The 72,089-nt window shown below is 40.8% G+C and overlaps 2 protein-coding genes across 2 annotated transcripts in view; both read right to left on the bottom strand.

The window, feature by feature from the left end:
• LOC128690751 (protein psiQ-like) overlaps nucleotides 1–19,355 on the bottom strand; it is an 84,944-nt gene extending 65,589 nt beyond the window's left edge. Inside the window, exons 1-2 of the mRNA XM_070088486.1 lie at nucleotides 19,351–19,355; nucleotides 17,269–17,555 (exon numbers count right to left, since the gene is read on the bottom strand). Coding sequence (XP_069944587.1) covers nucleotides 17,269–17,555; nucleotides 19,351–19,355 — 292 coding nt within the window. The remainder of the gene's footprint in view (nucleotides 1–17,268; nucleotides 17,556–19,350) is intronic.
• A 19,877-nt stretch (nucleotides 19,356–39,232) lies between these two features.
• LOC128690873 (uncharacterized) lies at nucleotides 39,233–60,827 on the bottom strand. The gene is made up of 5 exons (XM_053779627.2): nucleotides 60,715–60,827; nucleotides 59,808–59,943; nucleotides 58,859–59,119; nucleotides 43,184–43,444; nucleotides 39,233–42,182 (listed from the first exon to the last, which is right to left on the bottom strand). The coding sequence occupies exons 1-5, from the start codon at nucleotides 60,796–60,798 to the stop codon at nucleotides 41,428–41,430; spliced, it is 1,497 nt and encodes a 498-aa protein (XP_053635602.2). The 5' UTR covers nucleotides 60,799–60,827; the 3' UTR covers nucleotides 39,233–41,427.
• Between the last annotated feature and the right edge of the window lie 11,262 nt (nucleotides 60,828–72,089).

Genomic DNA, 72,089 nt, shown 5'->3' with positions numbered 1-72,089 from the left:
AAGATGCGACATATGACTGGGATCCCTCCCTTAGACCTAACTACTTCTGCGGCTGACCTGTACTTATCCAGCAGCTCCTCTCTCCTCCCGTTCCCAATGTCATTACCCCCAGCACTAAGACAGATAATGGGCTTGTTCCCATTACCTGCCATAATATTATCCAACCTGCTGACTATGTCACCAACACCAGCTCCAGAAAGACACACTCTCTGTCTGACCTTTCTGTCTCTGTTACAAAATGCATGGTCCATATATCTTACCTGAGAATCGCCTACTATTAAAATATTCTTATCTTGATTAGCAGGGAAATCAGTGGTACCTTCAACCTCACTAACCACTGAAGTACACTCGTCTTGGAGAACAGAGAATCGATTTCCTACCTTCACATCTTCTCTATTAACTCTCCTCATCTTCCTTCTTCCTGAACTGTGAACTATTTGCACTTAAAGCGGCTGCAACTATCACTGCTGGTGACCATTTTCTCCTTACCAGCTAAATCCTTTCACACTTGCTCCCAAACTCATCTATGTGAAGCTTCAGCCTCCTATTTTCCTCCTGAAGAAGTAGAATCTCCTTCTTCAACACTTGAACCTGAGATTCTAAAACACTACAAGCCATGGTGCTTGGTAACAGCCCCATGCTAACTCTCAAGAGCTTAGGCAGGTATGACCGCAGGTGACCACTGGCCTGAGCATACAAAAACTGGAGGACCAAACTGGGATAACAGGGAAGGCACTACAATGGATCAGGGAATACTTGTCAGGAAGACAGCAGCGAGTCGTGGTACGTGGCGAGGTGTCAGGGTGGGCACCTGTGACCAGTGGGGTCCCACAGGGGTCAGTCCTAGGACCAGTGTTGTTTCTGGTATTTGTGAACGACATGACGGAAGGAATAGACTCCGAAGTGTCCCTGCTTGCCGATGACGTGAAGTTGATGAGAAGAATTCATTCGATCAAAGACCAGGCAGAACTACAAAGGGATCTGGACAGGCTGCAGACCTGGTCTAGCAATTGGCTCCTGGAGTTCAACCCCACCAAGTGCAAAGTCATGAAGATTGGGGAAGGGCAAAGAAGACCGCAGACGGAGTACAGTCTAGGGGGCCAGAGACTACAAACCTCACTCAAGGAAAAAGTTCTTGTGGTGAGTATAACACCAGGCACATCTCCTGAAGTGCACATCAACCAAATAACTGCTTCAGCATATGGGCGCCTAGCAAACCTCAGAACAGCATTCCGACATCTTAATAAGGAATCATTCAGGACCCTGTACACCGTGTACGTTAGGCCCATATTGGAGTATGCGGCACCAGTTTGGAACCCACACCTAGCCAAGCACGTAAACAAACTAGAGAAAGTGCAAAGGTTTGCAACAAGACTAGTTCCAGAGCTAAGTGGTATGTCCTGCGAGTAGAGATTAAGGGAAATCAACCTGACGACACTGGAGGGCAGGAGAGATAGGGGGGACATGATAACGACATACAAAATACTTAGGGGAATTGACAAGGTGGACAAAGACAGGATGTTCCAGAGCTGAGACACAGCAACAAGGGGACACAGTTGGAAGTTGAAGACACAGATGAATCGCAGGGATGTTAGGAAGTATTTCTTCAGCCACAGAGTAGTCAGGAAGTGGAATAGTTTGGGAAGCGATGTAGTGGAGGCAGGATCCATACATAGCTTTAAGCAAAGGTATGATAAAGCTCACGGCTCAGGGAGAGTGACCTAGTAGCGACCAGTGAAGAGGCGGGGCCAGGAGCTTGGACTCGACCCCTGCAACCTCAACTAGGTGAGTACACACGCACACACACACACACAGATGCACACACAGACGCACACACACACACACACACACACACACACACACAGTGTGGGTCCGTGGGGTGAAGATGTGGGTAACAAGGCTCCAAGATCCTTAGCGTTGTATGGCGTGCAATAACAGTTAGCAGTAATCAGTGGTAGTGGAACGTCAGTGAACAATACTGCGAGTGATATTTAAAGTTATTAGTTAAAGAAATTGAGAGGAAAGCTGAAATCATAATATTTCAAAGCGCAAACCGTTGGGGGTCTTAGGCGCTGTTGCCACATTGGTAGAGGTAGGCCTGAAGAAGTGACGTCACGACAAGTTGTGTGCCATTATACATATAAAGTGAAGTGTATATAATGTGAAGTGTATACTATCATCGGTGAAGAGTGAAATCGCGTGAGGAAGCGGGATGTATGAGAATATATGGTTATAATCATCACGGGTGAAGGATCTCCAAAATAGGGATTTAAGGCCTACGACTACGACTTCGTCATCAGCAGCTGGCAACTGTCACCTCAAGTTTATTCGCCTATTTGTGGTTTGCATGTTGACGGCCCTGGCTGGCCTTGCATACTGTTTGATACTGGTCACTCACTCCTGCAAGCTATTACCAGAATTAGAATAGAAATAGCATAGACATAGAGAATATAGTGTTGACGAGTGTGAGAAGGTAGGTGGGACAAGCTTTTAAGGGCAACATTGTAAGACGGTGCTAGGGTCAGGTCCCAGGAGGGTTGTGTCAGGTCACAAGAAGTTGCGGCCAGTCATTACACCGCACAAGATTCTCTCACACACACACACACACACTCACACACACACACATGCACACTAGGCACACTGAGGCACTAAACTACAGACCTGTATCTCTAACGTGTATAGTATGCAAGGTCATGGAGAAGATCATCAGGAGGAGAGTGGTGGGGCACCTGGAAAGAAACAAGTGTATAATTGACAACCAGCACGGTTTCAGGGAAGGAAAATCCTGTGTCACAAACCTACTAGAGTTTTATGACAAGGTGACAGAAGTAAGACAAGAGAGAGAGGGGTGGATCGACTGCGTATTTTTGGACTGCAAGAAGGCTTTCGACACAGTTCCTCACAAGAGGTTACTGCAAAAGCTAGAGGACCAGGCACACATAACAGGAAAGGCACTGCAATGGATCAGAGAATATCTGACAGGGAGGAAACAACGAGTCATGGTACGCGACGAGGTGTCAGAGTGGGCGCCTGTGACAAGCGGGGTTCCACAGGGGTCAGTCCTAGGACCTGTGCTGTTCTTGGTATACGTGAACGACATAACGGAAGGGATAGACTCAGAAGTGTCCTTATTTGCAGACGATGTGAAGTTAATGAGAAGAATCGAATCGGACGAGGATCAGGCAGGACTACAAAGAGATCTGGACAGGCTACAAGCCTGGTCCAGCAACTGGCTCCTTGAATTTAACCCTGCCAAATGCAAAGTCATGAAGATTGGGGAAGGGCAAAGAAGACCGCAGACACAATATAGTTTAGATGGCCAAAGACTGCAAACCTCACTAAAGGAAAAAGATCTGGGGGTGAGTATAACACCGAGCATATCTCCTGAGGCGCACATCAATCAGATAACTGCTGCAGCATACGGGCGCCTGGCAAACCTACGGATAGCGTTCCGATACCTCAGTAAGGATTCGTTTAAGACTCTGTACACCATCTACGTCAGGCCCATACTGGAGTATGCAGCACCAGTTTGGAATCCACACCTAGTCAAGCACGTCAAGAAATTAGAGAAAGTGCAAAGGTTTGCAACAAGACTAGTCCCAGAGCTACGGGGATTGTCCTATGAAGAAAGGTTGAGGGAAATCGGCCTGACGACACTGGAGGCCAGGAGGGTCAGGGGAGACATGATAACGACATATAAAATACTGCGCGGAATAGACGAGGTGGACAAAGACGGGATGTTCCAGAGATGGGACACAGACACAAGAGGTCACAATTGGAAGTTGAAGACTCAGATGAATCAAAGGGATGTTAGGAAGTATTTCTTCAGTCATAGAGTAGTCAGGCCGTGGAATAGCCTAGAAAGTGATGTGGTGGAGGCAGGAACCATACATAGTTTTAAGGCGAGATATGATAGAGCTCATGGGGCAGGGAGAGAGAGGACCTAGTAGCAATCAGCGAAGAGGCGGGGCCAGGAGCTGTGACTCGACCCCTGCAACCACAAATAGGTGAGTACAAATAGGTGAGTACACGCACACAGGCAGTGTTACTACCGGTAGTTATCAGCAGTAAGAATACTTAGGAAGCTAGGAAGTCCTCTCTCAATGTGAACAAGGAAAATGATAATAACCAGCAACAATTAATACGTAAATCCAGAAAGAGCAATAAATGGAGAGAGTAGATAATTGGGAAAGATAAATGAGACAAAATTTGTGCCTACACGACGGATCTTTCAACCACACAACCTACCCCCCCTAACCCGCCCTCCCTCACACACAAGCACACACACACAAGGGTAGACACTCACACACTCACACACACACACACACATACATACACACACACATACACACACATACATACATAAACACATACACACACACACAAACACAAACACTCACACACACACACACACACATACACACACACACCACACACACACACCACACACACACACACCACACACACACACACCACACACACACACACCACACACACCACACACACACCACACACACACACACACACCACGCACACACACCACACACACACACACCACACATACCCCACACACACACACACCACACACACACACCACACACACACCACACACACACACACCACACACACACCACACACACACACACACATGCACATACACACACACACACACCCACACACCCTCCACCACTTGACACAAACACTTGACACAAACACGTACCCCCCCTCCCCTGACCACCTCTCCCCCTACCCTAACCACCTCACCTTAGCCACCTACCCCTCCCCCAAACCACCTAACCCCTCCCCAAACCATCTAACCCCCCAACTATCTCCCTCCCTCCAATAACCATCCTCCCCCTCCCCCATAACCATCCATCCCCTCTCTCCCCCAAACCATCTAACCCCCTCCCCCAACTATCTCTACCCCTCCAATAACCATCCCCCCCTCCCCCACAACCATCCATCCCCTCTCATAACCATCTATTCCCCTCCCCCTAACCAGGATGAGGACAAGGGGCTCCAAGGACGAATCTGGGAGGGAGGAATGGGAGGTAGAGCACAAAAAAAAGGGAGGAAGACTGGGGAAGGAGACTAGATGAGCTGGAAAGGAAGATGGAAGAGAGGTTAGCAGCAGAATGCAGAAGGTGGAAGCAACAGGCCACAGCAGCAGAAATCAAGATAGAGAGATTAGAAGAGGAGCTGAGACATCTGAAACAGCACAGAGACAAAGATATTACAGAAGTAGCATCGGCAATGGCTACATCAAACACAGACAACAGGTCTGAAGGAAGCATGGAAACTAAACTGTATGCAGAGGTCCTGTCAAACCCACATGGGGCCAAAACAAAGACAGGGAGCACACTAGGACAGAATGAGAGGTTGGAATTCATTGAAGGAACTAGGACATGTGCAAGGACCTTACCAGATACCTGTGGGGGCCAGGAGCAGGTGAGCAGGAAGGATAAACCAAGAAGCATAGGGGCCATAACTAGGGAAGGGACTGAAGGAAGGAACACTCCATGGGAAGGAACTAAAACACATCAGAGGATGCAATGGGAGTCACAGTGGGAGGTGGAAAGGGAAAGATCCGTGTTTGTCTATGGGCTAGACGAAGCTAAAGGGGAAACTTATGATGAAAGAAAGCAGGAGGAGAAAAAAGCGATTGAAGATATCATGAAGGTGATAGGCGAGGGGGACATGACCCAGGTGGCAAATTTTCGGAGAATTGGGTGGTTCACAAAGAAAAGGAATCGGCCTCTCAAAGTAATTTTCAAGGCAGAATCAACCCGAACCATGATCCTGCAGGAGAAAGCACGGCTGAGAGGCAAGCAGGAGTTCCGGAGTGTGTACCTCGATCGAGACAGAACACAGGACGAAAGGAAGACAATGAAAGAGAGAGTTCAAAAACGAAAGGAGAAATGGGAGGAAATGAAAAAGGAGAGCAGAATAATCCAGGATCAAATGGAAGGACAAGCGCACCCCCCAGAAACACCTGCAGAAGGACTCCAGCCACGACACCCCCAAGGCAACTGAACAATCCAAACCAACCATCACACACCGATCCCTCTGTTTCCACCCCCCGCACCACAGTTACAGTATTAGAACAGAAGTTGAAGGTTTGGTACACAAATGCAGATGGATTAACAAATAAACATGAGGAATGGCAAGAAAGAATCAATGAGAAGTCCCCAGACATCATAGCAGTTACAGAAACAAAACTCATGGACACAATAACAGATGCAATCTTCCCACCAGGATACCAGATCATGAGGAAAGATAGAAGGGGCAGGGGGGGAGGTGGGGTTGCTCTGCTCGTAAAAAACAGATGGAAATTCGAGAAAATGGAAGGAATAGATGAGACGGGAGAAAGACTACATAGCAGGTACACTTCAGTCTGGGGAACACAAAGTGGTCATTGCAGTGATGTATAATCCACCACAGAACTGCAGGAGGCCAAGAGAGGAATATGAAGAGAGCAACAGAGCAATGGTGGACACACTTGCTGAGGTGGCAAGAAGAGCTCACTCCAGCAGAGCAAAGTTGCTGGTTATGGGGGATTTCAACCACAGAGAGATTGACTGGGAAAACCTGGAGCCACATGGGGGTCCCGAAACATGGAGAGCCAGGATGTTGGACGTGCTGCTGGAAAACCTCATGCACCAACATGTTAAGGACACTACCAGAGTGAGAGGGGTGGATGAACCAGCAAGATTGGACCTTGTGTTCACCCTGGGCAGCTCAGATATAGAGGACATCAAGTATGAGAGTCCCCTAGGAGCTAGCGACCACGTGGTTCTGTGCTTTGAATACATAGTAGAGCTGCAAGTGGAGAGAATAACAGGAGTTGAATGGGAAAAGCCTGACTATAAAAGAGGGGACTACATAGGGTTGAAGAACTTCCTGCGGGATGAATATGTAACAACAAAATGCAAGGAGGCAGTGGAAAGGTTTATTCCCAAGGGCAACAGTAACAACAGGAAGACCAGAACGAGCCCCTGGTTTACCCGACGGTGTAAGGAGGCAAAAACAAAATGAAATAGAGAATGGAAAAAGTACAGAAGGCAGAGAACACATGAAAATAGGGAGATCAGTCGCAGAGCCAGGAATGAGTACGCACAGGTAAGGAGGGAGGCCCAGCGACAGTATGATAATGACATAGCATCGAGAATCAAGACTGACCCGAAACTGTTGTATAGCCACATCAGGAGGAAGACAACAGTCAAAGACCAGGGGATCAGATTAAGGACAGAAGGTGGAGAACTCACAAGAAATGATCAGGAGGTATGTGAGGAGCTGAACAGGAGATTTAAGGAAGTTTTTACAGTAGAGACAGGAAGGGCTGTGGGAAGACAGCACAGAAGGGAACATCAAGAGGGAATATACCAACAAGTGTTGGATGACATACGAACAACTGAGGAGGAGGTGAAGAAGCTCTTAAGTGACCTTGACACCTCAAATGCGATGGGACCAGATAACATCTCCCCATGGGTCCTTAGAGAAGGAGCAGAGATGCTGTGCATCCCTCTAACCACAATCTTCAACACATCCCTTGAAACTGGGCAACTACCTGAGAAATGGAAGACAGTTAATGTAGTCCCCATATATAAGAAAGGAAACAGATACGAGGCACTAAACTACAGACCTGTGTCTCTGACATGTATTGTGTGCAAAGTCATGGAGAAGATTATCAGGAGGAGAGTGGTCGAACACCTGGAAAGGAACAAGATTATAAATGAAAACCAGCATGGGTTCATGGAAGGCAAATCTTGTATCACAAACCTCCTGGAGTTTTATGACAAGGTAACAGAAGTAAGACTCGAGAGAGAGGGGTGGGTAGATTGCGTTTTCCTAGACTGCAGGAAGGCCTTTGACACAGTTCCCCACAAGAGATTAGTGCAGAAGCTGGAGGATCAGGCGCACGTAAAAGGGAGGGCACTGCAATGGATAACGGAATACCTGACAGGGAGGCAGCAACGAGTCATGGTACGTGAAGAGGTATCACAGTGGGCGCCTGTTATGAGCGGGGTCCCACAGGGGTCATTTCTAGGACCAGTGCTATTTTTGATATATGTGAACGACATGATGGAAGGAATAGACTCTGAAGTGTCCCTGTTCGCAGATGACGTGAAGTTGATGAGAAGAATTAAATCGGACGAGGATGAGGCAGGACTGCAAAGAGACCTGGACAGGCTGGACATGTGGTCCAGTAACTGGCTTCTCGAATTCAATCCAGCCAAATGCAAAGTCATGAAGATTGGGGAGGGGCAAAGAAGACCGCAGACAGAGTATAGGCTAGGTGGACAAAGACTACAGACCTCACTCAGGGAGAAAGACCTTGGGGTGACCATAACACCGAGCACATCACCGGAGGCACACATCAACCAAATAACCGCTGCAGCATACGGGCGCCTGGCAAACCTCAGAACAGCATTCCGACATCTTAATAAGGAATCGTTTAGGACCCTGTACACCGTGAACGTTAGGCCCATATTGGAATATGCAGCACCAGTTTGGAACACACACCTAGCCAAGCACGTAAACAAATTAGAGAAAGTGCAAAGGTTTGCAACAAGACTAGTTCCAGAGCTAAGAGGTATGTCCTACAAGGAGAGGTTAAGGGAAATCAACTTGACGACACTGGAGGACAGGAGAGATAGGTGGGACATGATAACGACATACAAAATACTGAGAGGAATTGACAAGGTGGACAAAGACATGATGTTCAAGAGATGGGACACAGCAACAAGGGGACACAGTTGGAAGTTGAAGACACACATGAATCACAGAGTAGTCAGGAAGTGGAAAAATTTGGGAAGTGATGTAGTGAGGCAGGATCCATACATAGCTTTAAACAGGGGTATGATAAAGCTCACGGTTCAGGGAGAGTGACCTAGTAGCGACCAGTGAAGAGGCGGGGCCAGGAGCTTGGACTCGACCCCCATGCAAACTGCTAACAGTAATCAGTGGTAGTGACATCGTCAGTGAGCAATAATACGAGTGATAACTAAAGTTATTAGTTAGAAAAAGTCGTGAGAAAGCCTGAAATTATCCATTATCCAAAATTATCCAAACGTTTTGGTCTACTAGGCAGCGGTAGGCCTGAAGCAGTGACGTCACAATAAGTTGTGTGCCATTATACATATAAAGTGAAGTGTATATAATGTGAAGTGTATACTATCATAAGTGAAAAGTGAAATCGTGTGAGGAACGAGGGATGTATGAGCACATGTGGTTATAATCATCACAGATGAAGGATCTCCAAAATAGGGATTTAGGCTACGTACGACGACTACGTCATCAGCATCTGGCAACTTGGCACGACCGTTGCCAGCGCAAGTATCACCTATATTGTGGTTTACATGTCGCAAGTTTGGCTTGGCTTGGCCTTGCATCGCTGTTAGATACTGGTCACTCACTCCTGCAAGCTATTACAGTAGTTATTAGTAGTAAGAACACTTAGGAAGCTAGGAAGTTCTCTCTAAACGTGAACAAGGAATAGGATAATAACAGCAATAATTGATACTTAAATCCAGAAAGGACAATAAGCGAAGAGTGTAGCATTTCTAGGAAAGACAGAACAGAGAGGTATAACGGATCTATCCCCCCCCTAACCATCCCTCCCTCACACACACACACACAAGGGCAGACACTTATTGAAGCTTTAGACCCTAGTAGCAATTATCGCTTTTTATAACCCAGAATTACTGGTATGTATTAACAGTACACACACACACACATACACTCACACACACACACACACACACACACACACACACACACACACACACACACACACACACACACACACACACACACACACACACACACCCTCCCCCTCCCCACCCCTCTCCCACATAGCCACGGTTCCTCCACTACCTCCCCCCACACTCTGACATACACACTACTAACCTAATATACAGAACTAATAGGTTTCCCACTCTGAGGCAATCAGGATAAAACAAAAATGGGTTGTCAGAGAGCAACAAGAATAAACAAGGGACATGAGGAGGAAGCTGCAAAGGAAGATTGGGCAGCAGAGCTCATAAAAAGAGATCATGAATGGGAAAAGAAACTAGAAGAACTTAGCATGAGAATGGAAGAGAGGATAGATATGGAAAGCAGGAAGTGGGAGGTGCATGTCAAAGCAGCAGAGGCTAGGATACAGAGTTTAGAAGAGGAACTGAAAAATCTGAAACGGCCTAAAGAACTAAAGAACATTTTGGGATTGACAACAGAGACTGCTACCTCAGCCACAAATAAGGGGACTGTAGGGAAAGAAGGGGCACAACTGCATGGGGAAGCTCTATCAGAGGAGACTGTAGTAAATGAAAGAGCCAAGCTTTATGTGGAGGCCCTAACAGACAACAACAGAGCCCAAGGAAAGCCGAGAAGGGAAAATGACAGGCCACTGAGGCCAAGTACATTAGCCAGTGAAACTGAAGAAAGGAAAGCTGCAGTGCAGGAAACCAAATTAAATGAGGGGATACACAGGGATACGCAGTGGGAGAATGAAAGGGTGAGGTCAGTCTTTGTGTATGGGCTCCAGGAAGTTGAAGGGGAAACATATGAAGCAAGAAAACAAGGGGAAAAAAAGCAGTTGAAAGCATCATGAAAGCAATAGGAGAAGACGACATGACCCAGCTGGAAAATTTTTGGAGAATAGGGGGGTTTGTAAAAAAAAGAACCCGGCCAGTGAAAGTGATCTTCAAGGCAGAAGCGACTCGGACCAGGATCCTGCAGGAGAAAGCACGATTAAGGGACATGCTGGCATACAGGAAGGTGTATCTCGACCGCGACAGAACACAAGAAGAAAGGCAGAAACTGAGAGAGATGGTACAAAGGCGAAAGGAGGAAAGAGAGGGGATGGAGAAGACAGACAGGAGATCCCAGACCCAGGAAGAAGATCAAATACAGCCTCCCTCACAACTTCCTATAGAAGCCTCCCAACCAGGTCAACCCCAGTGCAACCAAACACTCTAAATCAAAACACCCATGCCACATCCAATGCCCCCACCCACTACATTACAAACTCCACCCCCACAGCAACAACCCATAGTTCCTTACCAGGTCTCCCACTTCCCCAACCCCAATATACCTCCCAGATCACAGTCTTAGAAAAGAAGTTGAAGGTGTGGTATACAAATGCAGATGGAATAACAAACAAGTATGAGGAGTGGCATGAAAGAATCAAAGAGACATCCCCAGACATAATAGCACTCACAGAAACAAAACTCACCAGAATAATAACAGATTTAATCTTTCCATCCGGATACCAAATCCTCAGGAAAGACAGAGGGAGGAGAGGGGGAGGAGGAGTTGCACTACTCATTAAAAACCAGTGGGATTTTGAGAAAATGGAAGGAATGGATGGCATGGGCGAAAGGGACTACTTAGTAGGAACAATCCAGTCTGAGGGACATAAGGTGATAATTGCAGTAATGTACAACCCACCACAGAACTGCAGGAGGCCAAGAGAAGAATACGATGAGAGCAACAGAGCAATGATCGACACACTAGCCGAGGTGGCCAGGAGAGCACACATGGGGGGAGCAAAGTTACTAGTTATGGGTGATTTCAATCACAAGGAGATTGACTGGGAAAACCTGGAGCCCCATGGGGGTCCCGAAACATGGAGAGCCAAGATGATGGATGTGGTACTGGAAAACCTCATGCATCAACATGTTAGAGACACTACCAGAGAGAGAGGAGAGGATGAACCAGCAAGGCTGGACCTTGTATTCACCATGAGTAGTTCGGACATCGAGGGTATCATGTATGAAAGGCCCCTGGGAGCTAGTGATCATGTGGTTCTGTGCTTCGACTACATAGTTGAGCTCCAAATGGAGAGAGTAGCAGGAATAGGGTGGGAAAAACCAAACTACAAAAGGGGGAACTACTCAGGCATGAGGAACTTCCTTCAAGACATTCAGTGGGAGAGAGAACTGACAGGAAAACCAGTACAAGAAATGATGGACTATGTAGCAACAAAATGCAAGGAGGCAGAGGAGAGGTTTGTTCCCAAGGGAAACAGAAATAATGGGAAGAACAGAACGAGTCCTTGGTTCACCCAAAGGTGTAGGGAGGCAAAAACTAGGTGTACTAGAGAATGGAAAAGGTACAGAAGACAGAGAACTCAGGAAAATAAAGAAATCAGCCGAAGAGCCAGAAACGAATATGCACAGATAAGAAGGGAGGCTCAGAGACAATATGAAAATGACATAGCATCAAAAGTAAAGACTGACCCGAAGCTGTTGTACAGCCACATCAGGAGGAAAACAACAGTCAAGGACCAGGTAATCAGACTGAGGAAGGGTGATGGGGAATTCACAAGAAACGACCAAGAGGTATGTCAGGAGCTCAACACAAGATTTAAAGAGGTATTTACAGTGGAAAGCAGTAGGACTCCAGGAAATCAGAACAGGGGGGCACACCAGCAAGTGTTGGATGAGGTACATATAACCAAGGAGGAGGTGAAGAAGCTGCTATGCGAACTTGACACCTCAAAGGCGGTGGGACCGGACAACATCTCTCCATGGGTCCTTAAAGAGGGAGCAGAGATATTGTGTGAGCCATTAACAAAGATCTTCAACACATCATTTGAAACTGGGCAACTCCCTGAGGTATGGAAAATGGCAAATGTAGTCCCAATTTTTAAAAAGGGAGACAGACATGAGGCACTAAACTACAGACCTGTATCACTAATGTGTATAGTATGCAAGGTCATGGAGAAGATCATCAGGAGGAGAGTGGTGGGGCACCTGGAAAGAAACAAGTATATAATTGACAACCAGCACGGTTTCAGGGAAGGAAAATCCTGTGTCACAAACCTACTAGAGTTTTATGACAAGGTGACAGAAGTAAGACAGGAGAGAGAGGGGTGGATCGACTGCATATTTTTGGACTGCAAGAAGGCCTTCGACACAGTTCGTCACAAGAGGTTACTGCAAAAGCTAGAGGATCAGGCACACATAACAGGAAAGACACTGCAATGGATCAGAGAATACCTGACAGGGAGGCAACAACGAGTCATGGTACGCGACGAGTTGTCAGAGTGGGCGCCTGTGACAAGCGGGGTTCCACAGGGGTCAGTCCTAGGACCTGTGCTGTTCTTGGTATATGTGAACGACATAACGGAAGGGATAGACTCAGAAGTGTCCTTGTTTGCAGATGAAGCGAAGTTAATGAGAAGAATCAAATCGGATGAGGATCAGGCAGGACTACAAAGAGACCTGGACAGGCTACAAGCCTGGTCCAGCAACTGGCTCCTTGAATTTAACCCTGCCAAATGCAAAGTCATGAAGATTGGGGAAGGGCAAAGAAGACCGCAGACACAATATAGTTTAGATGGCCAAAGACTGCAAACCTCACTCAAGGAAAAAGATCTGGGGATGAGCATAACACTGAGCATATCTCCTGAGGCGCACATCAATCAGATAACTGCTGCAGCATACGAGCGCCTGGCAAACCTACGGATAGCGTTCCGATACCTCAGTAAGGATTCGTTTAAGACTCTGTATACCATTTACGTCAGGCCAATACTGGAGTATGCAGCACCAGTTTGGAATCCACACCTAGTCAAGCACGTCAAGAAATTAGAGAAAGTGCAAAGGTTTGCAACAAGACTTGTCCCAGAGCTACGGGGATTGTCCTATGAAGAAAGGTTGAGGGAAATCGGCCTGACGACACTGGAGGACAGGAGGGTCAGGGGAGACATGATAACGACATATAAAATACTGCACGGAATAGACAAGGTGGACAAAGACGGGATGTTCCAGAGAAGGGACACAGACACAAGAGGTCACAATTGGAAGTTGAAGACTCATCTGAATCAAAGGGATGTTAGGAAGTATTTCTTCAGTCATAGAGTAGTCAGGCCGTGGAATAGCCTAGAAAGTGAAGTAGTGGAGGCGGGAACCATACATAGTTTTAAGGCGAGGTATGATAAAGCTCATGGAGCAGGGAGAGAGAGGACCTAGTAGCAATCAGTGAAGAGGCGGGACCAGGAGCTATGACTCGACCCCTGCAACCACAAATAGGTGAGTACAAATAGGTGAGTACACACACACACACACACACACACACACACAAAGGCGTATCTATCGATAAGTTCCTCCGACAACTGGTTACTACAGACGCCGAGTGCAAATAAGTTATAACTATTTAAATAAAATTATTCAAAAATTTAATATCATACTGTAAACCATACCACGGGCGGGATTGAACCCGCGGTCAGAGTCTCAAAACTCCAGACCGTTGCGTTGAGACTCTCTGACCGCGGGTTCAATCCCGCCCGTGGTATGGTTTGTTTGCAATCGTGTCATTACGATTTCGTGAATCATATTGTACATAAATATCATAAATGATGTTAGATTTGTTTTGACGATTTTCTGAATCAGGAAACTAGTTTTTGTATTTTTATTTTTAAGTAGTTTTAAAACATTTGTAATAGTGTATGTGACAATCTATTATGTATTTGTTTTGTACTGATAGATATTTCAAGATAATAGGAATTATTTGGGAATTTGAACAACTTACGTTTCTGGCTGCAATACATGCATCCGTGACGATGACAGTCTCCCACGTTTATCAAGCCATTAACACACTCCTTCGTGTTTTGAACATGTGTTAAATGAAACATGTTGGAAAGGTGTCTTAAATAACATGAATCCAAACCAGTTCCTTGAAAAGATCAACTTCCTGGCAGCTGAAGCATGTTCTAGGCATATTTCCCTAAGAAAGAAGAAGAGCAGGAGTAAACTGGAGAGAGAAAGACGTTCCCTCTACAGAAGACGACGAAGAATCACCGAGCTCCTCAGGAATGTTAGAATATCAAATACACGGAAGGAGGCAGTGACCAGGGAAGTGGAAACTATCGAACTTAAGTTAGGGGACTCTTACCGGAACCAGGAGAGACAGGAGGAGCTATTAGTGAGATTGAAAGAAATTCGAAATATTTCTTTTTATATGACAAAAAAAGGCAAATACCACATCTAGTATCGGCCCTTACTCAGACAGGATGGGACTTACACAGATGACAACAAGGAAATGAGTGAAATACTGAAATCCCAGTACTACTCTGTGTTTAGTGAGCCACTAATCAGTCTGAGGATCGACGACCCAAATGATTTCCTCATGAATGAGCCTCAAAACTCCATAAATGTATGCCACATTTCCAACATTACCCTAACTCCGATAGACTTTGAAAAAGTCATTGACAACATGCCCATGCACTCAGCCCCAGGCCCAGACTCGTGGAACCCTGTGTTCATTAAGACCCGCAAGAAACCCCTCTCACGTGCCCTGAGTACACTATGGAGGAGGAGCTTGGACATGGGTGAAATTCCAGTCACATAAGACAACGGATATAGCCCCACTCCATAAAGGTGGCACAAAGCATTAGCTTAGAACTATAGACCAATAGCTCTAACGTCCCACATCATAAAAATCTTTGAAAGAGTGCTAAGAAGCAGGATTGCAAATCACCCTGATTCCCAAAAACTGCACAATCCAGGGTAACATTGGGTTCAGGGTAGGTCCTCCTGCCTCTCACAACTACTGGATCACTATGATATGGCCTTGAATGCACTGGAAGAAAATCAGAATGCAGATTTAATATACACAGACTTTGCAAAAGCGTTTGACAAGTGCGATCATGGCGTAATAGCGCACAAAATAAGTGCTAAAAGAATAACTGGCAAAGTGGGGAGATGGATCTTCAACTTCCTAACCAATCGAATACAAAGAGTAGTGGTCAACAGAGTTAAATCGGAGGCTGCCATAGTGAAGAGCTCTGTTCCATAAGGCACAGTACTCGCCCCCATCCTGTTCCTCATCCTCATATCAGACATAGACAGAGATGTAACCCACAGCACCGTATCATCCTTTGTAGACGATACTAGTATCTGCATGAGGCTGTCATCTATTGAGGACACGGTTAACCTCCAAGAAGATATAAACAAAGTCTTCCAGTGGGCAACGGAAAACATTATGATGTTTAATGAGGACAAATTCCAACTACTCCGTTATGGAAAACTGGAGGAGATAATAACTAGAACAGAGTATACTACAAACTCTGGCCATACAATAGAGCGGAAAAATAATGTAAGGGACCTGGGAGTGGTAATGTCTGAAGATCTCACTTTCAAGGATCACAACAGTGCCACGATCGCACGTGCAAAGAAAATGATTGGATGGATAATGAGAACGTTCAAAACGAGAGATGCCAAGCCAATGATGATCCTTTTCAAATCACTTGTTCTCTCTAGGCTGGAATACTGTTGTACATTAACATTTTCGTTCAAAGCAGGTGAAATTGCAGATCTAGAGAGTGTCCAGAGAACCTTTACTGCACGTGTAAGTTCTGGCAAGCACCTTAACTACTGGGAACGCTTGGAAGCACTTGACTTGTACTCGTTGGAACGCAGGAGAGAGAGATATATCATAATCTGCATTTGAAAAATCCTAGAAGGAATGGTCCCGAATCTGCACATAGAAATCACTCCCTACGAAGGTAAGAGACTGGGCAGGCGATGCAAAATACCCCCAATTAAAAGTAGGGACGCCATTGGTACACTAAGAGAAAACAACATAAGTGTCCGGGGCCCAAGACTGTTCAACAGCCTCCAATCAAGCATAAGGGAAATTACCAGTAAACCCCTGGCTGCCTTCAAGAGAGAGCTGGACAGATACCTAAAGTCAGTGCCGGATCAACCGGGCTGCGGTTCGTACGTTGGACTGCGTGCAGCCAGCAGTAACAGCCTGGTTGATCAGGCTCTGGTCCACCGGGAGGCCTGGTCGTGGACCGGGCCGCGGTGGCGTTGATCCCCGGAATAACCTCCAGGTAGACGTCAGTGCATGACTTCAGTGGTGTGCATGGCTTGGGGCAACACTTGCAATTATTTCCCAAATTACAAATACCGGAAGTCACACGTTCATTTGGTGCGCAGGGGGGTTTACATTGACCATCCTTATACAATGAACACGATTTTGTATTTGCACATTGTACCGTGAAAGAATTCATGTATTGAATTGTTACCTGTAACTTGTGTTAATAATATGCATAACCTGGTGTTGCATATTTTATATATTAATGTTTTTTTGACTATCGAAATCTTCGTCACATGCACACACTTACAAATATCTATTTCTGAAACCTTCCCCGTCTAGTTTCCAGGTTTATTAAAAAGGCTGGCAACATGAAATACGGTTTGAAAACTATTATATGTCAAATACTATATAGTTATGCTCTGTAATGATATATCAACTTACGTGTCTGACAGCAACACACGCATCCATGGCCTTGACACAGTCCCTCATGAAGCTGTCCATTGGTACAGTCCTTCCTGTCTTGAACACAAAAGCCATTGACGTCAGTGCATGACTTCGTAGGTTTGCATGGCTTGGCACAACACTTGCAATTCCTTCCCAAATGGCAAAGACCGGAAGTCACGTGCTCATATGGTGCGCATTTTGTTTTACACTGACCTCCCTCGTATAACGAACACGATTTGGTGGTTGTACAAGGTTCTGAAGAGGAATCATGCGTTGAGTTGTGTCTTGTTAGTTAATGCATAATCTGATATTCATTCATTAGAGCTTTATTGTTTGAGGTGTGTTCAAATTTTCTATACACACATACATACACAAACACACACACTACTAATATTTAACAGACAGGAAGATATTAGAGAAAAGCTGTAAAATACATTTCTATATTTTTCTAACTAGTATAAAATCCTTTTCCTATCTGTAAATTTATCATCATATCTCTTAATCTATTAAGGTAAAGTTACGGAATTTTTTTAAGAAATAAAAATGGATGGACTGATAAAGAAAGTCTTAGGGAGATGTCAGCAGAGGAGTAACACAAGGATCTGTACTTCCTCTGATATTGTATTTAATATATATAAAAATACGCGAGTAAGTAGAAAACTGTATTGATATACTTGCGGATGCAGCAAAAATATTAGGCAAAATGAGCAATAAAATGACTATAAATTACTATGGATTGGGTTGGAGAAATTGAGCAAATGTCATGTAATGCAATTTAATATAGATAAACGTCATGTAATGGAAATGGAGTAATATGTAATAAAACTTTGAAATTTTCACACAGAGAAAGGGGTCTTGGAGTTACGATGAAAATTAAATACCACCGAGACATCGTGTAAAGGAAACCATGAGAAACTCGTATTATACACTGAAAAACTCTATTGCTTTCAAATATATGGACGACTTGAGAAGTAAGAAACTACAAATATCGCTCAACGACGGGCTGGAGTTTTGAGACTATGACCGCGGGTTCAATCCCGGCCGGGGGTATGGTTTCTCAGAGCTGCATTAAGGCTGATCTGGGAATGACCAGAAATATTTTAGGACACTGGCCAAGCATGTTGGGAAACTCTAGAAGGCTCAAAGATTTGCTACAAGAAGAAAGAGGTGAACCTAAAGGAACTAAACCTGACGACTGAAGGAAGAAAAAACCCGAGAGAAAACATGATAACGAGGTTTAAGATACTCCGAGGACTACCAGAGCAGACTGAAATACGAGGCATGTGTGAGGTCATAGGGATATTAAGAAAATGTTTCTTCATCATTAGGATGGTAAAAATTGGAATGAGATAGATGAGATAGCCTTGGAAGCAAACACCGTACACAGTTTCAAAGGAAGGTACGATAAGCCGAATAAAGTCAGGAATCAGTGATGCCGCCGATTGTATGTAAAGCGGAGGCGGGAGCTGAGACTAAATCCCTGTAAACATAATTCTCTGAATACTCACAAACTGCAGTTGTTATATAAAAAATCTTTAAAAAATATATAACAAAAACTATCGAATATTTAAAAGAATTTTTTGCAGCATATAAAGTAGGTTAATATTATTTTCGTGTGAAAGTTGAAGACATTGTATAGACATATATAAGTAAATTAATGTATATTCATATACGATACCTACAAAAATTTCATGAAAAGTAATTACGAATTATTAGGGAATTTGATCAATTTCAGCTTTGGCTGCAGCAGAGGTATCCGTAGCCTTGACAGCTCTCTGTTTAGTATGGTATTCATAGTCCTTCCTGTCCTGGACACACAAGACCATGACATCAGTTCACGGCTTAGCTGCTTTGCGTAGCCTGGCACAAATGCAGGTACTTCCCAAATTACGACTGGCAGAAGTCACGTTCATATGCAGCACAGCTGGTATTGCACTGACCTCCCTCACATGTCGAACGTGACGTTGCAGTATGAGGTGTGTATGTTGAAAAATAATTTGCAAACTTTCGGATACATATCTTAAGGTTTCAACAATGCAAATATAGGAATTAGACACATGATGCATAGGTGTCTAATACTTCATCTTGTCGGTGTTGTACACTATTTATGTACAATGCAAATACATTTTAAATTTGATGATTTATTTTAACAAACTATGAATATGTTTAACTTGTCATTTTGTAAGACTGGAATGATGCTCCAAAAGAATCATCTGCTGGTTGGTAACACTGTATAATTCAAAAGTAAATTACTATTTAACTAAAAATAAGATACAGATTAAAATTACTTGCGAATACTTCATGATGATGTGCTTAATGTTAATGGCAGGCTAATGTAGGTTTTAAGGTTTGCTTAAGGGAACGTTATCAAACTACTGAACACGACACTGCCGGTAAAAGGTGCCTGGCACTCCTTTCCTGGTATTACAGCTGTCAGCAAATATCATGGCACTTGAGCCAGGCACTGCACTGAACAAGCAGCCTACTGACCTATTTCAGACCTGCAGCATATGCAAGGTGCATGACACTCCCGTCCAGGCATCACAGCCACCTTAATATGATGAACTTCGCTACGCATACACACTCCTTCCCCATATATCCCGCAAGGCTGACCACAATACGGGATCTGCAATATAATGTATTATACTTAATAACATATATAGTATAATTGTAAATTAAAGTAAATTATCTTAGTAGTAGGAAGATACAAGTACGAGATGCCGATATCAAGGAGTAAAAGACATGTATGCAAAAAATATTTTATTGTGACAACGTTTCTGTGTAGAGCTTTATTAAGGCTTGACTCTCTACACTCAACGAAATGTTGATACAATATAAGCTTGTTCCGCTTGCATATCTTTATCATTTGGTAGCAGGTAGAAGGTATGATATCGAAATGGCAAACTGGAACGGAGCCAATATCTACCATCCAAAACTTCTGTATTGTCTTAAACTCATATTTCTACACACCATGATATTTTCCAGTAATATTATATACGATTACGTGTTGCTGATCAATCATACTTATGTGAAAAATTAGAACTGACTTTGGACTGTATAGGTCCCATTTTGCCTTTTTTATGGAAGAGCCTGCGAATAATTGATTCATGCGATAATTTCTGAGTGCCGCAACCTATTGGTTTTTAACTCTTCAATATTGATGACTTGATAATGCAACATCCGAGTGGCTTGAAACTCAATGTGTTGGTATATTTTAGGGTATTGGTCTCTCATGAGACAAAAGAATGCCTTCGTTTCTACTTCAACGCTGGTGTTTCTTAGTGGAATGTTTGAATTAGGTTTTTGTCGTGTATGTCCTAATTTGCCATTTTTATTGAAGAAATTGGGATATTAATTTCCATGTGATAATTTGTGAATACCTTTTCCAATTCGCTTCAAATCTTCAAAGCTAATACTTAACTGCATAAGAAGCTTCTGCCACTCTTTTCACTATTCCCGTTGCATGCATTAAAGCACAGGTGTCTCGGGTTATGCAATACTGGGATGCCTTTCTCAGATCGTGCAGCGCAGAAATACATAGTTTTTATTATATTCATGGTAAGTGCTACACCCTAGGGGTCAAGCGGCCGCTTAATCTGCTTATTGGCATATAAGCCACTGACGAGGGAATGCAGATATGAATAGCATATTCTCTAAGTCTTCCGCACAGTGCTCTTCAAGTCGAGTGCAGATGAGAGAGGATACAAACAATACCTTTTCAAGAATAATGATGTAAATACGACCAGAAAATGTTAATAAATTTCTCCTCACCCTGCCATGTCGTACATCACCGCTACCTCCAGCAAAGACCACCACGGGTAGTAAGAGGCACACTTGCAGACTCCACCACATGTTGATGCTAGGAGTCGGCTCTAAAGTGACAGCTCTGGACAGATATCAATGTGTATATATAGACTGTGATGAGTAAGCAGGTGTTGCTGTCAGCTGACACTGCTGTTTCATTATCGCTAACTTCCTCTTTAGCATTTTTTCGCATATAATTGCACTCACAGAAACATACTTAGGTTAAACTTTATGAAATTCTAGTATCATGGCTGGTTTTGATAAGGACTTGCCTTTTATGGGCCAGTAGGCCTCCTCAGTGTTCCTCCATTCTTATGTTCTCATTAAACAAAATAGATTTTCCAGTAACCTCTTATATATGTCGTGCCGAATAAGTAAAACTTGCGATTTTGGCTTAAATAGCAATGCACTTCTTGCCGATTAGGGCAAGCGAAAATTTGTGTATTGAATAATTTCGCAAAAATGATTCTGAATCTAACAAAAAAAATGTATTTCATTGTATTTGTTTATTATTAAATTATTGCTAACCTTCATAAAATATGTTTAGTTGGATTTGACTAAATTAAATTGCGCTTGTTATAATAAGTTTAGGTAAGTTTCCTAAGGTGCTTTTGGTACAAAATCATTAATTTTTATGTTAACAGAAATGAAAAATATATCTTTAAATTCATAAGAGAAAATTTTAGAAAGGATCTGATTTTAAATGAGTTCTTGGTAATTGACCACTTTTACCTACTCGGCACGACATGTGTCAGGGAAGGATAGAGCCCACCTCTTAGCAGTAAGTGTTCCTCATGCAAGGGACTTTCTGTTGGCTGTTCCCAACTCCAGCCTTGGCACACGCCTTGACCCACAGACCATCCGAATTGGTGTTGCCCTTCGACTTGCCGCCCCTATTCTCGCCTAACACAGGTGTATTTGTGGCAGTGAAGCAGCAGTCCGATTCGAGTACCATGGTCTTGTTTGCCGTAAATCCGAGGGAAAGATTGCAAGACATGAGGAAGTTAATACCATTATCAAGAGGAGCCTCACAACAGCCGGATGCCCAGCAGTAAGAGAGCCACGTCAACTATGCATATCTGATGGGAGCCAAAAGCGTCCATATGGTATCACCATTCAAGCTTAGACGGCAAGCAGGTGGTATGAAACTACACATGTGCACCTACCTTGGCCTATACCTATCTCCAATACACCAGGGAGGAAGGAAGAAGGGACAGCTGCCAGCTTCAGGGAGTCCCAAAAGTCTAGAAAATAGGGAGAACTTGCCCATCATTATATGTTCGTTCCCATAGGCTCAGAGACCCTTGGCTCATGGGGGAAGAGTGCATCTAAGTTCCTTAAGGAGCTAGGCAAAAGACTCATCAGGGTAACTAGGGATCCCAGGCCAGGTAATTTTCTATTCCAGCGACTTAGTGCTGCTGTTCAGAGGGGTAATGTCTGCTGTATTTTGGGCACGCGCCCCAGCTCTGAAGAGCTGGATGAGATTTTCCCATTATAATCAGTGACAAACACGCAGCAATGTGTACTAAACATGTATCTCTCACACCTCATGTACTGTATATGCCATCTTTATATCAACAATGTATCTCTTATATCTTTTGTACCATATTATGTTATAAAGTATACCTTTTTGTGAAAAAGAATATAAAGGTGGGGTGGTAGGGGAAGTGGAATATTCAAACGGCTTCAGGAAGAAATCCAAATATTCTTCCTTGAAGCTTTTTTATCCCTATATATATAAATATATAAATATATATATATATATATATATATATATATATATATATATATATATATATATATATATATATATATAAAGGAATGTAGAGGAGAGAGAGAAATTTTGGGAGATGTTAAGTGAATGTATAGGAACCTTTGAACCAAGTGAGAGTAATTGTGGTAAGGGACCTGAATGCTAAAGTAGGAGAAACTTTTAGAGAGGGTGTGGTAGGTAAGTTTGGGGTGCCAGGTGTAAATGATAATGGGAGCCCTTTGATTGAACTTTGTATAGAAAGGGATTTAGTTATAGGTAATACATATTTTAAGAAAAAGAGGATAAATAAGTATACAAGATATGATGTAGGGCGAAATGACAGTAGTTTGTTGGATTATGTATTGGTGGATAAAAGACTGTTGAGTAGACTTCTGGATGTACATGTTTATAGAGGGGCCACAGATATATCAGATCACTTTTTAGTTGTAGCTACACTGAGAGTAAAAGGTAGATGGGATACAAGGAGAATAGAAGCATCAGGTAAGAGAGAGGTGAAGGTATATAAACTAAAAGAGGAGGCAGTTAGGGTAAGATATAAACAACTATTGGAGGATAGATGGGCTAATGAGAGCATAGGCAATGGGGTCGAAGAGTTATGGGGTAGGTTTAAAAATGTAGTGTTAGAGTGTTCAGCAGAAGTTTGTGGTTACAAGAAGGTGGGTGCAGGAGGGAAGAGGAGCGATTGGTGGAATGATGATGTAAAGAGAGTAGTAAGGGAGAAAAAGTTAGCATATGAGAAGTTTTTACAAAGTAGAAGTGATGCAAGGAGGGAAGAGTATATGGAGAAAAAGAGAGAGGTTAAGAGAGTGGTGAAGCAATGAAAAAAGAGAGCAAATGAGAGAGTGGGTGAGATGTTATCTACAAATTTTGTTGAAAATAAGAAAAAGGTAGGGGGTGTGTGGACCAGGTGTTTACAGTGAAACATATAAGTGAACAGTATTTAGATAAGGCTAAAGAGTTTTTTTTGGCATTTATGGATTTGGAAAAGGCGTATGACAGGGTGGATAGGGGGGCAATGTGGCAGATGTTGCAGATGTATGGTATAGGAGGTAGGTTACTGAAAGCAGTGAAGAGTTTTTACGAGGGTAGTGAGGCTCAAGTTAGAGTGTGTAGGAAAGAGGGAGATTATTTCCCAGTAAAAGCAGTCCTTAGACAAGGATGTGTGATGTCACCATGGTTGTTCAATATATTTATAGATTGGGTTGTAAGAGAAGTAAATGCGAGGGTCTTGGCAAGAGGTGTGGAGTTAAAAGATAAAGAATCACACATAAAGTGGGAGTTGTCACAGTTGCTCTTTGCTGATGACACTGTGCTCTTGGGTGATTCTGAAGAGAAGTTGCAGAGGTTGGTGGATGAATTTGGTAGGGTGTGTAAAAGAAGAAAATTTAAAGTGAATACAGGAAAGAGTAAGGTTATGAGGATAACAAAAAGATTAGGTGATGAAAGCTTGGATATCAGATTGGAGGGAGAGAGTATGGAGGAGGTGAATGTATTCAGATATTTGGGAGTGGACATGTCAGCGGATGGGTCTATGAAAGATGAGTTGAATCATACAATTGATGAGGGGAAAGGGGTGAGCGGTGCACTTAGGAGTCTGTGGAGACAAAGAACTTTGTCCTTGGAAGCAAAAAGGGGAATGTATTATAGTTTTACCAACGCTCCTGTATGGGTGTGAAGCATGGGTGATGAATGTTGCAGCGAGGAGAAGGCTGGAGGCAGTGGAGATGTCATGTCTGAGGGCAATGTGTGGTGTGAATATGATGCAGAGAATTCGTAGTTTGGAAGTTAGGAGGAGGTGCGGGATTGCCAAAACTGTTGTCCAGAGGGCTGAGAAAGGGTTGTTGAGGTAGTTCGGACATGTAGAGAGAATGGAGCGAAACAGAATGACTTCAAGAGTGTATCAGTCTGTAGTGGAAGGAAGGCGGAGTAGGGGTCGGCCTAGGAAAGGTTGGAGGGAGGGGGTAAAGGAGGTTTTGTGTGCGAAGGGCTTGGACTTCCAGCGGGCATGCGTGAGCGTGTTTGATAGGAGTGAATGGAGACAAATGGTTTTTAATACTTGACGTGCTGTTGGAGTGTGAGCAAAGTAACATTTATGAAGGGATTCAGGGAAACCGGCAGGCCGGACTTGAGTCCTGGAGATGGGAAGTACAGTGCCTGCACTCTGAAGGAGGGGTGTTAATGTTGCAGTTTAAAAACTGTAGTGTAAAGCACCCTTCTGGCAAGACAGTGATGGAGTGAATGATGGTGAAAGTTTTTCTTTTTCGGGCCACCCAGCCTTGGTGGGAATCGACCAGTGTGTTAATAAAAATAAAAAAAAATATATATAAAGTTTTTCTTCTTCTGATTTTTAGTAAATGTGTAAAGGAGAAGGGGTTACTAGCCCATTGCTCGCGGCATTTTAGTCGCCTCATTTGACACGCATGGCTTACGGAGGAAGAATTCTGCTTCACTTCCCCATAGACAATAGAGAGAGAGAGAAAGAAAAAAAACAAGAACAAAAAAGAAAAACCCTAGATGTGTGTATATATATATATATATATATATATATATATATATATATATATATATATATATATATATATATATATATATATATATATATATATATATATATATATATATATATATATATATATATATATATATTCAACAAACCGGCTGTATCCCACCAAGACAGGGTGGCCCAAAAAGAAAAACAAAAGTTTCTCTTTTCAAATTTAGTAATTTATACAGGAGAAGGGGTTACTAGCCCCTTGCTCCCGGCATTTTAGTCGCCTCTTACAACACGCATGACTTACGGAGGAAGAATTCTGTTCCACTTCCTCATGGAGATAAGAGGAAAGAAACAAGAACTAGAAAGAAAATAGCAGAAAACCCAGAGGGGTGTGTATATATATGTTTATGCATGTACATGTATGTGTAGTGCGACCTAAGTGTAAGTAGAAGTAGCAAGACGTACCTGAAATCTTGCATGTTTATGAGACAGAAAAAAGACCAGCAATCCTACCATCATGTAAAACAATTACGGGCTTTCGTTTTACACTCACTTGGCAGGACGGTAGTACCTCCCTGGGTGGTTGCTGTCTACCAACCTACTACCTACTGTGTGGCGTGAGTATAATGCAGAGAATTCGTAGTTCGGAAATTAGATGGCTGAGGAGGGGTTGTTGAGGTGGTTCGGACATGTAGAGAGAATGGAACAAAGCAGAACGACTTCGAGAGTGTATAAATCTGTAGTGGAGGGAAGGCAGGGTAGGGGTCGGCCTTGTAAGGGTTGGAGGGAGGGGGTAAAGGAGGTTTTGTGCGCGAGGGGCTTGGACTTCCAGCAAGCGCGCATGAGCGTATTTGATAGGAGTGAATGGAGACAAATAGTTTTTAATACTTGACGTAGTGTTGGAGTGTGAGCAAAGTAACATTTATGAAGGGGTTCAGGGAAACCGGCAGGCCGGACTTGAGTCCTGGAGATGGGAAGTACAGTGCCTGCACTCTGAAGGAGGGGTGTTAATGTTGCAGTTTAAAAACTGTAGTGTAAAGCACCCTTCTGGCAACACAGTGATGGAGTGAATGATGGTGAAAGTTTTTCTTTTTCGGGCCACCCTGCCTTGGTGGGAATCGGCCGATGTGTTAATTAAAAAAAAGAAAAAAAAATTATATATATATATATATATATATATAGATATATATATATATATATATATATATATATATATATATATATATATGTTCATGAATGGTTGTACATGTATAATATTTTCTTAATATTAGCATTACGTCATTAGTTTAGTCTAATAATTACATTTACATGTATTTGTATAGATCATTCTGAAGACTCACTTTTCCTCGAGGAAAACGGAAATGTAGTTATGCCGAATTTATATTTTGATTTTGTTGTGGGCACTCCAGAGAAAGAGTATACCAGCATTAATGTTAGAAAAATAGTTAAACAAGTACATGTATTGAGCATGACTTGGAGTTAAGAAAAGAGGACTGGCTAGAACATTTATATTGTTGTTAGTATCATTTTTGTGTCTGTATGCTTTCTTATATTCTTAACTGTTAATGGTTTCTATTGCGTAAAAACTTAATGCTTAGAATTATAACTGATTTTTAAAGGTGTGGACCGGTAATCCAGTGGAAGGCCTCAGTCAGATGACCAAAAGCTCCAACAGTGTGTCATCGTATGACTGAGACCCGCGTCAGGTAACATTTGTCCTGTTGCCTGGCAAACGTTATACCATAAAGATTTTTATTGCAGTTTTGAGACTTATTAATGGAATATTTTGTAAATTCTAGGTTACGAACTGTAATTTATTAAAGGTATTCCATCATATGTGAACAACCAGAGTTCTAAATAACATATAAGAACTAACTGAACGTTTAACTGTGCCGTGGTGTGTGTGTGTGTAATACCAATGATGGTAGCCGGATACTTAATTGTGCGTAAAGTCTGTCGTCTACTCCAAGGGTCGGTCATTCAGACTGCAGGTAACCTGTTCATTACATATCAACAATATTTTATTCCCTAAAACATCGATTAAAGTAAATTCTCAGAGTGTGTTTGCACACACACACACACACACACACACACACACACACACACACACACACACACACACACACACACACACACACATATATATATATATATATATATATATATATATATATATATATATATATATATATATATATATATGGTATAAACCTTGGTAATAAATACCGACAAGTTGGTTTAGAAAGACACGTAAGCAAACACTATAACATATTTATTAGAAAACGTTTCGGTCCTGTTTGCTTACGTGTCTTTCTAAACCATATATATATATATATATCTAGAAGACGGGCAGTGGAACCAAGCTACACTTCCAGTCAGACTAGGAGGCATTGGTGTCCGCAAGTCATCACAGGTTGCGTTACCTGCTTTTCTGTCCTCGTGTATTGCATCCAGAGAGCTTGTAGCAGCGATTCTCCCTGAACATCTTAGGGACAAGATTGGAGTCCAGGACCAAAAATTCATTGACGGAGCAACGATCTGGGATAATCTAACGGGCTCTGAAACCAGACCTGCTCCCCCCAACAACTACAAACAATAGCACTGGGATGGCCCAATAGTGGAAAATATAGCCTCAACAATGCTTCAGAGTGTGTCAGGGAAGGATAGAGCCCGCCTCCTGGCAGTGAGAGCCCCTCATGCTGGGGACTTTCTGTTTGCTGTTCCCAACTCCAGCCTTGGCACACGCCTCGACCAACAGACAATCCGCATCGGTGTTGCCCTTCGACTTGCCGCCCCTATTCTCGCCGAACACAGGTGTATTTGTGGCAGTGAAGCAGCAGACCGATTCGGGTACCATGGTCTTGTGTGCCGTAAATCAGAGGGAAAGACTGCAAGACATGAGGAGGTTAATAACATTATCAAGAGGAGCCTCACAACAGCTGGATGCCCAGCAGTAAGGGAGCCACCCCAATTATGCAGATCTGATGGCAGCCAGAAGCGTCCAGATGGTATCACCCTTCAAGTCTGGACAGATGGGAAGCAGGTGGTGTGGGACTATACATGCGCATCTACCTTGGCTGATACCTATCTCCAATACACCAGGGAGGAAGGAGGGGCAGCTGCCAGCTTCAGGGAGTCCCAAAAGTCTAGAAAATATGGAGAACTTGCCCATCATTATATGTTTGTTCCCATAGGCTCAGAGACCCTTGGCTCATGGGGAAAGAGTGCATCTTAATTCCTTAAGGAGCTGGGAAAAAGACTCATCAGGGTAACTAGGGATCCCAGGGCAACTAGTTTTCTGTTCCAGCGGCTCAGTGCGGCTGTTCAAAGGGGTAATGCATGCTGTATTTTGGGCACACGCCCCAGCCCTGAGGAGCTGGATGAGATTTTCGCCTTATAATCGGTGATACACACGTAACAACATGTACCTTATATGCCACCTTTATATCAACAATGTATCTCTTAAATCTTCTGTACCATATTATGCAATAAAATATTCCTATTGGTAAAAAAAAAATATATTAAAAGATGGGGTGGTAGGGGAAGTGGAATATTCAAACGGCTTAAGAGATAAGAGAGAGATAAGATTTTGTTCGGATTTTTAACCCCGGAGGGTTAGCCACCCAGGATAACCCAAGAAAGTCAGTGCGTCATCGAGGACTGTCTAACTTATTTCCATTGGGGTCCTTAATCTTGTCCCCCAGGATGCGACCCACACCAGTCGACTAACACCCAGGTACCTATTTGCTGCTAGGTGAACAGGACAACAGGTGTAAGGAAACGTGTCGAAATGTTTCCACCCGCCGGGAATCGAACCCGGGCCCTCCGTGTGTGAAGCGGGAGCTTTAGCCACCAGGCCACCGGGCCACTCTCCCTGAACATCTTAGGGACAAGATTGGAGTCCAGGACCAAAAATTCATTGACGGAGCAACGATCTGGGATAATCTAACGGGCTCTGAAACCAGACCTGCTCCCCCCAACAACTACAAACAATAGCACTGGGATGGCATAATAGTGGAAAATATTCTTCCTTGAAGCCTTTTTATCCACTTCTCCGAGGCTATGGGTCCCACAATTTACACCAGAGGTGGACCCAATCCTATATATATATATATATATATATATATATATATATATATATATATATATATATATATATATATATATATATATATATATATATATATATATATAATGTCGTGCCGAATATGTAAAACTGGTCAATTAGCAAGAACTCATTTAAAATTAAGTTCTTTCTAAAATTTTCTCTTATACGTTTATAGATATATTTTTTTCATTAATGTTAACGTAAAAATTTTTAATTTTGCTCCAAACGAATCTTAGAAAACTTACCTAACCTTGTTATAACAAGAACAATTTATTTTAGTCTAACCCAACTAAATATATTTTAGATTTGTTTACAATAATTTAATACTAAACAAACACAGTGAAATATATTTTTCTCGCTAGGTTCAGAATGATTTTGGCGAAATTATTGGATATACAAATTTTCGCTTGTCCTATATGGCAAGATGAGCGTTGCTATTTAAGCCAAGATAGGAAGTTTTGCCTATTCGGCACGACATATATATATATATATATATATATATATATATATATATATATATATATATATATATGTATATATATGTATATATATGTATATATATATACAATATATATATATATATATATATATATATATATATATATATATATATATATATATATATACAAAAAAAATATATATATATAGCGTGTGAGTGATAAGTTTATATTAATTTAGTTAGATATATGCAGAAGAGATTCCTCAATTTAAAATTTTCAGATGTTTTAAATTGCTCCCCGAGTGCCCATTTTTAACGTCATGAATATATTACAAAAATCATTATGTTAATGTAACTGAAATTTTTTTCTGACGTTGCGAAATCCCAGATCCAATATGTAAGAATTTTTTTGCTCTGCTTGGTTTTAATGTCGCCTTTTAATAAAAGCTGGAAATGTAGTCCTGTTTAACGTTTTACACTGTCAGAAATGCTGGTCTGTTCTGTATCATGAACGTGTAAGATATAGGTCAATCTTACAAGGTTTTATGTAATTCCATTCGGCTTGTATACTTACTCTAATTCTTTGTTATCGAAATACTTAATTTTTCTAGTAGTGTTTCCAGTTTAGGAAGGCTGATCTTAGAGTGGACAGCGGTGGTGATGATCCTGGCAACCGTTAACAAATCACACATTAACAATCGCTAGCATACCAGTTTTGTGTGTCTTATAAGCATTTGATGTTATAGTACGTATATTAATAATAGTTCTTTAATTTTATTATATTCCTGAGAAGCGCTGAAATCTCTTGGGAGCATTCACCGCTCCATGGTGAGTGGGAAGGAGGAGCAGGAGATGGCAGATAACATGAGTAAAATACAGGAAGTACAAAGGCCTTGAAATGTGAAATATGGAAATCATAGTCGGTGTATTGTATTAGGGAAGGATTGAGAGTCATAGACAGAGTCTGTATTAAAAGTGAGATCCTCAGACAGAGGAGCAGACTATGCATGTCAAGGAGTGTAATGAGAGATTAAAAGTAAAGCCGGCGTGCTCTCTGATAAGCAAGAAAATATAGCGATACTTTACTGCCAGCGTGATCTGGAAGTTCCTAACAGAGGAGCATTGGGCTCCCTTACAAGAGAGGACCTTATATGAGAGTGATGTGGCCAACACGTGGTTGTGCCAGTAACATTTCACTCATACAACAACGATGAAATAAGGATGGTCAGAAACTGTGAGAGGGGGAAAGTTCCTATATTTATGTATTTCTTTAAATATTACCAGAAGTACAATTAAGGGGAGAGCTAAGCCCGTAGGAAGTCCTGCAGTTCCTGGTGCTATGGGAGGCATTCAGGTTCAAACCAAGAAAGGGAAAGGTAGGGGCAATTAATTAATTAGATCAAGAGCACCTCACCGGCGTCAAGGATCCTCCTCCCTTGAAAGAATTTCTTTAAACAGGTAAAGGTGTGTTGGTTGGGATTTTGTGTCAACCGTGTCGCTGGTATATGAATTTCAGCGACACCTATGAACCACACATCAGACTTCGAATATGTTGAACCTGGTGACGTTAATCCATGTATTTCCTATCTACTGCTTTCTTTCATTTAATGACCAGTTAAAGCGTCTCTCTTGAATGCCCCGCAAGTCGACTGTGGGTCAGAGACCGTCTATACCTAGAGGGAGTTTCGGGGCTCAACGCCCCCGCGGCCCTGTCCGTAACCAGGCCTCACGGTGGATCAGGGCCTGATCAACCAGGCTGTTACTGCTAGCCGTGGTGGAGTGAAAACAGAAATCATCAATACTGCTTCATTAGCAGTAGATGCTGCTATTGTTTACTGATACAATTTGTTTTCAATGTCTATAACCGCGATCCCGTTCCTGATGTAACTATTCTCAGATTAAATGGTGTTTTGGGATCTGAGCCCTTCAGGAAGCCATCATAAGTTGGAAATCTGATGCCTATTTGAGAACCGGTGATAGGTATTAACTCGTATCATACGTCCTGGACTGCAGCTTCATCCAGCCTTGGCTCTTAATGGTGCTGTTCATCGTTTCCTATTTACTACTTATAAATGGCCAGCAAAGTTCAGGAAACTCCTCTCCGTCGTTGTTTCAGTGTAAGGGCAGACTGCTCTCTCTGGAACATAAGAGAACATAAGAAAGGAGGATCACTGCAGCAGGCCTGTTGGCCCATACTAGGCAGGTCCTTTACAATCCATCCCACTAACAAAACATTTACCCAACCCAATTTTCAAAACTACCCAAGACATAATCTCTGATAACTCTATCCACTCATTTGCAAGTCCCAATCAAATCCAACCCCTCTCACTCATATATTTATCCAACCTAAATTTGAAACTACCCAAAGTCCTAGCCTCAATAACCCAACTAGGCAGACTGTTCCACTCATCAACTACCCTATTTCCAAACCAATACTTTCCTATGTCCTTTCTAAATCTAAACTTGTCTAATTTAAATCCATTACTGCGGGTTCTCTCTTGGAGAGATATCCTCAAGACCTTATTAATATCCCCTTTATTAATACCTATCTTCCACTTATACACTTCGATCATGTCTCCCCTGATTCTTCTTCTAACAAGTGAATGTAATTTAAGAGTCTTCAATCTTTCTTCATAGGGAAGATTTCTAATGCTATGTATTAATTTAGTCATTCTACGCTGAATGTTTTCTAACAAATTTATATCCATACTGTAATATGGAGACCAGAACTGAGCTGCATAATCTAGGTGAGCCCTTACTAATGATGTATAAAGCTGCAGTATAACCTCTGGACTTCTGTTGCTTACACTTCTTGATATAAATCCTAATAATCTATTTGCCTTATTACGTACGTTTAGGCATTGCTGTCTTGGTTTAAGGTTGCTGCTCACCATAACCCCCAAGTCCTTTTCGCAATCTGTATGGCTAAGTTCTACATTATTTAACTTATAAGTAAGTGCTAGGGTTATGGACACTCCCGAGCTTCAGAACCTTGCATTTATCTACATTAAACTGCATCTGCCACTTTTCTGACCAAGAATAGAGATTGTCTAAATCCTTCTGAAGTTCCCTAACATCTGCGTTTGAATCAATTGTCCTACCTATCTTTGTGTCATCGGCGAATTTGCTCATATCACTAGTAATACCCTCATCAAGGTCATTGATATATATTATAAACAACAACGGGCCTAAGACTGATCCCTGTGGAACGCCACTTGTTACAGATCCCCACTCGGATTTAACCCCTGGGAAATCGTAATATTTATTGCATTTTTATTTTCATATTTTATTTATAAAAAAATTAAATTTGATCATGTTTATGTATTTATTATTTAGGTGTAAAACAAATTAGTATTTTCCCCCGTAATAAATGTCTCTTTTATTTGTTTATTCTTATGAATCAGTATTCTTTTTCTTTTCGATTATTTTCACGGGAGGAAGTGAATACTCTGGTTATCCGATATTTCGACAGCTCTGGTCGCAATATCACAGCTACAACCCTTTCCAGTACAGACGCCTAATTTTGTTTCAGTTAAAAAGAGCTTAACAGTCTTCATATCAGACCAATATTGCCAGAAGTCTCGTAAGTGGTAAAATCCCTGGTAATGGATACTGACAAGTGGTTTAGAGAAGAATGAGCAAACACTGAGATACATTTAGATAACGTTTCAGTCCCAGGGTCGTGATCACTTCTAACATTAACAGGATTTGAGAACAGCGTGTGAGCGAATGTATGTACATGTGCAATAATCGCTAACAAGCTATACAAAATGTGTAACAACCACAGGGGGATGAATGATAGCTCTAGGCCTTCCATGTTGCAATAAACACATCAGGAGCTTGCAATATTGCAGGAATGAATAGGAAGTTCAAGCAGTTTCGTTCAAGGTAACGATGGTAGTTTGAACGAGGTAGATGGCGCCGGGCAGCCTAGTGTCGAGTACCAAAAAAATGAAGGCGGAGTATTAAAACAGTAGAAACCAAGCCAGCCCGCAAACACTGGGCTGCCTGGCGTCATCGACCTCATTCCAGCTAGAATCGTTTCCCTGAGCAAAACTACTTGAACTCCCTACTCATTTCTGCAGCATTGCAAGCTCTGTATGTTGATTGCAACACGAAAGGCCTAGAGCTATTATTCAACTCCCAGGATGAAATTACTGGCAAACATTATGTCTCAGTTCACAGCAGGATTCGAACCTGTACACTCTGCTTCAAAATACGCAGTACGTAAACCGCACAGCCAGATCCCAATAAGTGTGGGCGCCTGACCGAAGCTAGGCGGTCACTCCCATACCTCGGAACAACAGGCTTGAGTAGGTGTGAAGGCGGCTGAGCGCCGTATGCGGCTGAGCGGTCTCCTTTTCCTGAGCGCTGCATGCGGCTGTACGGTCACCTTTCCTGAGCGGTCTTCTTCCGCGCCCGCGCGCCCGCCCCGCGCCGCCCGCCCGCGCACCCGCCCGCCCGCCCGCCCTCGCGCCCGCCCGTCCACCCGCGCCTACCCACGCCCGCCCGCGCCTTCTGCAGCGTCGTCCAGATCGCCCCCGATTCCCGAATTTTTTTCCGATTTTTTCAATTTTTTTTTAATTTCATTTTCATATGGTCTCCATCTCCTCTGATCAGGTTTTTGAGGTTCCCCTCCCACTTTCACCCCATCCCAAATTTTTTCGATTTTTTTTTTTAATTTCATTTTCTTATGATCTCCATCTCCTCGGATCAAGTTTTTTGGATTCCCCCTTTAGGGCTTCGAATTTTCTTGTATTCTCCTCAGATCAACACCCTCCCCCCACATCATCCACTTCTACCCCAAATATTCCTGCTCTACTTCCTTGGATCAAGTTTTTCTCAATATCAATAATACAAGACTCCATCTCCTCGGATCAAGTTTTTGGATTCCCCCCTCTGGGGGTAAGCATTCAAATTGGACTCCCACTTGCATCCCAAATTCCCTGCTCCAATTCCTCGGATCAAGTTTTTCTCGATATCAATAATACAAAGGTTTCCCACACCATCCACTTCTACCCTCTATGCCCAAGTATTTCTCCTCCATCTCCCTGGATCAAGTTTTTCTCGATATTAAATAATACAAAGACTCCATCTCCTTGGATCAAGTTTTTTGGATTCCCCCTCTGGGGGTAAGCATTCAAATGAACTCCCCCTATGGGGCATGGTACTTTCTCTTACTACAGGTCTAAACAAGTGTGACGTCACCCCACCTGTGTTTACTCGGCGGTCAGTGACGTCACGTGATGACCTCACACACACAGGTTGAATCTTGTCGAGCAGACAATAACTTAAAATGCAGGATAACACTAATACACAATATTTTCATTTATTTATTATACAACCAATGCATTTCATATACATTTCTGGTAATACAACAACAAAAAAAATACAAATTAATTGAAAAAAGGTACAATTCATTGACTAAAATCAACATAGAGTAATTCTTTTTCTCGAAGAAATTCTATGCATTTTGTTCTGGATCATCTTGGTCGTCACCATCTCACTCCATACACACATTTATCACAATACCAGGTCACTCTGTATCCCCTTATTAACTTAAAATTAACTTAAATGAAGAAACATAGGATAACACTAATATTTTCCATTTTAAAGTATTACATTTTCTTCATTACATGAATTCTCAGTATTATGCATTTCATATACAACATAGGAAAACATTACACATTTTCACTCTTAACCCAGGATAACCCAAATAATTCCACATTTTTTCGTTAATACCCACAACAATCCACAATTTCTTTACAAAAGATTCACTCTCCTCAAGTCTAGACATTTTTCTCGTTTTAAGTATTTCATCAGAAAAAGTCACCACAACACTTACAACTTATAACCACTTTTCGATAAATTCACTAGCCGCAAATTTACATATTACGAAGTTAATACACACACACACACACACACACACACACACACACACACACACACATTCTCAATCTCTCTTAAGAATTATTCTCTCTTCGACAACCTTTATCATCTCACTACAGAACAACCACCAGATTACTTCGAACACTCATAAATCATTTGAATACTCACAAAAGCACCTTTGTGAGTATTCAAATGATTTATGAGAGTGTTCGAAGTAATCTGGGGGTTGTTCTGTAGTGAGATGGTAAAGGTTGTCGAAGAGAGAATAATTCTTAAGAGAGATTGAGAATGTGTGTGTGTGTGTGTGTGTGTGTGTGTTAACTTCGTAATATGTAAATTTGCGGCTAGTTAATTTATCGAAAAGTGGTTATAAGTTGTAAGTGTTGTGGTGACTTTTCTGATGAAATAGTTAAAACGAGAAAAATGTCTAGACTTGAGGAGAGTGAATCTTTTGTAAAGAAATTGTGGATTGTTGTGGGTATTAACGAAAAAATGTGGAATTATTTGGGTTATCCTGGGTTAAGAGTGAAAATGTGTAATGTTTTCCTATGTTGTATATGAAATGCGTAATACTGAGAATTCATGTAATGAAGAAAATGTAATACTTTAAAATGGAAAATATTAGTGTTATCCTATGTTTCTTCATTTAAGTTAATTTTAAGTTAATAAGGGGATACAGAGTGACCTGGTATTGTGATAAATGTGTGTATGGAGTGAGATGGTGACGACCAAGATGATCCAGAACAAAATGCATAGAATTTCTTCAAGAGAAAAAGAATTACTCTATGTTGATTTTAGTCAATGAATTGTACCTTTTTTCAATTAATTTGTATTTTTTTGTTGTTGTATTACCAGAAATGTATATGAAATGCATTGGTTGTATAATAAATTAATGAAAATATTGTGTATTAGTGTTATCCTGCATTTTAAGTTATTGTCTGCTCGACAAGATTCAACCTGTGTGTGTGAGGTCATCACGTGACGTCACTGACATAGGGGGAGTCCATTTGGTCGACAAGATTCAGCCTGTGTGTGTGTGAGGTCATCACGTGACGTCACTGACCGCCGAGTAAACACAGGTGGGGTGACGTCACACTTGTTTAGACCTGTAGTAAGAGAAAGTACCATGCCCCATAGGGGGAATTCATTTGAATGCTTACCCCCAGAGGGGGAATCCAAAACACTTGATCCAAGGAGATGGAGTCTTTGTATTATTTGATATCGAGAAAAACTTGATCCAAGGAGATGGAGGAGAAATACTTGGACATAGAGGGTAGAAGTGGATGGTGGGGGAAATCTTTGTATTGTTGATATCGAGAAAAACTTGATCCGAGGGATTGGAGCAGGGAATTTGGGATGCAAGTGGGAGTCCATTTTTGAATGCTTACCCCCAGAGGGGGGAATCCAAAAACTTGATCCGAGGAGATGGAGTCTTTGTATTATTGATATTGAGAAAAACTTGATCCAAGGAAGTAGAGCAGGAATATTTGGGGTAGAAGTGGATGGTGTGGGGGGGAGGGTGTTGATCCGAGGAGAATACAAGAAAATTCGAAACCCTATAGGGGGGAATCCAAAAATCTTGATCCGAGGAGATGGAGATCATAAGAAAATGAAATTCAAAAAAAAATCGAAAAAATTTGGGATGGGTGTGAAAGTATGAGGGGGAACCTCAAAAACCTGATCCGAGGAGATGGAGACCATAAGAAAATGAAATTAAAAAAAAAATTGAAAAAATCGGAAAAAAATTCGGGAAGCGGGGTCGATCCGGACGACGCTGCAGAAGGCGAGGGCGGGCGCGAGGGCGGGCGCGGGTCGGCGCAGGCGGACGGGCGGGTGCGCGGGCACGGAAGGAGACCGCTCAGGAAATTAGACCGTACAGCCGCATACAGCGCTCAGGAAAAGGAGACCGCTCAGCCGCATTCGGCGCTCAGCTGCCTTCACACCTACTGGCTTGTGATAAGTTTTGGTTCACTCATTTCTGGTGTAGGTATTTGTTACTCTTAGAAGACTTTAGCGAGCATACACTTTAGTCACCAGAGGCTTTATCGTTAAACTGATACCGTCTCACTTTACAGACTTATTGGAATATGCTTTTTTTTTTTTTTTTAGATACCTCAGTCAGATAAGCTTGGCTGCTTTAGGAGCATGTAATAAAGGTTTCGGGTAGGTAGTTGATCAGGCATTGGCAAAAATGTTTTATCCACTTTTCATTTTACTATGACAGCGGATTAATCAATTAGTATACAGAGATTTTAGTTTTAAGTGTCCAGCATAATGATGAACAATGACATTATTTGCATCTTTATGTTTTGTCTATTGTTTTCTTCTTCGCTTTTACTTTCACCCCTCAAGGAAGGTTCCTTGATGTTGGTGAGGGACTCTTGATTTAGGGAATTGGATCTGTGCTCCAGTTCTCCGAATTAAGCCTGAATGCCTTCCACATCCCCCCCCCTAGGCGCTGTATAATCCTCCGGGTTTAGCGCTTCCCCTTGATTATAATAATAATAATTTTACTTTCACGTCGTCTACAAGTATATTTCGGAACGGCTGTATAACATATTCCAATGTCCTGATGCCGCAGGGTATATATGTACACAGAGGTGTATTTCTCTCAACGTATATATGCTGAGAGTTTACTTTAATCCCCATTTTAAGTATTAAATTATTGTCTAGTGGTGAAAAGCTTACGTGTAGCCTTAATGACTAGTGTAGTCGATAAGCTCTGAACTCCATTAACCAACCAACTAGGTATATCATGAGTTGGAATTCCCCATGTTTACATCACCACTCCGTAAGTACAACTCTCCTTGCTTACATCATTACATAAATATAACTTGCCTTGAGAAATGGTATGGTGACACCGACAAGATGCAAGGAGCGAGACAAAGCAACGTGATTGACCAGCAGCCTAGTCAAATCTGCCAGACCTCATGTCACAGGTGAACCACATTACTTCACGGGACTGACGGGCTTGTCTGTGATTGGCCGATGAACCGAGGTATTGATATAAAGAGGGGGGCCCTATTGATCGGTAAATCATTAGCACCTGGTTCGCTGGTCAGGAGGCAGCCTATATGAAAGTGTGACATACGCCGAACAAAATGTAACATACTCGTAGCATAGCATACTCGTAACCTGCATCACAACCACATGGACAACTCTCCTTACATCATTACCACAGAAGCACATTATTATTATTATAATCAAAAGAAGCGCTAAGCCACAAGGGCTATACAGCCCCACCACAGAAGCACAGCTCTCCAATCTTACGCTGATTTTAATGCAGTTAGATAATATTTTTTATATTTCTCTGTGATTATCTTACATATTTGAAATCACAGAAGATAGAATTATTAAAATAACAGCATCATTGGCATATCTTTAATAATCCTCATTAAGTGTATATAAAACAGTAGATGGTTTTGGGAATACCAATAAAGTGTAGCTAATGGATACAAACAACATTGGCTTTTATAAAGCCTACTATACATGCGAAACATTGTCTTAATAAAGTTTTCAGTTGCTGCTTTGTGTCTTTATTAACAACAGTGTATATACCGTGCAGTAATAGCTCACGCAACTTATAAACATTGAAATGTACCGAATAAAATATATTTCTAATTATTTCAAGTCAAACTCTAATAAATAATTAACATCTTTGTTATGCAAATAATATATTTCTCCTCGATTCGCCGGTACTCTCCCGCCCTGGGTTTTATCCAGATGGTGACCCGGCCTCGGCTCCCTGTTTTGGGAGCGTCTAAGACCTAAGACGGGGCTCGTAGGGAGAAGCTAGGCTTTTCTAATACAAGATAAAATATGCAAAACAGATTCTGTAAATGGCATCCATGGTATATAAATATATTAGTACAATTTTATGAGATGTTGAAGGAATCGTGTATAATGTATTTTTCTATGTGAGGGAAAAGTTCAACAGATAGGGGTAGCGAGCGAGTATATGGTAACGATAGTTTGATTGCCGGCTACTTGTTAAGGTAGGGTCAGTCTAGCTCCGGCTATCCCCCCCCCCCCTCCTTTTTCCCCACCCCGAAAGGTGACGTGTGGGGCTCCGGCCAAACAGTAATCACTCGACTCACAGCTCCCAGCACAACTGTAAGTAAAAGCCTCTGCTCCTATTCTAGTGGATATTGGTTGAAAACTTCACTTTTGACCAATAATAAAATTAGTCCTTTCAGTTTTAAGCTCCACATGAGACTTTTAGATAATCACCACCTTTTTTAAGTATCTTACACTTATCATGGAGAGTGATTTGAGACTCTATGACCGCGGGTTCAATCCCGGCCGGGGGTATGATTTCTTAAGCAGTGGGTAACCTGTCTCTTTCCAGCTTGGAATGACAGCTCGGGTCACCTGCCAACCAACGAGAAGTGTTGAAGGAGACGGACTGAAACCGGTCTTGGGACGTCACTTTATGATCTACCTACCTGATTAATTGTACAGGACACTACCCCTCATCTTTGCAGTGGTAAAGAGCCTGCGTTCCTGTCACCTGGACTGACTATTCAAGGCTATAGACTCTGTGAAGAACTAGTAGTTGGGTTGTCACTAAACACCTGTGACCTTCCCCCCACATCATCAGCAACTGCTACAATTTCTACAAGACAGTGTCAACCTCAACCAGACACCCCAGTATAACTGTACATATTAGCGTTGAATTCGAATGTCATTTTTCCATTTCATTTTTCATTTTTCTTTAAAGTAGGATACACCTTCATGTTTCAATGTTTTATCTTTGCATTACTAAATAATAAATTGTTTATCTTTGTGAATTATTTCTTTTTCTATTCATTAATTTTCCTGAGGAGGAGCCAGCCTTGGTAATACTGACTGAAGTTGTTACAGGGCTGAGTAACTCAGCCTTCACATTCTATAATATCAGGTTTCAAAAATAATAGCATTTACATTATAAGAAACTAAACTTTTTTTTTCTTTGCTCTCAGTCATTAAATATCTCTTACAAGTGTGCGGTTATTTTCAAGGGAGGCGCCCAGGGCCTGTGTACGTATGCAAGAACAACAGTATTGTGAACTATTTGTGTTTACGTTGTCTGTAAATGTGTTGTATACAATACACTGATAACCCATAGTGCGGGTATTGTTTAGTATACAGTGTCTAGCCATACGAACATTGTACGTGACTGCAAGTCAGGTGCCTTAAGGAAATGAACCTACCCTTCCCATCCTTCAATCAAACCTGACTACCTCACAGTCCCAGGTGCCGTATGACCTCTATGATTTTGCGCTTCTCCATGAATATTAGAATCTCCTAATTATGGCAGTTATTTTCTATTGCTTTATTTTTAATGTAAATATCCTTAAATGCACCGTTGGTGAAACTTGAAACTCCCCAAACTGAAGCTTGGAAAAAATCTTCAAAGGTGGTGATAGTGGTGACCCTTGGTTGTGGTGATGATGTTGGTGATGGAGATGGCAGTGGTGACTATTATGTTATTATTAGTAGTGGTGTTGCTTCTGCTAATGGTGCTTCCGTTTGTGGCACTTTTGTTGATAGTACTTTTGTTTTCGATCCTGTTGCTGCTTCTTTTATTGATGTTTTTGTTAATACTTCTCTTATTGGCACTTCTGTTGTTGCTACTTATGTTGGTACGTCTGTTGATATTCTGTTATTCATTCTTCTGCTGTTGCTACATATATTGAGGGTGCTTCTGTTGGTACTTCGGTGATTACTTCTATTGTCGTTACTTCTGTTTTTTCTGCTGAGTTCGCTTCTGTTGTTTCTTCTGCTGAGTTCACTTCGTTTTTTTCTGTTGAGTTCACTTCTGTTTCTTCTGTTGGCTGTACTTCTGTTTCTTTTGACTGCACTTCTGTTGTTTCTGCTGTTAACTGCACTTCTGTTGTTGGTGTTACTGTTATTAATACTACAGTTGACTGTACTTCTGTTGAAGGCATTTCTATTGATTGTACTTCTTTTGATAATATTTCTGTTATTTCTTCTATTGATTGTATTTCAGTTGATGGTTCTACTGCTGATGGCACATTTGTTACATACTCTGTTGTTAAATCTTCTGTTTGTGGTATATCTATTGTTACTTCTGTTGACGAGTCTTTTTCTGTTATTACTTCTGCTGTAGGCAATTCGGTTGATGATGCTTTTGATGGTATTTCTGTTGAAACTATTGTATATGGTACCTCTGATTGTACGTCTGTTGATAGTACTTTCGTTGATAGTGAGACTGTTGACGGGGCGTCTGTTGTTGCCTCTTCTGTTGTTAGTTCTTCTTTTGATTCTCCTTCGGTTGATGATGGTATCTGCGTTATTATTATTTCTGTTGTCGTTGGTTGTTTTGGTGGTGTTGGTGGGATCGTTACTGTTCTTACAGCTGTTGTTAGCAATGATAATTTAGCAGTTGTTACAAGTCCCCCTGAAAGATAAAAAAAAATATTGACTATACTTATACAGAATAAAGGGTTTTTAATAGCATCCACAGTCTACAGAGGCCTTAATATAGTCTGTATAGCAATAACACAAAATCATTTAAAAAATAACTAGTGCTTAGGAGAGGAAACTTATCACGACTTTTAGGTCAGTTCTGGACAGTTGTAAAGTCACAACTGAGCGAGAAGAAAAGGCCATATTTAAGTATTTAAACAAAAACCTACTATAACGGCTGAAGTACCATATTGGGAGAGTGTAACTAATGAATCGCTACAAGAACAAGTATTAGGCTACACATGATCATATTGCATATTAATCGGACGACGGTAATGAATTACATATTTTTGTATGCGGATACCAAAATTACGAGAATAGAGACTGAAGAGGATAAAAGAAGCCTCAAGCAAGACTTCAGACAAAGCAAAATTACGAAGAAGGGAGATGGAGAAAATGAGACCAAAGACTGACTACCATCTGGGAGAGAAAGATTACATAAAAGACTTAGTAATAAGCGTTCCCTGTCGCCAATAAGACAGCTTAAGCTTATGAACACATGTGGGACATTCAGGAGTCTACACAGAGAAACGTTCAAAGCTCTGTTTTAACTCAACACAGTAAAAACTCGTGACAGCTCATAGCACATGATTTGTAAAAGACATAGAGTAAACTGAGTAATGATGCGCTAAATGAAAACAAACGCTATGCTTAAAAGTACCTCATTTTTTGGAAAATATGGGAGAAAAAATAAGACAGTATTCATCCAGATTTAGGAAAATCTTTAAAAGAATTATCTAAACAAAGAATCTAAATGCTGTTTAAAAATATTATTTACAGAACTTTTCATATGCACCAATAAATGTATAAAATAATCAATGAAGTATTTACCAATATCTTATGACATAAATATTAAATAATATATAGAATGATAAAAAAAACATGGAGAATTGACACAGAGAGCAAGAGTCGTACGGTATTGGATCAACTTACTTTTTGGAATGCAACACAGGCATCCATAGCCTTGACAGCCTCTCATGTTTAGTGTGCCATTACCACAGTCATTTTTGTCTTGAACACAGAAGCCATTGACCTGAGTACATAACTTTTTCGATTTACATGGCTTGGCGCAACATTTGCAGGTATTTCCCTCGTTACAAATGGCGGAAGTCACACGTTCATTCTGTCCACAGCTGCTTTTGCAGTGACCTCCCTCGTACATCAAACACGATGTGGTAGTGTAAGAGGTACATGCTGAGAAATAATTTGCAGACTCTTGGATTACATACATTAATAAGCTATAAAAATTATAAGAAGGGATATACGTTGTCCTATTATTGGAGAAAATATGAAATCTTTCGCAAGAGACAAATTAGATTCAACCTCTCATCCTTAAGGCCAAAGTCCTCAGATATTACACTGCATGAAAATTAGTCACATATGCAACACTTGTGTATCTTTATTGAGGAAAAATTTCGCCACACAGTGGCTTCATCAGTCTTATACAAAGAAGAATGGTGAAGATCAGGAGTTTGAGGTAATTAGTTCCTCAGTCTGGAGTCGAAGTAATCAGTCCATCAGTCTTGAAAAGATAATAATAATCGTATAGTACAAATACATGTACAAGGTATACAGTACTAGCTGACATTAATGACATACTACTATATAGAAAGCCCTTATTATGCAGAGCATATCGGGCAAATTATGTCAATTTTGTCCCAGGATGCAACCCACACCAGTCGACTAACATCCAAGTACCTATTTTACCGATAGGTGAACATGGACAGCAGGTGTCTTAAGGAGACATGTCCTATTTTTTCCACCTGTGCTGGGGATCGACCCCGGACCTCAGTGTGTGTGAGCTAAGTGCACTGGCAATCGAGCTACGGGACGCCACATCAATTACATCAACTCCAGGCTAAGGGACTGATTACCTCAAACTCCTGCTCTTCACCATTCTTCTTTGTACAGGACTGATGAAACCACTGTATGGCGAAACGTTTCTTCAGTAAAGGTACACAAGTGTTGCACATGTGTCTAATTTATCAATTTGTCGGTTCTCTGAACCATTTATCTACATTACACTATATACCTCGGATATTAGATAAATCCATAGAGAAAGGTAATGTATAGTCAAAAGAGTACTGTTGCGAAAGTCAAGTGGTAACGAAGAGTAGTTCACGTAGCGAATGTGATCAGAACGGCAAATGGAGTTGAGAACTTCAGAAATATTCATGTTTACAGAGCGGTCTGGGTTTTTTTTTTTCCCTCCACCCCCTAGAAGACAATGGTTTAGTTATAATTAAGTAACAATTTTCAATAACTGATGCAGAGGAGTAAATTTACTGTATGTACTCATGACACCTTTTCACTTTTAAATAATCCGTTCAGATAACAGATTTTTTAAACGTTAGGCACAAAATTATTATATTTACCATGCAAAGGAAAAATAGTGTGAAGTTATTAGTTCTTGATGTTTAAGTTGAGCATTATAATGGTAGTTTTCCATGTACGGTATAATATTGTAAACCAAAAATCCGTGGTTTAGGTCTACACTTGAAGAATTGAGACACTTATGCAACACATAGGAATCTTTATTGAAGAAACGTTTCGCCACACAGTGGCTTCATCAGTCCAATACAAAGTAGAAGTGGGTAAGGAGAGTAGAAGTTTGAGGTAATCAGTCCCTCAACCTGGAAACGATGTGTTCAGTCCATCAATCTTGTAGGAAGTGCAGCACAGGGCCAGAGAGGTGGCTTATATACTGCGGTGAGATTAGTTGAAGCAGGATGAGGCGGGATCACAGTGGGACCTGCCACTAGTGTAAGTAGGTCGTCGTCCAAAGGTTGGGCAAACGTTGAAGTCTTTGTACCAAGATCCCATGATGTTGCAGTGTCTGACATGTGATGAATGGTTTTGAAAACCTATGCTGCACTTCCTACAAGAGTGATGGACTGAACACATCGTTTCCAGGTTGAGGGAATGATTACCTCAAACTTCTACTCTCCTTACCCACTTCTACTTTGTATTGGACTGATGAAGCCACTTTGTGGCGAAACGTTTCTTCTATAAAGATTCCCATGTGTTGCATAAGTGTCTCAATTCTTCAACTTGTCGGGTTTCAAAACCATTCATCACACAGGTCGCTGATCCACCAGGAGGCCTGGTCACAGACCGGGCCGCGGGGGCGTTGACCCCCGAAACTCTCTCCAGGTAAACTCCAGGTAAACACTTGATATATTTTGAAACCTCGGTATACCAGGCTATTAGAAGGAAGGGAGGTCCATTTAAACGAAAATCCATTGTATATAAATGTCGTATGAAACGGACATGTCACTTTGTATAGGGAGACTTGAAGATTGAGACACTTATGCAGCATATGGGAATCTTTATTCAGGAAACGTCTCGCCACACAGTGGCTTCATCAGTCCAATACAAAGAGGAAGGCGTAAGGAGAGGAGGAGTATGAGGTAATCAGTCCCTCAGCCTGGAGTCGATGTGTTCAGTCCATCAGTCTTGTAGAATGTACAGCATAGGGCCGTAGACGTGGCTTATATACTGTAGTGAGGTGAGGTGAAGCAGGCGGAGGCGGGGTCATAGTGGTACCATCCACTAGTCGAAGTAGGTCTTCGTCCAAAGGTTGAACAAGTGTTGAAGAATTCTTTGTAACAAGATCCCATGATGCTGCAGTGTCTGACAGTTGTGATGAATGGTTTGAAAAACCGACAAGTTGAAGGTTGAGACACTTATGCAGCATATGGGTATCTTTATTCAGGAAACGTTTCGCCACACAGTGGCTTCATCAGTCCAATACAAAGAGGAAAGCGTAAGGAGAGGAGGAGTATGAGGTAATCAGTCCCTCAGCCTGGAGTCGATGTGTTCAGTCCATCAATCTTGTAGAATGTACAGCATAGGGCCGTAGACGTGGCTTATATACTGTAGTGAGGTGAGGTGAAGCAGGCGGAGGCGGGGTCATAGTGGTACCATAAGAACATAAGAACGAAGGAACACTGCAGAAGGCCTACTGGCCCATGCGAGACAGGTCCAAGTCTCCTACAGGCTTAAGCCAATGCACCCAACCTAGTCAGGTCAGGTCACATTGACTTAAGGGAGGAACACGGCAACTGACCTGGTAGCTCAAGCTATCAGGTCCAACTCACACCCACCCACATCCACTCATGTATTTATCCAACCTATTTTTAAAGCTACACAACGTTCTGGCCTCTATAACTGTACTCGGGAGTTTGTTCCACTCATCCACAACTCTATTACCAAACCAGTACTTTCCTATATCCTTTCTGAATCTGAATTTTTCCAACTTAAAACCATTGCTGCGAGTCCTGTCTAGGCTAGATATTTTCAGCACACTATTTACATCCCCTTTATTTATTCCTGTCTTCCATTTATACACCTCAATCATATCACCCCTAATTCTACGTCTTTCTAGAGAGTGCAGATTCAGGGCCCTTAGTCTATCCTCATAGGGAAGGTTTCTGATACATGGGATCAACTTTGTCATCCTCCTTTGTACATTTTCCAGAGAATTTATATCCATTCTGTAATACGGTGACCAAAACTGTGCAGCATAATCTAAATGAGGCCTAACCAAGGATGTATTGAGTTGAAGAACAACCTGAGGACTCCTATTATTTATGCTTCTTGATATGAAGCCAAGGATTCTATTAGCTTTATTGCGAACACTTATGCACTGTTGTCTTGGTTTCAGATTACTGCTAACCAGAACTCCTAAATCTTTTTCGCAATCCGTAATATTAAGATCTGCATTATTTAGTTTATATGTGGCATGGTTATTGTCCTGTCCAACATTTAGAACTTTGCATTTGTCTATATTAAACTGCATCTGCCACTTCTCCGACCACTGCATCAGTCTATTCAAATCTTCCTGGAGTGCTCGAATGTCCTCGTCAGAATGAATTCGACGGCCTATTTTGGTGTCATCGGCAAACTTGCCGATGTCGCTCTTTATGCCCTCATCTATGTCGTTTATGTAGATTGTGAACAGCAGGGGGCCCAACACTGACCCCTGTGGAACACCGCTCGTGACGCTTCCCCACTCTGATTTCTCCCCATTTATGCAAACTCTCTGCTGCCTATTTGTCAACCATGCCTCTATCCAGGAAAAAATTTCTCCTCCTATTCCATGTGCTTCAATTTTCCTCAATAGTCTCTGATGTGGGACCCTGTCAAAAGCCTTACTGAAGTCCATATACACAATATCATATTCATTACCATGATCTACCTCCTCAAATACCTTAGTGAAAAAAGTTAATAAATTCGTAAGGCAGGAACGCCCCTTTGTAAAACCATGCTGAGATTCGTTGATTAATTTATGCTTTTCAAGGTGGCTACGAACTGCCTCGGCAATTATTGATTCCATGGTATAAAATACCGACAGGTTGTTAGGTAAGACACATATGCAACAGTTAGGTATCTTTATTATGAAACGTTTCGCCTACACAGTAGGCTTCTTCAGTCAAGTACAGAAAAGTTGATAGAAGCAGAAGATACTTGAAGACGATGTAATCAGTCCATCACCCTTAAAGTTTTGAGGTGGTCAGTCCCTCAGTCTGGAGAAGAGCATTGTTCCATAATATGAAACAATATTATGGAACAATGCTCTTCTCCAGACTGAGGGACTGACCACCTCAAAACTTTAAGGGTGATGGACTGATTACATCGTCTTCAAGTATCTTCTGCTTCTATCAACTTTTCTGTACTTGACTGAAGAAGCCTACTGTGTAGGCGAAACGTTTCATAATAAAGATACCTAACTGTTGCATATGTGTCTTACCTAACAATTATTGATTCCATAAATTTTCCCACTATGGAGGTTAGGCTTATTGGTCTATAGTTCGAAGCTAAAGACCTGTCACCTGTTTTGAAAATAGGTATCACATTTGCCATTTTCCACTTATCTGGCACCATGCCAGTTTGTAGTGATATGTTGAAAAGATTAGCCAAAGGTGTGCTAAGCTCCTCTTTACATTCCTTTAGAACCCTTGCATACAGTTCATCAGGGCTAGTCGAAGTAGGTCTTCGTCCAAAGGTTGAACAAGTGTTGAAGAATTCTTTGTAACAAGATCCCATGATGCTGCAGTGTCTGACAGTTGTGATGAATGGTTTGAAAAACCGACAAGTTGAAGGTTGAGACACTTATGCAGCATATGGGAATCTTTATTCAGGAAACGTTTCGCCACACAGTGGCTTCATCAGTCTAATACAAAGAGGAAGGCGTAAGGAGAGGAGGAGTATGAGGTAATCAGTCCCTCAGCCTGGAGTCGATGTGTTCAGTCCATCAATCTTGTAGAATGTACAGCATAGGGCCGTAGACGTGGCTTATATACTGTAGTGAGGTGAGGTGAAGCAGGCGGAGGCGGGGTCATAGTGGTACCATCCACTATGACATTTGTTCAACCTTTGGACGAAGACCTACTTCGACTATTGGATGGTACCACTATGACCCCGCCTCCGCCTGCTTCACCTCACCTCACTACAGTATATAAGCCACGTCTACGGCCCTATGCTGTACATTCTACAAGATTGATGGACTGAACACATCGACTCCAGGCTGAGGGACTGATTACCTCATACTCCTCCTCTCCTTACGCCTTCCTCTTTGTATTAGACTGATGAAGCCACTGTGTGGCGAAACGTTTCCTGAATAAAGATTCCCATATGCTGCATAAGTGTCTCAACCTTCAACTTGTCGGTTTTTCAAACCATTCATCACATAGGGAGACTTGTTAACAGGAAACAATACCCGTAATCGACAAAATCTAGAATCAGCGGACTTTGTTTAACCAAATATTTTGTTTGTTATATCCAAAATTAGTTACACGGGGGCCATTTACATCGAGGTTTTTCTACCACTATCTTTAAGGAAACCAGGGCTTTCTATATTGTACTATGTCACTGATGACAACTAGGCTTGCACACGTTTTACATGTAGAAATGACGATTATTATTATTGTTATTATTATTACTGGTCTGATTCATTTAGTCAGATCACTTGAGTTAGCAAATAGAATAGTCAAAAAATAATTACCATAAATTAAAGTTAGACCTTCAAAATTATAGCTAGAGGGCAAAATAAATGGGATTTAAAAATTCTGAAAATATGTGCGCTTTCATTAATTTTTTATTAGTCTGTTCTTTTTGTTTATTTTAGTTAGTAATTGCTTGATTCATGTTCGAGAATAAATATATAAGAACATAAGCAAGAATGAACACTGCAGCAGGCCTACTGGCCCACGCGAGGCAGGTCCAAGTCTCCTACCGGCTTAAACCAAAGTCAGGTCAGGTCACATTCACTTAAGGAAGGAACACGGCAACTGACCTAGTAGCACAAGCTATCAGGTCCAACTCACACCCACCCACACCCTCTCATGTATTTATCTAACCTATTTTTAAAACTACACAACGTTTTAACCTCTATAACTGTACTTGGGAGTTTATTCCACTCATCCACAACTTTATTACCAAACCAGTGCTTTCCTATATCCTTCCTGAATCTTAATTTTTCCAACTTAAAACCATTGCTGCGAGTCCTGTCTAAGCTAGATATTTTCAGCACGCTATTTCTCAGTAGTAGTAACCAGTTACCAGTAACCAGTGTACCAGTAGATGACTCACTACCAACCGTCTCTGCCTGAGTCACTGTCTGTATTCATATTGCCGCTGACCTCAGCAGGGGCTGGGATGAAGGATATTGTTAGCCGTCTGGATGACATCATGAAAGGTAATGGGAGCAATCCTATTATCTGTCTCAGTGCTGGAGGCAACGATGTTGGCAGACGTAGGAGTGAGGACCTGATTAGCAGGTATAGGTCAGCAATAGAGATAATTAGGAGGAAGGGTGGGAAACCTGTCATATGTGGCATTTTGCCAAGGAGAGGAGTTGGAAATGAATGGTTGTCCAGAGCAATTGGTGTCAATTGCTGGCTGGACAAATACTGTAAGGAAAATGCGGTAACATTCATTGACAACTGGGACCTCTTCTATGGCAGAAATGACATGTATGCCAGGGATGGGGTTCACTTATCTAGGTGTGGGGTGGGAGCACTGGCCAATGCAGTGGAGGGAGCTGTTAGGTCTTTAAACTAGGAATAGTTAGTGGTATGGGTTTTGGCGGGAAAACTGTGAAGTCGCAGGGTAGTAACATGAGTACTAGGAGAACTAGTAATAGGCAAAATGAGGTGGATATTGGAAAGCCAGTGGCACTAATTGACAAGGACAGTAATAGGTTTAGTGGAATAACAGAAAGGAGCAGGAAGGGTAAAGAGAGAGGAGGGTCATTAAACATTTATTACACAAATAGTCGCAGTGCTAGGAATAAGATGGACGAGTTGAGACTAGTTGCTAGTGCAGGTAACATAGATGTATTTGCCATTACTGAGACGTGGTTTAATTCAAAAAGTCGGGACATGCCTGCAGAATGTCACATTCAGGGTTTTAAATTGTTCCAAGTAGATAGAAGTATCGGGAAGGGGGGTGGGGTGGCATTGTATGTCCGAGATCGCTTGAACTGTTGCATAAAAACGGGTATTAAGTCTGAAGTAACACATACAGAGTCTGTTTGGATAGAATTTTCAGAGGGGCATGAAAAATTAATTTTAGGTGTGATATACCGTCCCCCAAATTTAGATAGGGACCAAGGGAGACTACTATGGGAGGAAATTGTTAGGGCCACAAGGCACGATAATGTAGTAATTCTAGGAGACTTTAACTTTAGTCATATTGATTGGAATTTCTTGACTGGGAATTTAGAATCATACGATTTCTTAGAAGTAGTTCAGGATTGTTTTTTGAAGCAGTTTGTGACAGAACCTACAAGGGGAAATAACCTGCTTGACTTAGTTCTGGCAAACAATGAATCCCTTGTTAATAATTTAGAAGTTTCAGAGGAACTGGGTGCTAGCGACCACAAATCAATTACATTTAGAATTGAATGGAAGTATGATAGTAGGGATAACTCAGTAACAGTCCCAGATTTTCGCTTAGCAGATTACGATGGGCTTAGAGAACACTTATCATCTGTTGACTGGGGTAATGAAGAGAGCTATCAATATGACAGTTTTCTGAACACAATACATGCTGCTCAAAGAACGTTTATCCCTTATAAGGAAATTAGATCAAATAGAAATGACCCAAAATGGATGAATAATAGGCTGAAATATCTACTAGGGCATAAGAAAGGAATTTATAGGTGTATCAAAAGAGGCGAGGGTCATCTTATGAATCAGTATATTGACATTAAGAGGGACATTAAAAAGGGGATAAGAAAAGCTAAAAGGGACCATGAAATTAAAGTTGCTAGGGATTCTAAAACTAACCCAAAAAGTTTTTTCCAGGTCTATAGAACAAAAGTCAGAGATAAGATAGGTCCCCTTAAAAATAACTATGGGCATCTTACTGACAAAGAGAATGAAATGTGCTCGATTTTAAATAATTATTTTCTCTCGGTTTTTACACAGGAAGACACTAATAATATTCCGGTAATTAATTTTTATAGTGGACCAGAAGAAGATAAATTATGTAACATCACAGTCACTAGTGAAATGGTTGTGAAGCAGATAGACCGACTGAAGCAAAATAAGTCACCGGATCCTGATGAGGTTTTTTCAAGGGTTCTTAAGGAATGCAAAATGGAAGTCTGTGAACCATTAACTAATATTTTTAATTTATCTCTTCAAACAGGTGTAGTGTCTGATATGTGGAAGATGGCTAATGTAATTCCTATTTTTAAAACAGGGGACAAGTCGTTACCGTCAAATTACCGCCCAATAAGCCTGACCTCAATTGTAGGCAAATTACTAGAGTCAATTATAGCTGAGATTATAAGAAGCCATCTAGATAAGCATAGCTTGATTAATGATACTCAGTATGGATTCACAAGTGGCCGGTCTTGTCTAACTAATTTATTAACTTTCTTCAGTAAAGCTTTTGAGGCTGTTGACAACGATAAAGAATTTGATATTATTTACTTAGATTTTAGTAAGGCATTTGATAGAGTTCCGCACCAAAGACTGTTAAAGAAAGTAGCAGCTCATGGCATTGGGGGAAGGGTGCTCTCGTGGATCGAGTCATGGCTCACTGAGAGGAAGCAGAGAGTGTCCATAAATGGGGTTAAATCCGAGTGGGGATCAGTAACAAGTGGCGTTCCACAGGGATCAGTCTTGGGCCCGTTGTTGTTTATAATATATATCAATGATCTTGATGAAGGAATTACTAGTGATATGAGCAAATTCGCCGATGACACGAAGATAGGTAGGATAATTGATTCAAACGTAGATGTTAGGGAACTTCAGGAGGATTTAGACAAACTCTACTCTTGGTCAGAAAAGTGGCAGATGCAGTTCAATGTAGATAAATGCAAGGTTCTGAAGCTCGGGAGTGTCCATAACCCTAGCACTTATAAGTTAAATAATGTAGAACTTAGCCATACAGATTGCGAAAAGGACTTGGGGGTTATGGTAAGCAGCAACCTTAAACCAAGACAGCAATGCCTAAGCGTACGTAATAAGGCAAACAGATTACTGGGATTTATATCAAGAAGTGTAAGCAACAGAAGTCCAGAGGTCATACTGCAGCTTTATACATCATTAGTAAGGCCTCACCTAAATTATGCAGCTCAATTCTGGTCTCCATATTACAGAATGGACATAAATTCGTTAGAAAACATTCAGCGTCGGATGACTAAATTAATACATAGCATTAGAAATCTTCCTTATGAAGAAAGATTGAAGACTCTTGCAATATAAACACAAATGCAGTATAATGTGATCCTTTATTGACTACGTTTCGCCCACACAGTGGGCTTTTTCAAGTCACACACGGAGATCCGTGTGTGATTTGAAAAAGCCCACTGTGTGGGTGAAACGTTGTCAGTAAAGGATCACATTATACTGCATTTGTGTTTATATTTCCATTGTGTCGGTATTTTATACCATTTATTTCCATTGAAGACTCTTAAGTTACATTCACTTGTTAGACGAAGAATGAGGGGAGACCTGATCGAAGTGTATAAGTGGAAGATAGGTATTAATAAAGGGGATATTAACAAGGTCTTGAGGATATCTCTCCAAGAGAGAACCCGCAGTAATGGATTTAAATTAGATAAGTTTAGATTTAGAAAGGACATAGGAAAGTATTGGTTTGGAAATAGGGTAGTTGATGAGTGGAACAGTCTACCTAGTTGGGTTATTGAGGCTAGGACTTTGGGTAGTTTCAAATTTAGGTTGGATAAGTACATGAGTGGGAGGGGTTGGATTTGAGAGGGAATTGCACATCGGAGCTTGTTTCTTGGGTGGCATTGAAAATTGGGTTGGTCAAATGTTTGTTAGTGGGATGAATTGTAAAGGACCTGCCTAGTATGGGCCAACAGGCCTGCTGCACTGTTCCTCCTTTCTTATGTTCTTATGTTCTTATATGGGTACTGTGTGCGACTCAGATTGAATATCAGCATTGTTCACCGTGTTCGTTTCTTTTCTCCTGTTCTTGCAGTTTGAGATAGTAGATTCGTTCTTCCTTGCTCATATTGCGTGTTATAGCGTTAATTTTTTTCAACCGGGGGAGTCATCCACTCCACCGAGTTTGTTCATTCCTCCAGTAAGAAAGAACCGATCCCTTGTGTTCTGGTGATTCGATTCCTGCTCCAGGAAGATCTTATTCTGACTGTGAAGCCACCAGCACCCATCAGTGACTTTGTCATGAACCAAGAATTATTGTATCGAACAGCCGAGTTGGGTACTCCTAGCAGAAGAGTGTACCAGTTAGTAATTCCACAGTCACTAGTGAATGTAGCCTTACAGCTAGTTCACGATGTACCAGGTGTTGCACACCCTGGTATGGATCGTTCAGTAAAACAAGCCACATTGAAATACTTTTGGCCTCGTATGGCAACTGACATTTCTGAGTATGTTAAGAAATGTAGTGTCTGCATGCAACATAAAGGTAATGCTAATGGCCCTAATCCAATCCAAGTGTATCCAACCACTAGCAAACCGTGGGAGAGTTGCGCTAGATTTGTTAACTAATTTCCAATGTTCCCTCCAAGGCAACAAACATCTGTGTGTTATGGTAGACCATTTCACCAGATATTGTGAGTTAGTTCCTATTGCAGATAAGACTGCCGAGACAGTAGCTAAAGCGTTTAAAGAACGCATTATCTGCAGGCATACCACCCCTAAGTCCCTAGTAACAGATAATGGAGGTGAATTCTGTAATGAGATTCTTGAAAATTTGTGCACCTTGTACAAGATCTCTAAATCCACCATTGTTCCTCATCATCCTGCCAGCAATGGGTTAGCGGAAAGAACCAATAAAAAAGTACTTGATGTCTTGAGAGCCACTATCAATCCCAACAGTGAAACTTGGGATGAAGTTATACCTGATGTGCAGTGTGCTATAAATTCTGCTTACAATGTTTCTATAGGTGACACTCCACATTATGCATTATACGGTGTAGATAAACGTTTGCCTTATGAGTTGTTATATTCTAATCCGAAACCAAATTACAACCCTGATGATTTCATAGCAACTCATACCAGCTTAGCTCAAAGTGTTTTTAGAAGAATCCGTGAAACACTTCATAAATCAACAGCAGAATTTACAAGAGTCGCAAACACTCGAGCAAAGCCATCCAAAATCAAAGTAGGTTCGAGAGTTATGCTGATTAACTTTAACAAAACGTCTGCAATGCCAAAGCTTGATCAAAAGTTTGTTGGTCCTTATCGAGTAGTTGAACATATCACTGGTAATAAGTATAAGGTTAGAGAGATTAGTACTGGTCAGTATAAAGAATCGCATTTAGATCATATGAAGTTAGTATGTGATGATAATGATGTTCCAACCCAGACTAATGTGACAGACTCTGACAATCCTCCAGATCCCGTACTCTCTTCCTCTGATACTCAGTCAGACGATCAACCTGAATGTCGTTATTCCCTACGTACACGACAGGTATTGAGAAATCCTCAAGTATCATTTGTAACTTCCAATTCAGATTTGCCTCAAATACAGCATGAGTTAGCCAATGCTACAAAGTTTGATCCTCCCAGAGATGACACTCATTCTGCATATGTCAATCTTACCCTAGCAGAGTTGGGGTTAAATGTAAATAACCTGTATAGATGAATAATTACAGTATCAACTTATCAGTATTCAAGAATTTTTTTTTTTGTGTTCATGTTCTCTCCGCATTCTGAGAGTTAACAGTCTAGATTTGAGTGCACCGAATCTGCCTTTCTGTTAAACACTTCTTTCTTTGTATATATTCTTCCTCAGAATCCGTAGATCACATGAATACAGATCGATCGATCAAATTTTTTTTTATCACTTCTATTGTGTAATCTTAATGTAGAGTTTCATTCGTTGAGTTTCATTCAATGAGTTTCATTCAATGACTATCATTCGATGAGTTGTGCTATATTATACCTTGTGTTGCATTACAGTTTCAGTTACGTAAGCTTCCATTCCAATGTTCTACTTATGTATGTTATAATGTTCAATTGTTGTGTACTTTGACATTGTATAGAATCAGCCCAAGCCGTACACCTGCCGTCTCTAGTTTGTATTAGTTGTATGTCGGGACGACATACGTTAGCGTCGCCGAGCTCTCAGTAGTAGTAACCAGTTACCAGTAACCAGTGTACCAGTAGATGACTCACTACCAACCGTCTCTGCCTGAGTCACTGTCTGTATTCATATTGCCGCTGACCTCAGCAGTATTTCAAAGACCCCCGCATATGGGTACTGTGGGCGGTCAGTCTTACGAGAGTAAGCAAGGAGGCAGGCCACGGCTGTTTGGGGGCTACCCACATTATCCGTAATATACGTACTTCCAGCCTACGTGAGTATTTCTTTACCCTATCCACGTGTTCGAACCCCACATGATATATTTACATCCCTTTTATTTATTCATGTCTTCCATTTATAAACCTCAATCATATCCTCCCTAATTCTACACCTTTCTAGAGAGTGCAGATTCAGGGCCCTCAGTCTATCCTCACAGGGAAGATTTCTGATACATGGGATCAACTTTGTCATCCTCCTTTGTACGTTTTCCAGAGCATTTATATTCATTCTGTAATACGGTGACCAAAACTGCGCAGTATAATCTAAATGAGGCCTAACCAAGGATAAACAGAGTTGAAGAACAACGTGAGGACTCCTATTATTTATGCTTCTTGATATGAAGCCAAGGATTCTGTTAGCTTTATTGCGAACACTTATGCACTGCTGTCTTGATTTCAGATTACTGCTAACCAGAACTCCTAAATCTTTTTCGCAATCCGTAATATTAAGATCTACATTATTTAGTTTATATGTGGCATGGTTATTTTCCTCTCCAACATTTAGAACTTTGCATTTGTCTATATTAAACTATATCTGCCACTTCTCCGACCACTGCATCAGTCTAATCAAAACTTCCTGGAGTGCTCTATTGTCCTCGTCAGAATGAATTAGACAGCCTATTTTGATGTCATCGGCAAACTTGCTTTTGTCGCTCTTTATGCCCTCATTAATGTCGATTATGTAGATTGTGAACAACAGGGGGCCCAACACTGACCCCTGTGGAACACAGCTCGTGATGCTTCCCCACTCTGATTTCTCCCCATTTATGCAAACTCTCTGCTGCCTATTTGTCAACCATGCCTCTATCCAGGAAAAAATTTATCGTATTCCATGTGTCTTAAGTTTCCTCAATAGTCTCTGATGTGGGACCCTGAAGTCTATATACACAATATCATATTCATTACCATGATCTACCTCCTCAAATACCTTAGTGAAAAACGTTAATAAATTCGTAAGGCAGGAACGCCCCTTTGTAAAACCATGCTGAGATTCGTTGATTAATTTATGCTTTCCAAGATGGCTACGAATTGCCTCGGCAATTATTGATTCCATAAATTTTCCCACTATTGAGGTTAGGCTTATTGGTCTATAGTTCGAAGCTAAGGACCTGTCATCTGCTTTGAAAATAGGTATCACATTTGCCATTTTCCACTTATCTGGCACCATGCCAGTTTGTAGTAATATTTGTAGATGAATGGTTCAGAGAACCGACATGTTGATAAATTAGACACATGTGCAACTCTTGGGTATCTAAAGATACCCAAGAGTTGCACATGTGTCTAATTTATCAACTTGTAGTAATATGTTGAAAAGATTAGCCAAAGGTTTGCTAAGCTCCTCTTTACATTCCTTTAGAACCCTTGCATACAGTTCATCAGGGCCTGGGGATTTGTTAGGTTTTAATATATCTATTTGCCTAAGGACCATGTCACTTGTGACTCTAATCGTGCATAGTTTATTATCGTCCTGTTCCACATAATTTATTATTTCTGGAATATCACTAGTATCTTCCTGTGTAAAAACTGAGAGGAAGTATGTTAAAAATTCTACACATTTCTTTATCACTGTCCGTGAGCTGACCCGAGTAACTTTTGAGTGGGCCTATCTTGTCCCTGATTTTACTTTTGTATACCTGAAAGAATCCTTTTGGGTTAATCTTCGATTCCCTTGCAACTTTAACCTCATAATCTCTTTTTGCTTTATTCTCCTTTTTATTTCTCTCTTTAACTCAATATATTGATTTCTTAATTGTCCCTATCCTCTTTTGATTTGCCTATATATGCCTCTCTTTTGACCAATGAGATGTTTTAATCTATTGTTCATCCATTTAGGATCATATTTGTTTGATCTGATTTCCCTATTTGGAACATAAGTTGTCTGAGCAGCTAGAACTATGCCCTGGGAAACGTCATATCGGCAACCATCACTACCTAACTGACCCATAGTCAGGTCATTCCGGTTCAGCCCACCCAAGTAATTTTTCAGTCCTATGAAATCAGCCAAGCGGAAGTCAGGGACAGAGACTTGATTGCCATTATTAGGGGAATTCCATGATATATTAAAACTGGGTGATTTGTGATCACTTTCCCCAAGCTCATCATTAACCTCAAGATTATTAATTAGCATTTCCCTGCTGGCAAGAACCAAGTCAAGCAGGTTATTTCCTCTAGTTGGTTCTGTCACAAACTGTTTTAAAAAACAATCCTGAATCGTATCAAGAAAGTCACTTGACTAAATTTCCTGTCAAATTGCTCCAGTCAGTCTGTCTATAGTTGAAATCTCCCATTAGGACAACATTTTCGTATGTAGATGCCTTACGAATTTCGTCCCATAGAAGTTTACCGCACTCCCTATCAAGATTTGGGGCCCTGTAAACCACACCCAAAATTAGTTTTTTCACGGCCCTCGGAAAGCTGTAACCAAACAGATTCAGTGGCTGACTCTTCTAATTTTATATCTTGTCTAACACAGCAATTTGAACTGTCATTGACATACATCGCTACTCCACCACCCTCCCTGTTGACCTTGTCAGTGTGGAATAATTTATATCCTTGTATGTGACATTCAGAAGGCATCTCTCTATCTTTCGGATTGAACCAGGTCTTTGTTATAGCAATAATATCTATGTTTTCTGCACTTGCAATTAATCTTAGCTCATCTATCTTATTTCTTACACTCCTGCTATTAGTATAGTAAACCTTAAAGGAGCTAGCCCCTTGCTGCTCTATGCTGTCCTATACATATCTTAGAAAATATATAATTAAATCTTATATGGCATTTTTTTCAACTTACATTTTGGGATGCAACAAAGGCATCCATACCCCTTACAGCCTTTCGTCTTTATTTTGCCACTGGCACAGTCCTTCCTGTCTTGAACACAAAAACCTTGGGCATTGGTGCAGAGCTTCTTTGCCTTACACGGTTCGGCACAACACTGGCAGGTACTTCCTTCCTTACACTTACCAGCAGTCACACGTTCGTTCAGTTTACAGCTACTTTTACACTGACCTCCTTGATACCTCGAACACGACTTGGTAGTGTGAGTTGTGCATGCTGTGGAAGAATTTGCAGACTTTGTATTATACATATTAATGAACTGTGTTAATTCGAACATTTTTAAGTCCCTTTAATGTTTAGGAAATGTGAAGATAACCTTACCCATAACAATAAATAACCTTATCCCCTCTTCCCTTATTAAATGCAGCAGAAACATTATTTTGGCGTGTCATTAACACAGTCATCCTGTCTTAAACACAGGAGCCCTTGATGGTAGTACACGACTTCTTTACCTTGCATGGCTTGGCACAACACATTCTTTCCTATTTACAGTCTGGGAAAAGTCAAAAGTTCACAGGGTCTTCAGTGTTCTTGCACTGACCCTCGTACATCAAACACGATGTAGTTATGTGAAGTGTACACGCTGAGAGAGAATTTGCAGACTGGTTAAATGTACTAATGAATTTTATTAATGCAAATTTATTAATTTATTTCGTTAATTAGATTATTATCAAATTAAATAATTTGCTTGGAAATAATTACTTTCGAATGCTGGGTTATGATTAAACTGACAATAGTGACAGACAAATTTTGGTTTCAAAACTTGTGTTAGTCTGAATTTAATAGAGTATTGTAAAACTGCTGAGCACAGCATACAGTTACAAGGTACTCTGCACTCCTGTCCATACCTCGCTGTAATCTGCAGTCAAGCAAAGGCCCTGTTGAGAACGAGGTGACTGCTCACCTGGTCGTAACCTGCAGCAGATGCATGGTGCCTGGCACTCCTCACCAGGCTTTACAGACACCTTCATCTTACATTGTTGACTTGGTATACACAAGTTGTTACCATCTTGCCCACAAGATTCACCACAATCTAAAATCTGCAACACGAATGTAATCTAAATAATGCAAAAATAACGAGCTTGAAATTTAATACGTATCGTGGTAATTGTATGTCTATGGCCAGTGTAATATGAAATATACGCGACTCTTCCTATAGAGGGCTTATCAACACTCAGAAACTGACATAAAATTTTATCAACATACTGGAACAACTTAGCACTGGCAGGTAGTATTTGATCGAGAATCTTTGTTTAAAACAAGTCCCTGTGCAAGTCGCTAAAACAAGTGATGAAGGGTTTCCTGTACCTATTCCCAAGTTTTTTGAGATATATTCAAAAGCTGAAGCAAGAAAGATTTTAGCAAGGGTTTCATTAAAATTAATTAATTTTTATTTTGGTTATAAATATTGGTTATTCTTATTTAGTTATCCTGGTTTAATAGCTCTCTGAGTTAATAAAAAGAACAGAGTCTTCTTTTACCAGTATTAAAGTCCCTTCCCACTTCAGAAGTTTTCTTCTGAAAACTGTGGGGTGGCTTCCATGCGCACCAACTTTCATTTTCTTATTAGAGTAACAGTAGAGTAACTGTCATCAACGAGATAAAAACAAGTAAAAACATGAAATTCATCCACAAAAACATCTTGTGAACCAGTTTCTCAGTGACAACATTACTTATGATACAACATGAGCATCAGAGAGGCACCCAACAAGTTGTGCAAGAGCGAGAAAGCATATAAACAATACAACGTCAATAACGGTAAGACCAATTCGCGGATACAACCATAATAAAATAAGTTTTGTTATACTCACTGAGCTGGGCGGGGTATTGCCGCTGGCAGCAGCAACAACAACCAACATGGGGAGTAAGAGAGAGACTTGCCGACGCCGCCACATGTTGACGTTAGGAGTCGGCTCTCGAGTGAGTTCTGCACCGAGTTAAATTCAAATTTGTAAAATGAAATAAGTGTTACACGGAGGATGAGCAGGTGTTGCTCATAATGTAGTTACATTTACATTATGCAGAGATTTGCATGAACCAAATTTACTTTTACATGAAATTATTTTTAATTGTTTTAAAATTGGTAATTACCGTGGAGAGTTTAGGTTCGGAGTGCGTCGACTGCACGTGTGTCAACCATCTAATCACTAGCCAGCAACTTTACATGTATTACTAAAATGTGATTTAAAGGAAATATCGGAGGTGGTGGTAGTGGTGTTTTGTTCGTCAGGAAAAAGGACACCTGCCTCCTGACGCAAATCTTTGTCAAATAATGACCACATAATTACCAATAATTACCATATAGTAGTGACTAACATGGTTCCAGATAGAGGATAGATTATTTGGGTTTATAGCCTGTCGGCTACATGAGAGTCATTAAAGTTACATATAATCTATTTACCGACAGCCAAGAATATTTTAATTCTTGAAGTAAGAGATAAGATAAGATAAGATTTCGTTCGGATTTTTAACCCCGGAGGGTTAGCCACCCAGGATAACCCAAGAGAGTCAGTGCGTCATCGAGGACTGTCTAACTTATTTCCATTGGGGTCCTCAATCTTGTCCCCCAGGATGCGACCCACACCAGTCGACTAACACCCAGGTACCTATTTGCTGCTAGGTGAACAGGACAACAGGTGTAAGGAAACGTGCCGAAATATTTCCACCCGCCGGGAATCGAACCCGGGCCCTCCGTGTGTGAAGCGAGAGCTTTAGCCACCAGGCCACCGGTGGCACCTCACGGTATATTTAAAACTTAGTATAACTCTCTGTATATATATATATACATACATATATATATATATATATATATATATATATATATATATATTTATGTATGTATATATATATATATTTATTATGTATGTATATATATGTATATATATATATATATATATATATATATATATATATATATATATATATATATATATATATATATATATATATATTGTTGAGATTTTTGGCCTTACCTGCCGTGTTTATTATAACTATATATAATGAACACTTAGCTGATAAATGACAGCAAATCGTCTACACAGCCGCCCCTGCAGACGAGGTCTAGAAGCTGTCGAAACCATCACAACAGTGGGCTGTCAAGAGATACAATTTGTAAGTATAAATTACCCCTAGGGGGTGTTATGTCAGCATATTTCATTCGATGATGGCTGACGAAATACTTACTTGTTTGGACTCAAAAGTCCACACCTTACTGCCGATTATAGGTTGATTACAAACTCCTTGTGACTCAAGAATTGCGCAATCCCCCGATCTACAAGAAATTCGTAACATACCTTGCTCTTTGTAACGTGAGCTATGGTGTTCTCAACACCTTCGACAGATATCGGTGACTTGATAGAAGCTGAAGTGTCCTTGGATGTCCACGTCTTCCATTGTCTAGGAAACGCACACTGGTACACTATGTTCCACAAGATTTGTCTTTATTGTTCACAATGTATCACAAGAGAAGCTGATCACACTTCTCCTATGTTTATCGTGTTTTGTGAGACACTTTGTCCACACTAATGCACAGATCAGTGTTCTTTGCTGGTTATCCTAGCGTCAGTGTCACTCGTAATAGAGTCAAAGTTAGTCTGCCAGACGCCACAGCTCTCCATGCCGTCTCTGCCCCCAGCACAAAAAAAACGCTGACCTAGTACCTTGCATCCTTGTCACCTCCTCGATGAAGCAAAGCAGAATGTTTGTTTCTTGCTGTCTTAATCATAGACAACAATGTACACTAGTTTTACTATGGTAATAAAGTGGGAGCAGGATTTTCCTTAATTGTCCTGCTAAGTAAGAGATGTACTGTCTCTTATAAAAATACACGTTGCAACACCGCTGCAAGGAGCAGAGGTCATTTGACTACGTGGCATAACATCTGTGATCAATTACTCACTCTAGCAGTAAACAAGACGCTCGCCCCTTCTGAGTGGCCCCTCAGGGCTGAAAGGGCTGAAGGGGGCTGAAGGGGGCTGATACCCCCTCCTGGAGAAAATTTCTCCACATATATATATATATATATATATATATATATATATATATATATATATATATATATATATGTATATATATATATATATATATATATATATATATATATGTATATATGTATATATATATATATATATGTATATATATATATATATATATATATATATATGTATATATATATATATATATATATATATATATATATATATATATATATATATATATATATATATATATATATATATGTATGTATATATATGTATGTATATATATGTATGTATATATATGTATGTATATATATGTATGTATATATATGTATGTATATATATGTATGTATATATATGTATGTATATATATGTATGTATATATATGTATGTATATATATGTATATATATATGTATGTATATATATGTATATATATATATATATATATATATTATATATATATATATATATATATATATATAGTTAAAAATAGGAGAGGAGAGTTATTAAATGGATAGTTAGAGGTATTGGGAAGATGGAGGGAATATTTTGAGGAATTGTTAAATGTTGATGAAGATAGGGAAGCTGTGATTTCGTGTATAGGGCAAGGAGGAATAACATCTTGTAGGAGTGAGGAAGAGCCAGTTGTGAGTGTGGGGAAGTTCGTGAGGCAGTAGGTAAAATGAAAGGGGGTAAGGCAGCCGGGATTGATGGGATAAAGATAGAAATGTTAAAAGCAGGTGGGGATATAGTTTTGGAGTGGTTGGTGCAATTATTTATTAAATGTATGGAAGAGGGTAAGGTACCTAGGGACTGGCAGAGAGCATGCATAGTTCCTTTGTATAAAGGCAAAGGGGACAAAAGAGAGTGCAAAAATTATAGGGGGATAAGTCTGTTGAGTATACCTGGTAAAGTGTATGGTAGAGTTATTACTGAAAGAATTAAGAGTAAGACGGAGAATAGGATAGCAGATGAACAAGGAGGCTTTAGGAAAGGTAGGGGGTGTGTGGACCAGGTGTTTACAGTGAAACATATAAGTGAACAGTATTTAGATAAGGCTAAAGAGATCTTTGTGGCATTTATGGATTTGGAAAAGGCGTATGACAGGGTGGATAGGGGGACAATGTGGCAGATGTTACAGGTGTATGGTGTAGGAGGTAGGTTACTGAAAGCAGTGAAGAGTTTTTACGAGGATAGTGAGGCTCAAGTTAGAGTATGTAGGAAAGAGGGAAATTATTTCCCAGTAAAAGTAGGCCTTAGACAAGGATGTGTGATGTCACCGTGGTTGTTTAATATATTTATAGATGGGGCTGTAAGAGAAGTAAATGTGAGGGTCTTGGAAAGAGGCGTGGAGTTAAAAGATAAAGAATCACACATAAAGTGGGAGTTGTCACAGTTGCTCTTTGCTGATGACACTGTGCTCTTGGGAGATTCTGAAGAGAAGTTGCAGAGATTGGTGGATGAATTTGGTAGGGTATGCAAAAGAAGAAAATTAAAAGTGAATACAGGAAAGAGTAAGGTTATGAGGATAACAAAAAGATTAGGTGATGAAATATTGGATATCAGATTGGAGGGAGAGAGTATGGAGGAGGTGAATGTATTCAGATATTTGGGAGTGGACGTGTCAGCAGATGGGTCTATGAAAGATGAGGTGAATCATAGAATTGATGAGGGGAAAAGGGTGAGTGGTGCACTTGGGAGTCTGTGGAGACAAAGAACTTTGTCCTTGGAGGCAAAGAGGGGAATGTATGAGAGTATAGTTTTACCAACGCTCTTATATGGGTGTGAAGCATGGGTGATGAATGTTGCAGCGAGGAGAAGGCTGGAGGCAGTGGAGATGTCATGTCTGAGGTCAATGTGTGGTGTGAATATAATGCAGAGAATTCGTAGTTTGGATGTTAGGAGGAGGTGTGGGAGTACCAAAACTGTTGTCCAGAGGGCTGAGGAAGGATTGTTGAGGTGGTTCGGACATGTAGAGAGAATGGAGCGAAACAGAGTGACTTCAAGAGTGTATCAGTCTGTAGTGGAAGGAAGGCGGGGTAGGAGTCGGCCTAGGAAAGGTTGGAGGGAGGGGGTAAAGGAGGTTTTGTGTTCGAGGGGCTTGGACTTCCAGCAGGCATGCGGGAGCGTGTTTGATAGGAGTGAATGGAGACAAATGGTTTTTTAATAATTGACGTGCTGTTGGAGTGTGAGCAAAGTAACATTTATGAAAGGGTTCAGGGAAACCGGCAGGCCGGACTTGAGTCCTGGAGATGGGAAGTACAGTGCCTGCACTCTGAAGGAGGGGTGTTAATGTTGCACTTTAAAAACTGTAGTGTAAAGCACCCTTCTGGCAACACAGTGATGGAGTGAATGATGGTGAAAGTTTTTCTTTTTCGGGCTACCCTGCCTTGGTGGGAATCGGCCAGTGTGATAATAAAAATAATATATATATATATATATATATATATATATATATATATATATATATATATATATATATATATATATATATATATATATATATATATATATATATATATATATATATATATATATATATATATATATGCTTCTGAACTGTTGTATTCTGAGCACCTCTGCAAAAGCAGTGATAATGTGTGAGTGTGGTGAAAGTGTTGAATGATGATGAAAGTATTTTCTTTCTGGGGATTTTCTTTCTTTTTTGGGTCACCCTGCCTCGGTGAGAGACGGCCGACTTGTTGAAAAAATATATATATATATATATATATATATATATATATATATATATATATATATATATATATATATATATATATATATATATATATATATATAGATATATATATATATATATATATATATATATATATATATATATATATATCTATATATATATATATATATATATATATATATATATATATATATATATATATATATATATATATTTTTTCAACAAGTCGGCCGTCTCTCACCGAGGCAGGGTGACCCAAAAAAGAAAGAAAATCCCCAGAAAGAAAATACTTTCATCATCATTCAACACTTTCACCACACTCACACATTATCACTGCTTTTGCAGAGGTGCTCAGAATACAACAGTTCAGAAGCATATATATATATATATATATATATATATATATATATATATATATATATATGTGTGTGTGTGTGTGTGTGTGTGTGTGTGTGTGTACTCACCTATTTGTACTCACCTATTTGTGGTTGCAGGGGTCGATTCTTAGCTCCTGGCCCCGCCTCTTCACCGGTTGCTACTGGGCCCTCTCTCTCCCCGCTCCATGAGCTTTATCAAACCTCGTCTTAAAACTGTGTATGGTTCCTGCCTCCACTACGTCATTTTCTAGGCTATTCCACTGCCTTACAACTCTATGACTGAAGAAATACTTCCTACTATCTCTCTGACTCATTTGTGTCTTCAACTTCCAATTGTGGCCTCTTGTTTCTGTGTCCCCTCCCTGGAACATCCTGTCTTTGTCCACCTTGTCTATTCCACGCAGTATTTTATATGTCGTTATCATGTCTCCCCTGACCCTCCTGTCCTCCAGTGTCGTCAGGCCGATTTCCCTTAATTTTTCTTCATAGGACATTCCCCTTAGCTCTGGAACTAACCTTGTCGCAAACCTTTGTACTGTGTGTGTGTGTGTGTGTGTAGGGGAAGGAAGGTGGGGCAGGGGTCGTCCTCGAAAAGGTTGGAAGGAAGGGGTAAGGGAGGTTTTGTGGGCGAGGGGCTTGGACTTCCAGCAGGCGTGCGTGAGCGTGTTCGATAGGAGTGAATGGAGACGAATGGTATTTGGGACCTGACGATCTGTTGGAGTGTGAGCAGGGTAATATTTAGTTAAGGGTTTCAGGGAAACCAGTTATTTTTATATAGCCGGGCTTGAGTCCTGGAAATGGGAAGTACAATGCCTGCACTCTGAAGGAGGGGTTTTGGGATATTAGCAGTTTGGAGGGATATGTTGTGTATCTTTATACGTATATGCTTCTAAACTGTTGTGTTCTGAGCACCTCTGCAAAAACAGTGATTATGTGTGAGTGTGTTGAAAGAGTTGAATGATGATGAAAGTATTTTCTTTTTGGGGATTTTCTTTCTTTTTGGGTCACCCTGCCTTGGTGAAAGGCGGCCGATCTATATATATATATATATATATATATATATATATATATATATATATATATATATATATATATATATATATATATATATATATATATATGTCGTGCCGAATAGGCAGAACTTGCGGTCTTGGCTTAAATAGCAACGTTCATCTTGCCATATAGGACAAGTGAAAATTTGTGTATGCAATAATTTCGCCAAAATCATTCTGAACCTAACGAAAAAAATATATTTGATTGTGTTTGTTTAGTATTAAATTATTGTAAACAAATCTAATATATATTAAGTTGGGTTAGGCTAAAATAAATTGCGCTTGTTATAATAAGGTTAGGTAAGTTTTCTAAGATTCTTTTGGTGCAAAATTAATTTTTTTTACATTACCTGGAGTTTACCTGGAGAGAGTTCCGGGGGTCAACGCCCCCGCGGCCCGGTCTGAGACCAGGCCTCCTGGTGGATCAGAGCCTGATCAGCCAGGCTGTTGCTGCTGGCTGCACGCAAACCAACATACGAGCCACAGCCCGGCTGATCCGGAACTGACTTTAGGTGCTTGTCCAGTGCCAGCTTGAAGACTGCCAGGGGTCTGTTGGTAATCCCCCTTATGTGTGCTGGGAGGCAGTTGAACAGTCTCGGGCCCCTGACACTTATTGTATGGTCTCTTAACGTGCTAGTGACACCCCTGCTTTTCATTGGGGGGATGGTGCATCGTCTGCCAAGTCTTTTGCTTTCGTAGTGGGTGATTTTCGTGTGCAAGTTCGGTACTAGTCCCTCTAGGATTTTCCAGGTGTATATAATCATGTATCTCTCCCTCCTGCGTTCCAGGGAATACAGGTTTAGGAACCTCAAGCGCTCCCAATAATTGAGGTGTTTTATCTCCGTTATGCGCGCCGTGAAAGTTCTCTGTACATTTTCTAGGTCGGCAATTTCACCTGCCTTGAAAGGTGCTGTTAGTGTGCAGCAATATTCCAGCCTAGATAGAACAAGTGACCTGAAGAGTGTCATCATGGGCTTGGCCTCCCTAGTTTTGAAGGTTCTCATTATCCATCCTGTCATTTTTCTAGCAGATGCGATTGATACAGTGTTATGGTCCTTGAAGGTGAGATCCTCCGACATGATCACTCCCAGGTCTTTGACGTTGGTGTTTCGCTCTATTTTGTGGCCAGAATTTGTTTTGTACTCTGATGAAGATTTAATTTCCTCATGTTTACCATATCTGAGTAATTGAAATTTCTCATCGTTGAACTTCTTATTGTTTTCTGCAGCCCACTGAAAGATTTGGTTGATGTCTGCCTGGAGCTTTGCAGTGTCTGCAATGGAAGACACTGTCATGCAGATTCGGGTGTCATCTGCAAAGGAAGACACGGTGCTGTGGCTGACATCCTTGTCTATGTCGGATATAAGGATGAGGAACAAGATGGGAGCGAGTACTGTGCCTTGTGGAACAGAGCTTTTCACCGTAGCTGCCTCGGACTTTACTCTGTTGACGACTACTCTCTGTGTTCTGTTAGTGAGGAAATTGTAGATCCATCGACCGACTTTTCCTGTTATTCCTTTAGCACGCATTTTGTGCGCTATTACGCCATGGTCACACTTGTCGAAGGCTTTTACAAAGTCTGTATATATTACATCTGCATTCTTTTTGTCTTCTAGTGCATTTAGGACCTTGTCGTAGTGGTCCAATAGTTGAGACAGACAGGAGCGACCTGTTCTAAACCCATGTTGCCCTGGGTTGTGTAACTGATGGGTTTCTAGATGCGTGGTGATCTTGCTTCTTAGGACCCTTTCAAAGATTTTTATGATATGGGATGTTAATGAAAAATATATCTTTAAACGTATAAAAGAAAATTTCAGAAAAGACTTAATTTTAAATGAGTTCTTGCTAATTGACCAGTTTTACAGATTCGGCACGATATATATATATATATATATATATATATATATATATATATATATATATATATATATATATATATATATATATATATATATATATATATATATATATATATATATAACATATATAGATAGATAAATATAAATATATTTCCAGACTTTAAATATGTTATACAAGTAGAAATATTAATAAATAATTTAAAGGAATATAATGATAAAAATATGAGCAATAAACTAAATACTGTAATCTGTATTACACTCTATTACCTCCTTTGTTAATTATTTCCACGTGTTTGCCTCCTGATTAAAGAAAAACTCACTTTCTTTGACACAAATAGTTTGCCTGTATTATGAAAATATTGTTATGAATAAGCAACATTCATGTAGGTATAGTAGTAATATTAAGAGTGTTATAGCAGTAATATTAAAGGTTAAAGAAGTAATATTGGAATTGTTATAGTTGTATTAAAAACCAATTAGAGTAGCTATATTAAATTACTTATAAAAATAATATTAAGGACTGTTTATTAAAATAACTAATGAGGCTGGGGTCAGGAACTGGGACTCGACCCAGGAAACATCTCGGTGAGTTCAGAGCATCGATGAACTGGTGAAGCAGGAAAAGTCACGGTTCCGATGACGCACTGAGGATCGGGGTGGGGGGTTATGCTCGTGCACCATGACCTCCAGATAATGAACCAACACTGCAGTCCCTTCCCCTCTTGATTTTGTACCTGAATTCGATCCAGAAAACTGTCCTTATGGGAAGTGTCATATTCTTGCTCTAGAGCCTTAACAAAGTTTCTCGGGAACTTCAGAGCTGTTTCTTTAAATTCATGACCATCAGCTACCACACTCTTCAAGTGATCAGCTGTTGCCCTCTGACAAACTCGAACCGTGCCACCTATGCCTAAGATGAAACTGTTGCTTCAGCTTACTGGGAATTTCTGCTGGCTACAGGCATGACTGGTTCTCTACAGTGAACAAACAAGTACACTAAAATTTAGATGTCCTCCACGGGGCCGTCTAACCTGGAAGTTCCCGACACCCAAATAGTAGGACATTCTCGGTTTATCCCTTTAATTTGTGTAATGGCTTCGTTCCCGATTGACTCACCCAGCAAGTGGTCCTCATACTACAACTCCTATTCTTTAAGTACTGCATCATATGCTATTGTTACTTTACTATTGCCAAGTTGTCAGTGTGCTGTTGTTATCAGTCACTTGCTATGGTTGTAGCTGTAACTATGCCAATCTTTCGGGTGCTGTTATTGCTTATAGTTTTAACTCTTGCCGTTCAAACATCTTGCTTATCCTGTAATCCCACTCCTAACACTATGTTATACGTGAGGATCACTGTGATACACAGCAGTAATACAGTCTGTATTTGTGTGAAGAAAAATTAAAGTCTCGCACCACATTCCTATCATAATCCTCATGGTACAATTCTTTTTTCATTGTTTATCTGCCAATTTCTCAGTGTATTTCATTGTCTTGTCAGCTCTCTTCACTGCCACTGACTGTTTAGTTGAGTATTGAGTGGATTCTTTTCTCTTACTAGCTGGAACTGTCTTGGCAGTTATGCGATTGTTTAACACTAAGTCTCTGAGTGACTTCCGACAACTTTTACTGTACTTGTAACTTCCTAAAATAAATATTTCTTCCTTATATACGCCCTACAGGCTCGAAGAAAATTAAAAATTTTACCAAATTTTCCTCTTTACACAGCAACATGGAACGAAAGTCGAAACATCGTTCACTCATACCTCCACTTGACTTTCTTCGAGGGGTGAGGTTGGCTTCAATCCGGTAAAGGTTTTTTTAATTTAAGGAAATTGAGATACCCTGATCTTAACATTGAACCTGATTATTTCGCATTCACCTGGCGCTGCATGACTCTTAAGGTTTAGCATTTCCACGTGAAAATAAAAATAACCTCTGCCTACCTTCTAGGCTTGCACGCATGACAGCTGTCAGAACTCTCCCAGGCGACTCTTGCAACACCATAATCCTCACGAATATGAGGACATTCAGCAAAGTAAAATAGAATAAGCAAAATTATGAGTGTGAAAGTGGTCATTTATTATCGCTTTTGGGCAATATGATCAGTAAAATTACCTGGAGTTTACCTAGAGAGAGTTCCGGGGGTCAACGCCCCCGCGGCCCGGTCTGTGACCAGGCCTCCTGGTGGATCAGAGCCTGATCAACCAGGCTGTTGCTGCTGGGTGCACGCAAACCAACGTACGAGCCACAGCCCGGCTGATCAGGAACTGACTTTAGGTGCTTGTCCAGTGCTAGCTTGAAGACTGCCAGGGGTCTGTTGGTAATCCCCCTTATGTGTGCTGGGAGGCAGTTGAACAGTCTCGGGCCCCTGACACTTATTGTATGGTCTCTTAACGTGCTAGTGACACCCCTGCTTTTCATTGGGGGGATGGTGCATCGTCTGCCAAGTCTTTTGCTTTCGTAGTGAGTGATTTTCGTGTGCAAGTTCGGTACTAGTCCCTCTAGGATTTTCCAGGTATATATAATCATGTATCTCTCCCTCCTGCGTTCCAGGGAATACAGGTTTAGGAACCTCAAGCGCTCCCAGTAATTGAGGTGTTTTATCTCCGTTATGCGCGCCGTGAAAGTTCTCTGTACATTTTCTAGGTCGGCAATTTCACCTGCCTTGAAAGGTGCTGTTAGTGTGCAGCAATATTCCAGCCTAGATAGAACAAGTGACCTGAAGAGTGTCATCATGGGCTTGGCATCCCTAGTTTTGAAGGTTCTCATTATCCATCCTGTCATTTTTCTAGCAGATGCGATTGATACAATGTTATGGTCCTTGAAGGTGAGATCCTCCGACATGATCACTCCCAGGTCTTTGACGTTGGTGTTTCGCTCTATTTTGTGGCCAGAATTTATTTTGTACTCTGATGAAGATTTAATTTCCTCATGTTTACCATATCTGAGCAATTCATATTTGATATTAGAGATTTTACATCGTAGCGTATTATTACGACTTTATTATTTTGTTTATGAAAATATTGAACTATCAGTCTTTCGGAATTATTTTTTTGGTAAACAATTTGTATTTTACTCTTATTGTATTTATAATGAGACTGATTAAATATTCATTAATGATTCTAAATCTTAATAGTCCAGTATCATTACTCGCAAGTCCTTTAGCAAGGTAAAGAATTTTTTTTTCTTATTAAAAGTGTCAGTGTTGATTTAATTTCGC

Source organism: Cherax quadricarinatus, chromosome 24 (genome assembly GCF_038502225.1).
Source record: "Cherax quadricarinatus isolate ZL_2023a chromosome 24, ASM3850222v1, whole genome shotgun sequence".
NCBI lineage: Eukaryota > Metazoa > Arthropoda > Malacostraca > Decapoda > Parastacidae > Cherax > Cherax quadricarinatus.
Note: the sequence above shows the minus strand (reverse complement) of the source record. Positions and strands in the feature narration are given on the sequence as shown.

Coding starts and splice junctions, on each gene's coding strand:
- LOC128690873 (XM_053779627.2), bottom strand. CDS start 60,798: ATGTGGCGGCGTCGGCAAGTCTCTCTCTTACTCCCCATGTTGGTTGTT. Junction 59,944..60,714: donor GCAATACCCCGCCCAGCTCA/GTGAGTATAACA, acceptor TTCGTGTTGCAG/ATTTTAGATTGTGGTGAATC. Junction 42,183..43,183: donor CCTGTGTTGCATTCCAAAAA/GTAAGTTGATCC, acceptor TTTATCTTTCAG/GGGGACTTGTAACAACTGCT.